We start from the raw sequence: 72089 nt of genomic DNA on the forward strand, positions 1-72089 counted from the left end.
TTCAACGAAAAGAGTGGGTTAGGCTGGCAAATGGAGCTGTGCCATCGGTGCATGCAAGTCCACCTGCAAAATCTGGCGGGAGTGAGGAGTCTAACGTTAATGTTAGCACTAGCAGAGAATCTGCGTGTCGAAAATGGGAGCTTTGCACAGTAAGTCTTATAATACCATATACAAATTGTTGCAGCGAAATGTAGCTCTAATTAGCATGTAATTTCTGCAAATTTATTTTTCTTGACGTTATAATGGATTAGTCTTGGCATGGCACGAAAGCCCGCCTAGCTGCAGTCAGCTTACTCTTGTTACACCCCGTGAGTGTGCACATGAGCCTCCTGACACTTATTTTATTGAGCTATTAAGACAGGGTTCCAGAAATTTTAAAATTTTATAATTAAAATTTTATGTGGTCGCATTCGCACATTACTTCTCGGTTAAATTCACAATCTACATGGATGCTTGAAAAACAACAAAGTCGACAGCAATATTGCTAAATATGATTTATTAAAGATACTGCAATGTGATAAACATGGAAAGAACGTTAGCCACAATTAGCCTGTGGTCACTCACCAAGAAACCTGCCCAATTCTCAACCGATTCTCCTCACACCACAACTCTATCTCTCGCCTCTGTCCATTTACCCTTCCCCTTAACTCTGCCTGACCCCTCTCTCGCCTAGGCGGCTCGTAATTATACGGCAATGGCCCATCGTAAGAGCTGACATTTATCCCTACTGCAACCTCTTCACTGTCTGACTCCATTACGAAGAGACGATGTTTACCTGCCGTTGCGTCACTTCCGATCAGAGCGTTTTTCACAACGGAAGTAATTTTACTCACAATTTCTTTTAAAAAACTGTTTTAATGCACATTTATGATTCATTTCTTCACGCAAGTCGAGTTCCTACACTGTTTATCTACACGTTCATTCACAGGGATCTTCAACTTGAAAGATAGGCTTTAAGGCCGCTATCGAAGCATCCTGGGCCTCCATAACACCTCAGCAGTGCCACAGGCTGATTGGCTCCATGCCACGCCGCATTGAAGCAGTCATTTCTGCAAAAGGATTCCCGACCAAGTATTGAGTGCATAACTGAACATAATTATTTGAAGGATGACTTTTTTTGTATTAAAAACACTTTTTTTCTTTTATTGGTCGGATGAAATATGCTATTTTTTGAGATAGGAATTTGGGGTTTTCATGAGCTGTATGCCAAAATCATCAGTATTAAAACAATATGCTAATTTTTTGAGATAGGAATTTGGGGTTTTCATGAGCTGTATGCCAAAATCATCACTATTAAAACGATAAAAGACCTGAAATATTTCAGTTGGTGTGCAATGAATCTAAAATATATGAAAGTTTAATTTTTATCATTACATTATGGAAAATAATGAACTTTTATCACAATATGCTAATTTTTTGAGAAGGACCTGTATTAGCAAGATTGGTTAACAAATATTGTTTATTTAAGTGTTGTATGGTAGTAGTTTTTTTCTGACCATAAACTATAAAAAGCCGTTATGACTGTCTGTTACATGAGATTTCTCCAAGCAAAAGCACAGATGTTGATTATGAGTGGCTCATTATATGGCCAGCTGTCCATTTTATTGAAACGTAGAATTCGGTAACCCAAAATATTTTGATTTTGCATTACATTTACATTCATGCCAGATGCTTTAATCCAAACCAACTTGTGCTGCATAAGGTACACATTTTATTGAGTTAGGTTATACAAACAGTATCCTATTTTCAGGTACTTCCTTTGTTTTTTATTTTCTAGTTTGTGTTCTGGATCATGTCATCTGCAATACATTCCAGTCCGAGGAAGTAAATTAGTTAAAATATTTGTATTGTTATTTGTTTTTATCGTTATCCATTTCCTGGGAATTAACTCTATATAGCACTTTGCTTTACTGCTTGATCTAGTCAAGTCAAGTCACCTTCATTTATATAGTGGTTTAAACAAAAAAGATTGTGTCAAAGCAACTGAATGACATTAATTAGGAAAACAGTGTATCATTAATGCAAATGACAATTAAAGGCAGTTCGTCATTGAATTCAGTGATGTCATCTCTGTTCAGTTTGCAAATCAAGTCAGCGATACCGCTGTAAATGAAGTGTCCCCAACTAAGCAAGCCAGAGGCGACAGCGGCAAGGAACCAAAAGCCCATCAGTGACAGACTGGAGAAAAAACCTTGGAAGAAGCCAGGCTCAGTTGGGGGGCCAGTCTTCCTCTGACCAGACAAAATGAATGCATTGTAAGGAAAGGAGCTTTGAAGATTTGTGATGGAGTATAAACTAATTGCACTTTCTTTGTAGGTGCATTCAGATAGTGTATTTAATACATTTATTCATCTAGCTGATGCTTTTATCCAAAGCGACTTAAAATTGCTATATATGTCAGAGCTCACATGCCTCTGGAGCAACTAGGGGTTAAGTGTCTTGCTCAGGGACACATTGGTGTCTCACAGTGGATTCGAACCCGGGTCTCTCACACCAAAGGCATGTGTCTTATCCACTGCGATAAATTATAAGGGTATTCTTAAGCAATTATAATGAATGCACAATGCATTATAAAAAAAGCTTATAATATGTTGTATCATGAATATTCATAAAAACAAAATTAATTTTAATGAATTATAATATTTATTTATTTGTGGTTATAGCTTTTAAGAGTATGATGATTTAAAACAAAGAACATGTTGCATCCACTTAAGTAACATTGGATTATATTTTTCATTGTTATAATGTATTATAAATCATATATCTTGCCATGTTATTAATGTTACTTTACATGAAGCAAAGACCACTTATAAATAATAACAATAATATATTTTTTTCTCAAACAGCTGTTAGATCAGATACCATATTAATGTGTAATATGCCACATCTGTTTGAACTAATTTTATTGTAATATCAGTTTGGTTATTTTGATGGTGCAACAACAGACAAACTGACTATAAAAACTTTGCAAATACGTCAACATTTTACCTTAACCTAAGCCTACTAATACTCTAATGAGAGTAAGTTGACATGTAGTTGCAAATTTGCTTATAGTCAATAGACTATAAGGGGACCATCAAAATAAAATGTAACCTAATATATACAGTAATACATATATAAGTAAATGTAGTAAATTTAATTTGATATTCATTGTGTTATAAATAATCATACTCTTAAAAGTTATAACCACCAATACATAAGTATTATTATGTCACGGTAGGGTTTAGATGAAACACAAAGAGAGGGTGGATCCAAGTGCAGGTAAGGGATTTATTTGAACGGAAGGGTAAATACAAAATAAACAGTCATGAGAGACAAACAAAAACCAAAAGAGGGAACCGGATGAAACGGGGAACTCAGAAGAACAAGAAGGTAGAGGAAGTCTCGGGGAACGAGAGCATGAGACACAAAGGGGAACGAGAGCATGAGACACAAAGGGTAAGGACTCCATGATGACAACAGAGAAAGACAGCTCTATATAGGGAAACTAATGACAGAGTATTGTCAACACCTGTGCGATTCTAATTGGAGTGCAATTACTGTGAAGACACAACCAGACTAGCGGAATTAAAGTGCCTATGGTGAAGTGCCTAAGGGGAAGTGAGCTCACTAGGGAACACCCAGGAAAACAAAGACTGGCAGCGTGACATTACCCCCTCCCCTACGGAGCAGCTACCAGATGCTCCACCTAAACCCAGGAAAACCCCAACAGAAAAAGAGGCAGGAGGGAGGTGGAACGGCGGCGGACCAGGGGGAGGGACGGAGGGACAGAAAACAGGGACAGGAGCAACCAGGAGAAATGGAAAGGTGCAACACAAAACAAGGAGTCCAGGAGGGAGGCGGACAGGTGGAGGCTCAGGGGGAGGGAAGGAGGGCCAGACTTAAACTAAAAGGAACAGACAGAAACAGAACTCAAAAAACACAAAACATAAGTCCATGAAGGACATGTTGAGGCGTCCACCAGGACGGAGCAGATGACCACCACAGCCGTGTGGTCAAGGCCAGAGCCCTCCAGGGCGGAGCGGAAGACCACCACGGCCTTGTGGTCAAAGTCAAAGCCCTCCAGGGCGGAGCGGAAGACCACCACGTCTTTGTGGTCGAGGCCGGAGTCCACCAGGGCGGAGCAGAAGACCACCACGTCCTCATGGTCACCGCCAGAGTTCCCCAGAGCGGAGCGGACGACCACCACGTCCCCGTGGTCATCGCCAGAGTCCCCCAGGACGGAGCGGACGACCACCACGTCCCCCAGGGCGGAGCAGAAGACCACCACGGCCTTGTGGTCACCGCCTCGGGAACTGTATCGGGCACCGCCTCGGGAACTGTATCGGGCACCGCCTCGGGAGCTGCATCGAGCACCGCCTCGGGAACTGCATCGGGCACCGCCTCGGGAACAGCCTCGGGCACCGCCTCGGGAACAGCATCGGGCACCGCCTCGGGAACAGCATCGGGCACCGCCTCGGGAACAGCATCGAGCACCACCTCGGGAACAGCATCGGGCACCGCCTCGGGAACTGCATCGAGCACCGCCTCGGGAACTGCATCGAGCACCGCCTCGGGAACTGCATCGAGCACCGCCTCGGGAACAACATCGGGCACCGCCTCGGGAACAGCATCGGGCACCGCCTCGGGAACAGCATCGGGCACCGCCTCGGGAACTGCATCGGGCACCGCCTCGGGAACTGCATCGGGCACCGCCTCGGGAACTGCATCGGGCACCGCCTCGGGAACTGCATCGGGCACCGCCTCGGGAACTGCATCGGGCACCGCCTCGGGAACTGCATCGGGCACCGCCTCGGGAACAGCATCGAGCACCGCCTCGGGAACAGCATCGAGCACCGCCTCGGGAACTGCATCGAGCACCGCCTCGGGAACAGCATCGGGTACCTCCTCGGGAACAGCCTCGGGAACTGCATCGGGAACGGCCTCGGCCACCGCCTCGGCCTCCGGAACAGCAGCGGGCACCACCTCGGCCTCCAGAACCGCAGCGGGCACCGCATCGGGAACAGCCTCAGCCACCGCCTCCGAAACAGCCGCGGGCACCGCATCGGGAATGGCCTCATGGATGGCAGCGGCCCGCTCGGGAACGTTCTCCGGGTCCTGAGGAACAGTAGCTGCCTGTCTCCTCCTCCGCCCTCTACGATGGAGAGTCGGTGGCGTTGAGTCGGCCATCTTGTGCTGAGATGCTGGGCTGGCAGCCATCCTGGGCTGTGGCGCTAGGCTGGCGGCCATCTTGGGCTGTGGCGCTAGGCTGGCGGCCATCCTGGGCTGTGTCGCTAGGCTGGCGGCCATCCTGGGCTGTGGCGCTAGGCTGGCGGCCATCTTGGGCTGTGGCGCTAGGCTGGCAGCCACCTTGGGCTGTGGCGCTAGGCTGGCGGCCATCTTAGGCTGTGGCGCTAGGCTGGCGGCCATCTTGTGCTGTGGGGCTGAGTTGGCAGCAATCTTGTGCTGTGGGACTGAGCTGGCAGCCATCTTGTGCTGTGGCGCTGAGCTGGCGGCCATTTGGTGCCGCTGTACAGGACTGGCGGCCATCTGGTACCACGGCGCTGGCTCAGCCGATCTGCATTTCCCCTCTCCTCTCGGGACATCTTGGGGAAATGGCCGCCCCCATCCGAATCTCGGATCGATGGGAGGCCACAGTGGCGATCGCTGCCGGACCTCCTCTCGACCGCTTGCTCCGGAGCGACCTCCCCTGGTCCCCCGGAACACCACTAGGCGAGAGCCCTCAAAACCATTACGCTTGCTGGCTGATGAGTACATGGCAGCAGACATACCGCTGGATCCTTGATGATGGAGTCCTTCTGTCACGGTAGGGTTTAGATGAAACACAAAGAGAGGGTGGATCCAAGTGCAGGTAAGGGATTTATTTGAACGGAAGGGTAAATACAAAATAAACAGTCATGAGAGACAAACAAAAACCAAAAGAGGGAACCGGATGAAACGGGGAACTCAGAAGAACAAGAAGGTAGAGGAAGTCTCGGGGAACGAGAGCATGAGACACAAAGGGGAACGAGAGCATGAGACACAAAGGGTAAGGACTCCATGATGACAACAGAGAAAGACAGCTCTATATAGGGAAACTAATGACAGAGTATTGTCAACACCTGTGCGATTCTAATTGGAGTGCAATTACTGTGAAGACACAACCAGACTAGCGGAATTAAAGTGCCTATGGTGAAGTGCCTAAGGGGAAGTGAGCTCACTAGGGAACACCCAGGAAAACAAAGACTGGCAGCGTGACATATTATGTATTTTAATTGTTGTTATGATTATTCATGAGATAATACAACATATTATAAGGGCTTTTATAATGCATTATGCATTCATTATAATGCCTTAAGAATACCCTTAATGTATTCTACTGTAAATATGGGATTCATAGAAAGTGTTACCGAATGTTTTTTCTCTCTCTTGTGCTTGCAGGTTCATTCCAAGAATCAAACCTGGTGCCACCAAATGCCATTCAAAGTCACAGATCAGATTCAGAATTCAGAAAAAGGGTTAAAAAAAAAAAGCATTGTTTTTTTAGCAGCAGTTTCCCGGGAAAAAAAATATATAAGAAAACATTCTGCAAGTGTGCAAATCTCATTGCAAAGATTCACATACTGATTTGCAGATGCAAAAATTTGACTGTGACTTCACATTTTTTATGCAGATCTGTGAATGGGTTTTGCACCATATTCACTGCAACAACAGTAGCAAAACATGTGAGCGTACACATTTCTTGATTTGTGGTTCATAGAATAGGATTGGTTTGCCTGCAAAGTGAAAATTACATACATGTTTGGAACTTTTGTCTGTGACTTAAAATTTACTGGTACACATGTTGCTATTCTCTACAGCTACAAATTCCACTGTCACAGACGCTCAGTTGTTTTGTGCCAAAGGTACCTTCATAGCTCAACTCATTCAAGTGGTACTCATTTAGAGGTTTTTATTTCTGTCCTTTCAAAAAATGTTTGATATTCCTCTCATACCTAACAAGTTTTAACCCCAGAATTAGAGTGAAAACCTTTGTGCTATCTTGAAAAATACTTTAGAACTCAAACAGTGCACTGGATAAGAGCTGCTTTGCATAGCTACATAAAAGGGGCCACCTACTGAGCTATGCTACTCTGTATCTGGATAGCCATTTTTCAGGAGCAAAACTGTTTTGTTACTGGTAGCTTAAATTGTAACTCAAATTAAGACCAGTGTTTGCTGTGGAAAATATCTTATGTTTTTTTTCTGTAGATTATCTCACTGGGTCAGTTTGTGTTAAACGCATTAATGCATTTTCTAATATAGCCTACTATACTATTTAAGGTTATAAAAAAGTATTTTATGTTCACTTAAGCTGCATTTATTTGATTTAAAATATAGCCTATTATACTAGTTGCTTAATGTAAAGAAAACGTTCATGCTCAGTAAAGTGCCATTTATTTGATAAAAAATAATAAAATTGTGAAGTTTTATTACATTTTATACCTGAATATATTTTACAATGTAATTTATTCCTGTGATGGCAAAGTTTAATTATCAGTAGCCGTAACTTCAACCTTTAGTTTCACATGATACTTCAGAAAGCATTCTTATGCTCAAGAATCGTTTCTTAACATCAACTTTAGAATTCTTTGATAAATAGAAAATTCAAACCAACAGCATTTATTTAAACTAATCTTTCGAACCTTTACTTCCCGATCCCTTTTGATGCATTTAAAGCATAATTGTTGAATACAAGTATTAATTTCTTCTTAGTTTTCAATAAATAAACAAGTAAATAACAGTGAATTGTATGCACTATATAAATGTGATATTTATATAATGTTACACATCTGTCTGACAGTCTCTCTCTTTTTATCTAGCCATGTTTTCAGTTGATGCTCATTCAACTACTTCACAAATTATTCACCATTTATGGTGTAACGAGGCCTTGGTAAACTGCTTCATAATCTGTCATGCGTTGTTATTATCACTAATGCACTGATAGTCAGCCGCCACAAAATGTGACAGCTTGGTGCAAGTAAAGTAAACAGATGACATCCTGGAAGATACCAACGAAAGGGGTGAAGCTGGCCAAGAATGTAGCTCTCTCATAAACACCCTGCTTTCGCCCAGCACTAAAACGGATACTACATTCAATGTTATTAAAAATTAGCGTGTCTTTATTTAAACGAACTCGATATAATTTAGGCATGCAATAGAAGCGTACAAAACTGTATGTCTCAGCCACACCCCCTTGTCATCGCCGCGTGGTTCGTCCCCCTCCGCCCATCAGGAAGTGTACACAAATGAACTCTTCGGTGGAAATCAGCTGAGCGATTCAATTTCTGCTGTCTACAGCCTTGAATATTAATATGGCGTATCTGCCCTCTCTTGCGCTCGCCTTTTACTGTTTTTAAACCGTCGATTTATCTAGCATCGTTTGGTTATTTGGCACGAGTCCCTGTGATCTGTCGTCGACCATCCTGTTTTGCTGCAGTGAGTGAGTCATTCAATTCTCTCAATAACATCCGACATGGTGTAGCCTAATGAATGTCATAAAAATGTAATGGCTAGTTTATTGTAAATGCTGTACTAATAGTATATATGTAATCAATACTGTAGTTAAAAAAAATAAGATTTATATGTGATTGATTCTGCATATTATTGTTCCAGCATTAAGTGGAATGTTTTTTTTTTTAAATGTGTACTTCTTTAGTTTAAATGTATTGTATTATTCTTATTTAAATAAATTCAACCATCCAGCATAATGCCACACGTTTTCCATTAGAAATATAGAAAATGTGCAATGATTAAAGGTCAAAGAATGAATATGCATGATGTACTGTGGTGTAGCCATGAAGTCACTGGATGCGAAAAGGATAGATTTTAGTTGCATAACAGGTCTGTGTATGTTGTGTTGCTTCACTGTTGCTTGAATGAAACTGTTGCTCAAATATTGTGAAAGGAGTTTAGCAAAACCCCTCCTTTATAACTGCAGAAATGAAGGCCTAGGTATTTATCACATGCACATATACAGTATATCCGTTTGCTGTACATTTCTCTGGCTCCCAGTGCACTGTTTTCACTGGTATGCTTCTAAGAGGAGCACGATTAATGATTAGATCAATAGACCAATATCATTCTGTGCAACTCTGTACCATAAATGCATGGCCTCGGGAAAGCTGGTTGTGTACAGTATATGCTTTGTAGATTGGCTGACAATCAATCCTGTTTCCTTGCTTTAGAAGGTGGAGATTGTTCACAATATGTGGTGCATGAATTGAGTCCTGTAAATAGGCGATTATACATGACATTTACAATAACATTCAAAAGTTTAGGTCAATAGGATTTTATTGTAAAGAAGCACTTCTATTGATAATTAAACTTATATATTTATTCTGCAAAAAAATAAAACACATTCAATTGTTTACAAGTATCAGTAAAGTCATTTATAATATTACAAAAGATTTCTATTGCAAATAAAAAGAAAATGTATCAGTATGTATATAAGTTGTCGAAATTGGATGATAATAACAATGCTGCACAAAAGCTGTCACTAGGGCAGTACCTTTTCAAAAGGTACATTTTACTTTCAGGTACTAATATGTATCCCTAAGTTACCAATAAGCACCCTTTCGGTACAAAGATTTACCTTTTGAAAAGGAACAGCCCCACTGGCAATTTTTTTACCTTATTTTCTGAAAGTGGATCTCTAATTTTTAAGACATAACATCCATCGTAATTTTAAAGGCTCGTTGTTGCTTCTTTGCAGCCTTTTCAATGAGCTGCTGTTATAATGACCGTAAGCTGCTGATGATGTTAAAAACATAAGCCAGGATAAATGTGTGAGTGTCTGTGTTCGCTATATTGGCTTTGTGCCTCCCCCTGCCATACACAGAATCTCTTTGATGTGTGAATGAAGTACAGGAGCTGAAATCAGTACTTGATATTCAGCAGCTTACTAATTGGACTGTAATGAGTCGAAATCCATAATGGGAGTTGTCTTGTACGTTTCTGGGTGGTAAAAACAGAAAGCAGAACAGGTAGTGTGAATCAGTAACATGATCAGACTGTTTAGGTGGGTTTGTGTTCAACAGGCATGTGTTTTGGGGTTTGCTTCTGTCTGTTAAATCCTCTGTAAATCTCTAGATGCCGTTTGATGCTCACAGCATTAGATTGAACAGATGTAAGTGTCACAGTGTGTGTTTCCATGTGTGTATGTGTGTGTGTTTTCAGGGCTTTTATTACCGGAGAGCTAACAGATGTCCCCATATCTAATCAGAGACCATAATCTAGCTTATACTGTCTGTTGTTTTTGGTGTGTATTCATTTGTAATGTCTGTTTATGAGCTGGTCAACACAGAATAATGCAGATGCATTTTCTGCTATTATTTTGTCAATATGTCATTTGATTGATACTGGTTATGTTCAGAATCATTGCTCTGCCGTTAATCCATTCATTTCCATCAGTTTGACTCATTAAGGCTGATTTGCAGATTTGTGAGTATGATTATACTGACAGTGTAATCAGCCAATAATAGTGCTATGGATGCACTGACTGCTCTCATGTGATTTGTTGCCTGTATTTTGCTGTTATCCCCTGCATTCATGGCATGAACCTCTGTGAGAACAATGAGCTCGGGGGAGGCAAAAGAGATGCTGTGTCCCTCTGTAATCTGCTGATGTCTCTTTTGGACTGTATTACTTTAGAAAAAAATCTGTGGATTATATGCTACTTGTTTTGATTATATTTTTGTACTGTTATTTATTTATCATCCAGGTTTTTTTTTCAGGAGGCAGTGCCTCGCTTGAGAGAAGACACCCCTGATGTGTGTATACTACCATTTAAGTTTGTTTTTTTTTACTTAGAAATTGAGTACTGGAAATGGAAGATTATAATCGACATCTACTTTACAGTTTGAGGTTCTTTTGCACTTTACCTTCATTTAAAAAAAATCTGAAAAAAAAAAAACAATTTCACCAAAAATATTAATCAGCTAAATAACAGTTTTTATCTGTGGTAAAAGAAATGTTTATTGAGCAGCATATCAACATGTTTAGAATGGTTTCTGAATCAAGTCTGCTCTGCAGTAATGGCTGCTGAATACATAAAATGATGGAAACTGACATTTTAAATACCATTTTTATTATATTTTTAATCATATAAATGTAGTCATAGTGAACATCAGCTTACTGACCCCGAACATTTAAATGGCATTATAAATTGTTTCAGGCATGTGTTTACAACAGTATACTCTGTTGCCATAGTTTCACGTTATAGACTTTGTAGAAATGTTCATAATTGAGTTGCTAAGGTTGCTTACTCTTCTTAGTCTGTGGGTTCTACTTGCTAAATATGTTTTGGTTCTCTCTTTCCATTTAATGTATTAAACCCAAGTATTGGGCATGAGGTAATAATCATGAGCCTGATTGCTTATAAAAGTGATAGCACACCACTCCTTAATAAGCCACATATGATTTGAAGTATAGTTTTTGTTTTTTATGATTTCTCCCTACTTTCACCCTACTTTGTTGCATTTGTTCCTTTGTGCAATCATGAGTTGTGATGCAGGATTTCTCCTGAAAAGTCTGTTTTGTTTCATAGACGGATACTAAGCATGCTGGGAAGGGACTGAGGCATTATGGATCCCGAGGAAGCCGAGCTTCAGAATGACTACCGTTATCGCAGTTACGCCGCAGTCATTGAGAAGGCGCTGCGCAACTTTGAATCATCTAGTGAATGGGCCGATCTCATCTCCTCGCTAGGAAAACTCAACAAGGTAAAGTCTGGAAAAAAACTAATCAATACACTTCAGTTGGAAAACAGAGTCAATATCAGCTCTTTACTGATTCCTGTTTTAAAAAACTCAGAAAGCTCAACAGAGAGTTTTTATGTTTCAGAGAAATCAATTTCTAAATGTCTTGCGTATAATTTCACATTAAACTAGTAGAGAATATTTTAGAATTTAAAAAGGCACACTTTGGCTTTACTTCCCTCTGCAAGTAGAGGAAGTTTACTTATTTCAGTTTATGTTCATTTTTTAAGAGAAGTGAGACTTTCCTTTCTAATCTTCAGTCCTGTTGAAAAAAAGGCCATGAGAATAACACTACTGCTTGACCTCAAACACATCACTCATGGACAAAGTGCAGCTGATTTGAATGAGTTGAACAGGACATGTTAACTGTCCTTAAGATTAGACAAATACTGTACTTTTCATCTCAACCTCCCTTTTCCTCTTCCTTTTTTTCTAAACACATTTGCATGTGAAATTTCTTTCTTTCTCTCCCTATCCTTTACATGGCATGTGATTTTCTTGTTTGCTCAATGGGACTTTCCGGATATTAGGCAAGTTTCAAAACAACATGGAAAGGAGGGATATTGATTAGGTTTTGTGTATTTGTTTCAGATATTTCACTCTTATGTGATGCTATGATCAACACCTTCCTTTTTAACACACTCAGAGTATGTTTACTCTGTATATCAGGTGACATTATCGATGGTATGTCTTGTAGAACATGTTTCAAGAGCTGGGCAATAACACACTAAGCCTAGTTCCTCCTCTGAGATCTTGTTGGTTGTTTGTTTGAAAAACTGTTCAGGAAATGTGGTTGCTGACTGAGATATGTGTTGATGTGTGGACTGCTAGTAACTTAGACTGACAGTCATTTTATTTTACTGATGTAATCAATCTACAATTAGCCTTGCTTTAGTGGTATAGTTTATGTATGTACAATCATTTTCAACTAGTTTATATAAACACTACCATTCAAAAGTTTAGAGTCTGTAAATTTTTTTAGATTTATATCGATACTTATAAAAAAACTTTTGAACTGTCAGTATAATTTAGCAGTTATTTACTTCATCCATCCTGCTCTGCTCTTCCATTCTTTGTGTTTCTCAGGCTCTCCAGAGTAATCTAAAGTATTCACTGTTACCGCGGAGGCTGATCATCGGGAAGCGTCTGGCTCAGTGTTTGCATCCTGCTCTGCCCAGCGGCGTCCATCTCAAAGCACTTGAGACCTATGAGGTCATTTTCAAAATCATTGGCACAAAATGGCTTGCCAAGGATCTCTTCATATACAGGTTAGTGTTAATGATAAACACTGGGTGAATCCTACATAGAGATGTGAAGGTCATATTTCATATACATATATATATATAGAATTCTTTTTTTTTAATATTCATGATACACAAGCACATTTACTGCATTCCCTTTTTCAATGCAGTAAATGTTCACTTACATTAATATCAACACAATTAATGTTTTAATTATATTTTTTATAAATGTGTTAATATATTTAACATTTATTTTATATATTTCTAAATGTATCTTACGGAACCCCGCACATGACATGCAGGAAAAAAATTGAAGGCTAAATCATGTGCACGATTTACTAATTCGTTTCCTCACTGTACTAAAACGTGTACACGATTACTATTGCATTCCCTCGATTTACTATTTCGTTCACTCTATTTATTAATTGTATGCACGATTTACTAATTTGTTCCCTTGATTTGCTAAATCGTGCGCACGATTTAGCAAATCGAAGGAACGCAATAGTAAATCGAGGGAACGCAATAGTAATCGTGTGCGCAATTTATTTATTTTTTCTTGCATGTCATGTGCAGGGCTCCGTAGTATCTTATAATAATATTAATGCATTTTTTATTCTAATAATGAGAACTGATACAAATAGGCAAACACACATATTTAAAATATTGATTTTGTGAGATTTACTTTCATAGGCAGTTATGGTTGTATTTGTGTGTATACAGCTCAGGACTGTTCCCATTGTTGGGTCATGCAGCTATGTCGGTGAAGCCAGTTCTGTTGACGCTGTACGAGCGGTACTTCCTGCCTCTTCAGAGGGCGCTGTTACCCAGCCTGCAGGCCTTCATCATGGGCCTACTGCCAGGACTAGAGGAGGGCGCGGAGGTCTATGAGAGGTGCAACTTAACACCAGACAATAAATGATTCTCATGGTGACACTCTAGAGAGTGTATCCTAAACATTATTAATATTTCTACAACATACTCTTTATTGTACCCTGAACTACTTTGTCAGTTTCAATACAACTGTGTCTCAATTAATCTGTAACCAATTTAATGTTAAGTGAGATTACATGGATTAGCTTGGAGTAAAAGTATGCAGCCTTATTGATCTTAAAATACAGGTTCTTGTGTCACTGTTGTAAGTGGCCCAGCAACAACATTTTTAAATATTTTTGAATAAATTCTTTAAAATGACTTAGATTAGTCAAGACATTAAGTTTGTCAGAGAATATGATGGATTGTTTGCCAACGTGGAAAGTCATAAAAAAGTCAAGCTTAGAAAACGGATGTAACATTGAGTAATGTTATAAGCTATTGTTTGAAAGTATTGAAAATGTTTCTAAAAAATGTTACTGGAATATATTCTGTCATTATTTGCTTACCCTCATGTTTTTACAAACCTGTATGAGTTTCATCTTTTAAGCACAAAATATATTTTGAAGACAAAAATATGACTGAGTGTGAATAAATTATGACTAAATTTAGATTTTTGGATGAACTACCCCTTTAAGAAAATGCTGCATTATCATTACAGCACTTATTATTGTTCTTAACTGTCTTTCTTCCTGTCTCAGGACGGATGCGTTGCTTGTGAAGTTGTCCCTGTTTGTGGGTCAGTCTGTGTTTTATGGGGCGTTGTGGGGCTCGTTGCTTATATGTCCTCTGGTACGGCTCCCAGCCTCCCTCTTCATCGTCGCACACTTTGACCATTCAGTCACTGCTCGAGAACAGAAGAATATGCTTGGAACAGACCACAGACTAGTGGTGAGTGTTTACTTAAGTGTTTACAGACTATTCTTTATTTCCTCACAGTCAGTCGTTCGGTTCAAATTCCACATTGTGTCTAACCCTGACTGAGGTCTGTTGTTATAAAGGAGTTGCGTAACTGAAATGTACACCTTGCTCCTCCCCATCTCTCTGTTCCAGGTGAAAGCTGTTTGTCTTGCCTTACAAGACTCTAATGTTCTGGTCCAGAGAAACATGCTGGAAATCCTTCTCTACTTCTTCCCCTTCACTACCTGCCAGGTTATCCGTCTTCTTTTTTTTTTCTTTCTTAAATTCCATCTATATTTGCGTAACCAGTCATCACCCATAAACTTGTCCCAGACCATCTGTGAAATATTTAATTAAAATAATCCGGTCTGTAGGATCCTGAGGAACATGCCATTCCACTGAATCGAGATGAGATGATCAGTGTGGTGTCTGCTGCCTCACTCACCCTGCTCAGGAGAGATATGTCTCTGAATCGACGCCTCTACGCATGGATTCTGGGTATCGCTGACAAATTTCCAGAAAATTCCACAATACCACAGAAATACGGTTTCATAAAATAAATGGAATTCATCTATGAAAAGAATAGTTAGGCTCAAAATTGAAAAGTATTGAATGAGTGATTGTGTGTATTTTCAGGCTTGAACATCAAAGGAGGAATGGTGGCTGCAGACTCCAGTCGCTTTAACTCTGTGGAGGAATACACTGCATTCTACTTCAGTACACACTCCAGAGAATTACTGGTGCAGGTATAGAAGATAACACACTCACTCGACTCAGCCCAACTCAAATACTTTACATAACAGCTTAGTCAATGTATCAAGTAGAGTTTTCTCTATACTAAAGAGTCCCTATACTAAAGTTTTACCGAACTGCAGTTCACATTACACATTCCCTATATGTCAGTGTTTGCATTCTGTACATGCATGGTGAACACAACTCGTTTTTGACATTTTGTTCATAGGCTGTGGTGAATATTCTGAAGCAGAAAGATATAGAGGCCAACCCAGACAATCTAATCGAGTATCTCAGACCGTTTCGCATCATCATTAGCCTGTTGGACAAATCTGAAATAGGTAAAGACACCCACATGGTTCAAACTGTAAAAAGCTTTACTTTGAATCTGTTTTACGCAATTATTTATATCTTTGCATTCTCCCACACACACACACACAGGACCATTGGTGTTGTCTGATGTGTTGCTAGAGGTGGTCAGAGCTTTTTACAACTACTGTAAAGTGATGTTGGGAGAGGACAATCTCAACTCCAGCCTCAGTGGCAGCAAACTCAACAGGTCAGAGGAAAGGAATCAATGCTCATTTTTTCCCCCATAGATTAACTAGTAGAGAGAGAATTATATTAGCAACACATGGTTTTAATTACCAGAGAACACAAATAATGTTACGGTCCAGATCTAATACTACACAAGGGTTCAAAAGAGAAGTAAAAACCTGCTTTAGTGACTTAATGAGTTAACCTGATATGGTGATCAGGCTTTTATCATCCTAAAGGGGATTATTTTACAGTTATGACTAACTGACTGTACATTATCCCACTTATTACTTGCCCATTTACCAAATAAAAGTGAACTTTGTTTATATGTGGTTGCAGAGTGCTACGAAACTTGTGAAACTATCACAAAGTTCAAAACTGGTTATAGGGGATAATAGTCAATACATTCAGTTTAATTATAGAAAAATATTTTGACTGCAAAATGCTGCAATTGGTCAATCAGCTCTATATCCTATATAAAATTTAATTTTGCTGTAAGTGAATATACACTAATGTTCAGAAGTTTGGGGTCGGTAAGATTTTTATTTATGTTTTTTTTTTTTTTAAGTAATACTTTTATTTACCAAAGATGCATTACGTTTTTATTCATCAAAGAATCCTGCAAAAAATGTATTACTGTCTCCATACATATATTAAGCAACACAACTAATGTGTTAAATATTTATAAATTATTTTAAGTTGTAAAAAATATTTTACAATATGTACGAATAAATACAAATAAATACAGCCTTGGTGCACATATGAAACTTGTTTCCAAATGTCGAACCTACCCAAAGCTTTTGAATGGTAGTAGAAATGTACAAAAATAATTAACACAACAATGAATGCTATTTCTGATTGTTCTCTGTCTATTTATCTGTGCAGTAAAATCAAGGAGAACAAAAACTCCTCTGAGATCATAAAGACGGTCAATATGCTTGTGAGTGCCATGAGCAGTAATTATCTCTGGGACTACATGACAAGACATTTCCAAATTTGTCTCAGGTAAACACACACAAACTCATAATAAACAGCATTACATGAACATAAATGAGATGATGTGATAAGGCCTATTATTATGTTTGTTTATCAGTTCACTGCGTGATCCAGCAAGTAAGCATCCATCTAAAGACTGGAGCAGCCCTCCCTCAGTGACTGAGCTCTCAACTCTCATTATCTTCCTGTTGGATGTTATTCCTTTGGTATGATCTGGTCATTCATCTTTGGAGAGATTTTAAAAACTTTTGGTCATTTGGTCTCATTCCACTTCTTGGCTTTCTTATTAGGAACTCTATGCAGACATTCAGATGCAGTTTCTGCCACAGATGTTGGGCAGCATGCTGCAATCACTGCATAGTCACATGACATCCCTTAGCCTACAGGAGCTCACGCAGGCCATGAGAGCGTGTTATAAAGTGCTCAGTAAGATCCAGATGCCTGTGGCTTATATGGAAGTGGAGGCTGAATCACAGACGCAAGATCTGGAGCAAACACAGGTAAGATTGGTCAGATTTACTGTACGCTACCATCCAAAAGTTTGGTGGTTTATTATAATTTTTTTTCTTATAATCACCAAGCCTGCATTTGTTTTACTACAGTAAAACACTAGCATTGTGAAATATTACTTCAGTTTTAAATAATAATGGCAAAGCTGAGTTCTGTCTTAACTGTCACATGATCCTTCACACATCACGATCAGGGAACATTTCTAATTAGTATCAATGTTGAAAACAGTTAGGCTGTGTTATTTTGTTGTGGAAAATGTGATATTTTTTCTGATGAATAGAATATTCTGAAGAACAGCATTCATTTTAAAGATTTTTTGTAACAAAGGAACAGCCTTAAGTATCACTTAATGCATCCTACTGAACAATAATAATAATAATAATAATATAAAAAACTTACCTCAAACTTTTTAATGGTATTGTATATTTTTACCAATACATTTAGTATATCATTTTGATGATCAGACAATTAACGTTTAAATGCCATTCATATTATAGTTTGGAAATGTGTTTTTTAAAAGGGCTCTATTTTTGTACAAATACAGATTGTGATGAGCAACACCAAAGTCAAGGAAAGTGACCAGGTGAATGGTAACAATGATGACAGCTCCAGTGAGGGTGGTCTAAATGGACAAGAGACACAAGAGGCAGAGCCAGGTGTAGCTCCATACCCTCCTTTGCGCTCTGAAGACAGTGGATTAGGCCTGAGTGCATCTCCATCTGAACAGCATCTCCTACCAGGCCGTAATGGATCAGATCCTGCTTCTGATGTGAACCCTGAAGCAGAGGATGTGTGGAGAAAAGGAGGAACTATAGAAAACATGTCCAAATGTGTGCAGGACATACTGGCATCTGTGATCACAAGGTAATTTAGTATATACTGTGTGTGCCCAACATGCATATATTCTCTATGCATGAAATAATAAAATTAAAATGTGCTTGTACAACCAGAAAATACTGCAAGGAATAATACATTCCAGAATGCAATGCACTTGACTTGACCTTCCATTAGCATTGTGTTAAATGCACATAAAAAGTGTAATTTTGCATATAATGTAATTTGATTAAGAAGAGCAAACTATTTGTTTTACTAAAATAACTAGATGGATTAAATAAAATGCTACATAGTGAGGTCATTGCATTTTGTATTCATAATACTTAAAAAATCCATAAACAGTGTCTATTGCCTAGTTTCTTGTAAGCAAGTATTTTGGAACACACCTCTTTTTTTTATTTTCTAGAAAAGGATTATAAATAGTGATGGTAAGAATTTAAAAATATATATATATATATTTCTCAAAAATTCAAAAGTAATGTTAAAGTTTAAGTTTGGCATTAGTAAAACAAATCTATATTCATTACAAAAGTTCACATGGAGTTGTATTAACTATATAGAAGGCACACTTTTAAACCTTGATTTGTCTTATTTTAAGTGTTTTAAATAATCCCTCTTGGAAGTTTGTTGAGGCCCCCAGAGGCCCCTGACTCCCTGGTTAAATATTCTAATAGTATTCTTAGTATTCTTATGGCCCTGCAAGTAGCAGCATGTACGCTCACTGTATTTGCTTTTTTTCTCTCTCTCTCTCTCTCTCACTCATGTTCATCTCTCAGGCATTTGTTAGATGTCATGGATCCAGAGAAGAAGAAACAGGAAGAAGCAAGTCAGCTAGATCCTAGTGCTTCCCCTAGAGGCAGTAAGCGGTCTCCATCGAAACGGAAAGGCAGTCGAGACTTGGGCTTAATCAAAGACAGACTTGCTGAGTTCTTCAACCCTAGTAAACTGAGGATCCATGCCCTTCATGGGTCTTCTACGGATGGAGGTAAAGACCACAGACCAACCGAGCTGGAGTGGATGGGAAATTTCCAGTCAAAGAGCAAAGGGGAGATAACGGAGTCGTGCCACCAGGCCTTCACTGTGATCTGCCAGCTTCTACTGGAATGCATAACATTTCCCGTCTATTTTACTGAGGAAGAGAACCAAGACCTGCACACATCTATGTTCAACAAGACAGGTGAATAAAGGAAATGTATTCCACTGCTACTTTAAACTGTGTTTTTCATGTAGCATGTCACAGCACACAGATTTGTTCTTTTCTCAAAAACTGATTGTTTCTCTCCTCAGGGATTGAGGGAACCCTTCCCGACTGGCTGAGGTCTTTGATGACTCTGTGTTGCCTGACAAAAGACTACCAGGTACAAGTTCACCCAGAAGCGAAAATTCTCTTATCATCTCATTCTCATGTCATTCCAAGGATATAGGACTTTCTTTCTTCAATGGAACATGCAAGATGATATTCTCAGAAACCTTGTTGTCTGTTATTTCCACCTTTAATTTATTTCCACACACCGTCTACCAATGTTCTTAGAATCAGTTAGTCCCACCCCCAAACTATTGGTTGAGTCAGAAGTTGATGTTGTCAAACAAACAGAACAATGTATTGATAGCAATGCACTGTTTATATTCAGGATCGTTGGCCTGCAAATCGCTTACTTAGAGTTGCCTCTGCACAGTAGGACAAAGTATTTTGACATGGAAAAAATACCTTTAATGGTTGCATTGCCAAAACTTTTATAATACATCTTTTTTGTTTATGTGTCTGTAGGTGCAACATGTTGCAATCTCCTCTTTGCTGGATCTGATCAATCACTCTCAGTCTTTAGCCCTCGTCATTCAGGATAAAAATCAACGTTATAAGAACTCTGACGCAAACCCACTCAGCGGACAGCTGCAAATGGTCACCCTGCCTCCCATCTACCCAGATGTTCTCAAAACTCTGGAGGATTCCACAGACTTTTACTTGGTAATACACATTATTTTGTGGAAGTCCTGCATTTTAGTTAATAGAAACCAATTGCCCTTTTGATAGAGGCATCACCTATTTCTTTTTATTCTGCGTAGGTGCATGTATGTTATCTGGACTACTCAGACTAGCATGATTTGAGGAATAAATGGTTTAATTTGGCCTTTCTCCATTCAAGTAGATAGGAGTTGTACTTGTGTGCCTATCGTCTACATAAAAAATAGCTGCCTTATCTAACTTTTTTTTTCAATGTGACTTTTTTCTTCATTTTAATTATCTTTTTATTTCTCTTGTAGCGTGTATCTCAGGTTTTATGGGCTCAACTGGACACGGAGCGTAGAGAGCATCACGTATCTTGTGTGGAGCTCTTCTATCGGCTTCACTGCTTGGCTCCATCTGCATCCATCTGCGAGGACATCGTCTGCTTGGGTTTACTCAGTGGAGACAAGGTACTGCATTTTCCTCATTTAATATCTACACACTATTGTAAACATTTATTAACATGTGTATGTGTGTGTGTGTGTGTGTGTTAGGTTGTGTGTCTGGAGGCGCTCCACAGGTTCTCGGTTTTGTGGCACCTGACACGAGAGATCCAGACCAGTCGCAGCACTTCTCTCAACCGCTCCTTTGACAAGTCATATACATATTTCTTATCTAAACTTTTGCTTACTTCAGTAATATTCATCCATATTTTTGTGCCATATACACTTAGTTCACTATATATTTTTCTGTTTTCTTAGGTCTCTGTTTGTGGTACTAGATAGTTTGAACAATCAGGATGGCAGTGTTAGTGCCGCAGCACAGAACTGGTTGGTGCGGGCTCTCTCCCTCAATGATGTGGTCCGTATCTTGGAACCGGTGCTGCTCTTACTGTTGGACCCCAAAACACAGAGATCACCTATACAAAGCATCAAACAGAATCTCTCTGTTGGTATGAAATCAAAACACACGCATGCACACATACCAGATTACCACACACAATGTTACCTATGCTTGAGTTTAGAAGTTGAAAGAAAAAAAAAAAAAAACTGAAATGAAACAGATTTATGTAATACAAATTTGAAACCGTAATTAGCGATAAGAATCCTTTTCAATTGTTGTAAGGCAATTATAATATGAAGGTAGTCTCAGCCGCAGACTTCACACCCACGGACTGATGCATATAGCACATATAATTGGAAACACTTCAGGAGTTTCGAAGTCGGCATCTGATTGTTGGAATTCTTCAGAATAGCTTTTTTAACATTCCACCTGGAAACAAAGAGTGCACTGGCGCCAAACCCCATTATGGAAGAAGAAAGCCATTGTGTTTACAGCTGTGACAATGAGCGCTTATCATGATCAACTCAATGATAGATTTTAAAAACTATGTGAAATATGTAAAGTTCATGGCATAGAATCTTTAAAATACATCCAAGAGTTTTACACACCAGTCTGTTATTGTGGGGACATTTCTACGCCCCTAAACATGACATGGCACAAAACAAAACGTGCTTGGTTGGTTTACCTGTCAGTCATATTGCCTCTTGGGCGTTCCTAGACCATTCAAGGCTCCAAGAAATGTCTGACGTTGGTCTGAAGGTCTGGCTACGTGAGACTAATATTAAGTAAACTGTTATATATACCCCTATATCTAAAATAATGAATATAGTAATTTGCACAAATACCATTCAAGACTGAAAGTAATAGCAAGAGTTCATTCTTGTTCTCGCTGTGAGGTCTGATTCTTCTGTATATGTGATTTAGGTAATTTAAAGGCACTGACCTGGAGAGACAGATCCATCACAAAAAGTGTTGGAGACAACCTCACTCCTAGTTGCCAAACAGAAGAAAGCCCTATCAGACGCATCACCATAGTAGACCGTGAAGCACTGTGGGCAGAGTTGGAACGAGATCCAGAACTAACGCCTCCAGACTCCCCAACAATATCCCGGAGTGAGAGCGAAGAGACTGAGGGAGAGGACGAAGAAGAAGAGGAAGAAGAGGAAAGTGAACACACCGAATCTGCAGACACCAGTGGCACTCAGAACTCCACTGAAAACTCCAGCTCAAGCTCCGCCCCTTACTTGCAGCGCCATGATGATGGTAGTGTAGAGGAGGAGGGTGTGGCCAATGGCCTGCAGAGGGTGGATTCAGAACGCACGCAGGTTTCAGATTCGCTCTCAAGTGATGAAGATGATGGTCAGTTGGAGGCTATTGCTAAGTCCCGGTTGCTCAAGCGTCAGCGGGAAAAACGCGAGGCAGTAGATTCGCTGTTCCGCCATGTTCTGCTCTATAAGCAGCAGTATGAGAGCAGTCGAATTCTCTATGCCTTCACTATTTTAGACACCATCCTCCGGACTAGTGCAGGGCCATTTGTGGAGGCTCTCTCCAGTACTTCTCTGGACTGCAGCTCCATTGCCCATCTCAACCTCATCCAGAACCTTCTGCAGAGGCACCGTCAGGCTCAGGATGGTGGCAGCTTCTATGGTCGATTGCAGACCTCAACTCCACCAAGTGGAGCCACTCCTGACCCACCCCAGCCAGCATCTTCTCCTCTCCATTCACCATCTTCTCCTTCCTCTCCACCAACTCTCCTGCTAGAGCTACTCACCTGCCTTTGTATGCATTATCTCCGCTCTCACTATCCCTCCTATGCTAGCGTTCCCACTCGCCAACTCCAGGCCAATCGGGAGGTCCAGGTGAAAAGTGTGGAGGTGCTGACAGAACTGATGATCCAGTTGGTGAGGGTCGCCCAGCAAGCTCAAATCGGGGAAGCAAAGGGAACTGCTAGCTTGGAGGCGGTGCGCAACCTTCTTTGGGGCTACAAGGTTCAACAATACGTCCTTCTAACGCTTTCTGCCTCCATGTATGTCTGCCAGAGAGCTGATCGGCCAGAACAGCACAAATTGCCTGAAGAAGACCAAGGAGGAGATGAAGGGGAGATCTCAGAAGAGAGCCTGATTAACTTTGGGCGGGATGGGATCTGGGCTGAGCACCCACTTCAGATTGCCCTACTGAAACTTTTAAAAGTTCTTATTGTGTTGGAGCACCACGTGTGTCCACCACACACCAAAGCACAAGATCATGATCAAAGCAATTCCAACCCACAGCGACATGCAGAACCACCATCTTCAGCCTTGGCTCGAGAGTGGCAAACAGCTGTGATGTTCCAGCAGTCAATCAAAGCAGTGCGTTACGTAGCCAGTCAGCCTATCACCGCTCAGGGCATGTTTGTGTCGGCAGCAGCCCGAGCTTTGCACCCACAGTATGGCTGTGCCATGCACCCAGCCTGGGTGACTCTACTTTGTGAAGTGTTGCCGTATTTAGGACGATCACTGGCCATCATTGTATCACCCATAATTGCCCAGATCTGCAGGAACCTGGATGAGCTTGTTAAACAGCACGAGCACGATGGAGTCAAAGCTTCACACAAGTAAGTAATGTATGTGGTTGTTTGCATCTGTGCGAGAGTGGGTGCACATTAAGTGTTGATCGATGAGATGTCTATATACTTTTTGTTGTTTTATTGCAACCATAGCTTGAATTGAATGCCTATTTCGTTGTTCTATTTAGTAGTACCTTAAAGAGGGAGAACATAGCACCTGACTATCCTCTGACACTGCTGGAAGGACTGACCACTATCACACACTATTGTCTTCTAGACCACAAGAAAGTAAGATATAAAAGCACCTGCTAAAGCAAATAGTGGCCGATCCTGGCAAAGGTGACGTGGACATTCACCTAGGGAGCCAAATTTCTGTTGTATCATCCATTCACACTGACCAAATACTCTCCTTTTCTTAATATACTGTACATCCACTGATATACAGTTGTAGTTGCAAACAACTCTGATCTTGCAATGTGTATCAAAAATGCCAGGATTGCCACTAAAACTTCAAAACATTAATGTGACTGTTGTTTTTTGTTTTGTCTTGTCTTTTCTTGTTTTGTAGACTGCAGGCTCTGATGTCCCAGACCTACGAAATGCTAGCAATGCCATTCTGGAGGAGTTTCCGCACATGATTAGCAGCATGGCCTTACTCTGGGGTGTGGTCAAGGGCTGTGACTCCACCCATGGCAGCAGAGCCTCATCCACTTCTGTGTATTTTAAAGGCACAAAGGTACATTTGATACATGAAGTAAACAAAAATTTAGTTGACATAAAGATGCTGCTGTATTGTTGTCTGCTTACTGGTGCCAGTCACGTGTTTCTGTTCTCTGTAGATCTTGAGACAAAAGGTTCTGGAGTTCTTGATGCCACTGACTCATCAGTTTGGGGTGCAGGTCATGGCCTCTGTGGCCGCTGTATGGAGCAACAGGAAGAGTCGCAAAAGACGTTCCAGAAACAAGGTTAACTATAGATATCAGAATGCAAAAATGACATATCATTAGGGATGGGTATCGTTAGGGTTTTAACGGTATTACTACTCTTACCGATACTGCTTAACGGTCCGGTACTTTAACGGTATTCTTATCGGTACTTTGTGTTGTGTTAGGCAGTCGAAAACTTTGCATTTCTCTGTCTGCACATAATGCACTGTTGAAAGATGCTTTGACAGATTGCTTGTGTTTCCGCCGTTACAAGCAAAAATTTTGTTGCCCTTATGACAACCAGCGTTGTCTGCATCAACTCTAGTGAAGTATAACCACACTTTGGAACGTTTTGCTGTCTCCACCATCTTCACTCTTTGTATTAAGCGGGAGTTTTCATACTGTAAGGGGCTGTTCACATATCGCGTCTAAAAACGTGTGGAAAACGCTAGGCACGCCGCTTTCTGATTTTTTTTCTCAAAGCCTTCGGGCACTTGTCATTTGCCATTGCTAAGCAACCATGACCTGCTCTCTCCATGAAGACACACTAATTTCATCAATGGATAAATGGATTTGCAGCACTAAAAACTGCTTGCAGTAGCACTGCTACTAAATTAATTTAAAAATCCACATACAGCTATCAGCTGTTCCTTCATCTTGGCTGAGCTTTCAACGTTGTTACGGAAAAGGTGAAGAAGCTAGTGCGCTTCTGCATTCTGAAAAGTTGAGATGTTTTTAACTCTATGCGGTGCAGACGCGCCTGGAAAAAACGAGGTCGTCGCACCGCGTTCATAATGGTTTCTTCCATAGATTTGAAATAACAAACTTTAGCGCACAAAATATGCGATATGTGAACGGCCCCTTATGCGTGTGTGTGCGCCGTGCTCGTTGTGGTGTGTGTGTTTGTGTGACTGACAAACAGCCTCCGCGGCGCGCATGAGAGATCTCGCAGATTTTTCCACCAGTACCAAAAGCAGAAGCGATACCGTCAGATCTTACTGATACTACGGTCTTTCATAATTTAGCCCCGGGGCCAGTTTTATACCGGGTTTCGGTACCCATCCCTATATATCATCCAGTAAGTGTCTGGAATTATGCTTTTAAATTGGTTGTGTGTTTGTGTACGCATACATAGATTTTACCAGATGCTAGTGATTCTCAAATGACCTTGGTGGATCTAGTGAAGGCACTAAACACACTCCGTACGGACACCATACTGCAGCTCATCAGAGAGGTGGTGAAAAAACCCCATCAGATCAAAGGAGACCAGGTACTGCATACACACATTTACGTAGCAGTCTAAATGGTAACACTCCATATAAACATATTTTGTATTTGTATAGAGGTAGTTATATGTACTAACCCTAATACTAAGAAAAAATCTGAATTTTTATGATAAAAATATGTATTAATCTTTCTCATTATCAGAAGACTGCATTAGTTGACATTCCAATGCTACAGTTCAGCTATGTCTACATTCAAAGGTAACATCATTCTCATATTTTAATTATACTTACATTATTTGCTATCATATGATGTCATTTAGTTTAAAATGACCAAAGTGAACTGTTGCAATCTAATTCATGCCCATGGCTAAAGTTAATGCCACTTACTGTTTATTGGAAGATCCACCCCTGACTATATTCTTGTACAAGGTGAATGTTTTTAGTGTAGTATTGATGGAAATGTCCTATATGGTCTTTTTTGCAGTCTCTCTGCTCAAGCTCTTCAGGAGAACATCAATCCACTCCTCTGTCTGCTCAGGGAATCTCTCCAGCTTAATCTCGCCCCTCCTGGACACTTCTTACTCCTCGGGTAAATAAAATGTGGTCACTATTATGTTTTCTCATCCTTGACTTCAGTGATTTGAACAAACCCTAATCTTAAATACTAACCACTGGTGCATAACATGTCCTGGACCATTTGGTGTCAGTACAACAAGTGCAAATAGACCAGTATGAAACTGCCTAGTTGTCTGATGCAACATTTCAAGAAGAAGGCAGCCAGAAGACTCTTTTAGAGATCCCTTATTAATTACATGAAACAATTGTTAGATATTATTGAAAGGTAAAACGTGTTTTGAAACTCCAATCTTTGTTGATTTTACTATTGCAGCATCCTTAATGACTGTGTAAATAGACTTCCCAATATCGACAACAAGAGGGATACTAAAGAACTGCAGGTAAGACCGGTAAAGCGAGAGACAGCAAAACCAGTATTGTGTTGATATAGTGAGTGAAAACTAAAAGTTTAAACAGACATGTCTTGTCTGGATTGCTAAGCAGAAGAAAAACAAAACCCAACATAATACTTAACCAACCTGTTAAAGTACATGGTAATTGTACTCTCAACAGGAAGTGAGCCAGCGCATACTAGAAGCTGTGGGAGCTGTGGCTGGCTCATCTCTGGAGCAGACTAGCTGGCTCAGTCGTAACCTGGAAGTGAAAGCACAGCCTCAAGTCTGTATTCAGGGAGATGAAGATGACCATGATGGCAACGAGTCTGAGGGTAAACCTACTCTGAAATACATGTGCTTTCAGTAAAGTGTCCATTGCTGACAATTGCAGATATAATCTGATAATAATACTGGCTAGCAATATTGTTTACTGTTAAGAGGCATTATTAAACTGTACTCGGTTCTGTCTTCCTCTCAGAGTGTGCAGGCCAGGGCAGTGCTATGGTGTCATCTTCAGCACCATCTGTATTCAGTGTACAAGCTCTGGTTCTGCTTGCTGAGGTAAGAGACAAGAAGAAATACATACACACAGAGCTCCAGATTGTAACTCAATGGGATTTGTAGCAATACTGGAAATAATTTAATTGTCATTAATGCAAAAATTTTATATATATATATATATATATATATATATATATATATATATATATATATATATATATATATATATATATATATATATATATATATATATATATAATTGCATTAATTAAATTATTATTAAGTGCAGTTGTAAGTGAACATGGCAGTATTTTTTTTACTGAATTTAATTTATGCTCATGTGATTAGACAAAATCAACAGGTGTCAAGAATTAATTTGTGCTAATTATTTATAGGTTTTGGCTCCTCTTTTGGACATGGTCTATCGCAGTGATGAGAAGGAGAAAGCCGTGCCTCTTATTTCCCGGCTTATGTACTACGTTTTTCCCTATCTAAAAAATCACAGGTAGGTATGCCAAAAATGCTCTTCAGTGTTTTAGAAATGCTTAGTTAGTGCTAAATTTAAAAACTTGGTCTATTCATTGTTAATTTGGCAGTGACCATATGTATAAATATATATGGCAGTTTTTATTTAGAACTCATTTCTCAATTTCTATCTCTCAGTGCCTATAACGTGCCTAGCTTCTGTGCGGGTGCTCAGTTGTTGAGCAGTCTGAGTGGATATGCCTACACTAAGCGAGCGTGGAAGAAAGAGGTGCTGGAACTCTTCATGGACCCAATGTTTTTCACAATGGAGTCCTTGTGTTCCTGCCAGTAAGATACACTTACACAACATTATACATTTTCAAGGCATGCTCATAATGTCAAAATGGTCAAATATTGCTCAAATAATTTTCCTAGCATATGCTCAGTGCTCACCAAGGCTGCATTTATTTGATCAAAAATACAGTTAAAACAGTGAAATATTATTACAATTTAAAATAACTGTTTTCTACTCTTTCTAATGTAATGTATTCCTGTAATGGCAAACCAGATTTTTTTCAGAAGCCATTATTTCAGTCACATGATTAAGTACTTGATAATGTTTCTAAATGTGCTAAATATTTTTGTGAAAAACATGATTGTTTTCCAAAATTATTTGATTAATATAAATAAAATAAACAATATTTGTTTGAAATGGCGATCTTTTGTAACATTATGAATGTTTTTTGCGAAGCCGTGGCCTACTGGTTAGAGAGTTTGACTCCTAACCCTAAGATTGTGGGTTCGAGTCTCAGGCTGGCAATACCACGACTGAGGTGTCCTTGAGCAAGTCTCTGAACCCACAGCTGCTCCCCGAGCGCCGCAGCATAAATGTCTGCCCACTGCTCTGGGTGTGTGTTCACGGTGTGTGTGTGTTCACAGTGTGTGTGAGTATGGGTCATCATACTTGGCTGTATGTCATGTCAATTTCATGTCTTTATTTTCAGTATAAAATAAATAAATGTAATTAATAAATGTATGCATTTAGCAGATGCTTTTATCCAAAGTGACTTACAGTGCATTCAGGCTAACATTTTTTTAATGTATAATCATCCTTGCTGAATAAAAGAAGTCAGTACTGTACTTTTTTCAAACGTTTGAATGTTGGTTTATCACAGTTTCCACAAAAATATTAAGCAGCAAAACATGGATAACTTTGAGAGATGTTTGTTGTGCACCAAATCAGTGTGTTAGAATAATAAAATGAAAGATCATGTGACACTTAAAACTGTAGTAATTGCTGCTGAAAATTCAGCTTTGCATTCACAGGGGTAAATATTTTGACAATATTACTGTTTTAACTGTAGTTTTGACCAAACAAATGCAGCAAGTAAACAACAAAATCAAGTGTTTGAAGTTGAAGCCACTAATCTCACATACTTTGCTTTAGTTGGAGATCAATCATAGACCATCTTCTGACTCATGAAAAGACAATGTTCAAAGACTTGATGAGTGAGTATATGTTCATTCTTTTGCATGAGTTATTTTTTGTATGATCAGTGTATTGACTTGTATTGCGTGTGTTCATGTTGTACCATGTGCAGGCATGCAGAGCAGTTCTTTAAAGCTCTTCAGCAGCGCTGACCAGAAGCCTATGTTACTGAAACGACAAGCTTTTGCCATGTTTAGTGGAGAGAATGACCAGTACCACTTCTATTTGCCTCTCATACAAGGTATCACTTAGTCTGTGTGGAAAACAAATAAAGGTTTCTTGTAAAGTCCTTTAGTAATGAACAATAGACACTTTCTTTATCAAATATATTCTAGAGCGTCTAACAGAGAACCTGCGTGTGGGACAGATCCCATCAGTGTCAGCCCAGATGTTCCTCATGTTCCGTGTTCTCCTGCTGAGGATCTCACCACAACATCTCACCTCTCTCTGGCCAATCATGGTTACCGAGCTGGTAAGAAATACGCTGCACTAAGAGTAGTTGTTTTTTGGTTGTTTTGAATGTTATTTCTGAATGCAGTTTGAATATTTGTTTAATATTTCAGATACGCATTTTTAACCGTCTTGAGAAGACACTACTGGATGATAAAGTTTCAAAGTGAGTCTTCCTTTCTGAAAAATGCTGTTAGTATATATTTTGCAGCTTAATTATTATAATTTTTTAAATAAATAAATATATATATCTCTTTCTGTTTCAGGAGTAAATTGCGGGGTGGCAATGACAAGAATGGTCTACTCTTCCCTCAAGCAGAGCTGGACATGTACCTGTCAGCCTGCAAGTTCCTGGACACCGCTGTGTCCTTCCCTCCTGAGCACATGCCTCTGTTTCAAATGTAAGACACCAGTGAATGTTTGTCACCATTTACTCTTGCCATATCAGTGATACATTTTTTTATGAATTTTCATAATTTTAGTTCACTTAAACTTCTTAAGAACAGAATCAGTGGTTGGACATTGTCTAATGGCCACATGGGAAAAATACACTACTGATCAATGTTTTGGGGGTCAGTAAAATAAATTTTTTTAGTTGTTCTTTTTTTTTTTTTTTTAAGAAATTGTTACTTTTTTCAGCAAGGATCAATTAAATTGATTCGAAATGACAGTGATTAAATTTTTAAATGTTTGAAAATCAAACAAATGCAATTCTTTTCTAGGTTTTTTGTTCCTGTAGCTCAATTGGTAGAGCACTGCATTATTAAGCGCAAGGTTGGGGGTTTGATTCCCCAGGAGCACATGATATGTAAAAATTGATTAAGTGCCACTGAAAACTGGAATAATGGCTGCTGAATCACAGGAACAAATTACATTTTAAAATGTAATAATATTTTACAATACTTCTGTCTTTATATGAAGCTTTTCTGAGCATAAGACGCTTATTTTAAAAACATTTGAAAATCCTATCAACCCCAAACTTTTGATGGTAGTGTATGTAAGACTTAACTCAAAGATTACAATTGTGTCATCATTTTACTTGCCCTCACATCTTTTAAGGCCAATATATTCCATAAAGTGAAAATGGTTTGATTTTACTGCCAAAATAACCCCAAAAATCACCATTAAAGTTTATATGACTGTGTGCTAAATTCTAAGCTTTCTTTCAGAGAATATATAATACTTGAAATACATGTGTGTGTGTGTGTGTGTGTGTGTGTGTGTGTGTGTGTGTGTGTGTGTGTGTGTGTGTGTGTGTGTGTGTGTGTGTACTTATTTATGCTAAATTGTGTGGATCAAATGTCCCCACAAGGATAGTAAAATCAGAAATTGTTGAAATTGTGGGGACCGGCCTGTGGTCTCCACGAGGGAAAAAAAATGAATAACAATAGTGAATGGTGTTTAACTGAAAGTGTAAAAATGCAAACAGGTTTTCTGTAAGGAGCAGGTTTAGGTTTAGGGGATAGAAAATATTGTTTGGTCAGTATAAAAATAATAGAAGTTTATGGAAAGTCCCCACAATTCACAGAAACAAGTGTGTGTGTGTGTGTTTGTGTGTGTGTGTGCGTGTGTGTGTGAACTGGCATATGTGGTTTATAAGGACAAAATGTCAGGTTACTCACCAGCATTATGAGGACACTTGGGTTTATGAGGACATATCAGTGTCCTCATAAAACAAAGGCAATATATGATTATTTTATGCATAAAAAAAGGCCTGTATGAAGATTTCAAAGAATTTTAGAATTGACCTCATAAACCATAATGTGGATGTGTATATATTACAACTATGACCTTATATACCATGTTGTGTATGTGTAAAGAGTCCTCTTAAACCAGATAATGATTTGAATAAAGTGTGTGTAGATACAGACATTGTAATAACATTTCAAGCTATTACAATTTGTAAAGTAAGATCATCTAATTTTTCTATTGGACAGTGTGAGATTAGGGGTGGGAATCTATGGGTATCTCATTAATACCATTTGATTGAGATTCAGAGGCCCACAATTCGATTCAATTATGATTACTGATGCATCAATGCATCACAATGTTGTCATACAATCTTGTACATCTATTAGGGGTGGGAATCTTCAGGCACTTCATGATCAGATCCTATTCCAATTATGGGAGTCACAATCCAATTCCAAAATGATTCTTCATCTACATTTTTTCTCCAATTAATTCTTCTGCTGTGCAAATACATATATACAACTTTACATCTTAAAAAAACTGCAGTTATATGCTTTTTGTTTATAGTTGAAATCTCTGTATGTCAGTACTGGCATCTTAAAAACAGGGGTGTGAATCTTCACTGGTTTCACAATTTACTTAAATTACAATTATCATTATCAAACTCAATATCACGAAGCGTCATTACATGGCTACATTTTCATTTACATTTTTTATCAAATTTATTTGGTTCAAAATCAACTTTATTATTATTATTAATATTTTTAAACAATAACTTATTTAAAATAAGTGTTTTTTAAGTGTCCAAAGTCAAAAGGGTACAGACAATAGTTAAGGATTTTTCTTTTTTTCCTCAGCATTATTGCCGTTTGATTATTACTGATGAGATCATAGAAAGTGGCCGCTTTAACAGGTTGTATTGACGCACAGATCTATTTTGATATCAGATGTTTTGTCCTGCTCTGAAAACATAATTGACTGTGTGTACATCAATTTCATATAAAAGTATTTGAAAATGCAAGTGCATTTAACCGCAGCAGAAACTGAGGTTCAGGATAACAAACACAAAGTGCATGTGAAAGTCTGTCAGTACATGAGTCTTGTGCCTTTAATAGTACTGCATTCCAAATGGCATAAATGAAAGCATATCTAAAGTAAAACAGGGCGGATGGAAGCACAGACTGTCAAGCAATGTGCCCTGTTTTGAGATCCACACATACTTAAGCAAAAAGGTGCTTCTGGGCTGTAAAAATCAACTCAGATTTGGCCTCTTAATATGCTAACTCAAGGTAGGACTATTTTTTGAATGCCAGGGGGACCAAAGATGTTAAAATTAGTTTTACGTTAGCTGGTCATGCTTCAACTCAAATATGTGACCTTTTTTAATAATGGGTTTTAATCATTTTTACTAATTATTCATTTCAAATACAGTTTCTGAATAATATTTACATAATTATGTATACTCGTTGTATTATTTTATAATAATTTCTAGGTAACACTTTATAAGAACTGCATGCTTTTAATCATTAGTTAAGCATTAGGAAACAGTTAATTCATCATTTATAAAGCATTAATAGACATTTATAAGCATTTTATACAGTAAATACAGATATAAATGCTTTATACCTGATTTAAAAGCATATCTATAATGTATTTAATAATTGTTTTTTCATACTTTATTAATGATCAATGTATCATTTCTAAATTAAGTATAGCATTATTTACACACCAGTTATTAAGGAGTTGTCAATGGTTCATAAGATCACTTAGAAATTGTAAATAAATGATTAATAAACTATTTAAACATGCATTCATACATCTTTTTATTCAGACATATAGTAATAGTTACTTATAGTGTTAATAAATGGTTTATTAACATGTATTTCTACTGTAATTCAGGGTTAATTCATGTAGTTATAAAACATATGTAGTTGTTAGTTAACTATTTTTGTGAGCTCATCTAAAGTGAGGACTATGTTTGCCTTGTAAAGCTTTTACAAATGAGATTTAAAGGCTGTTAATATTTCTATGTTCTGTATCACTGTGTGGTGTTTGTTTCCGTTTTTTGTTTAGAAGATAACTGAGCCTTTAAATATCCTTAATAAATGCTTTAAAAGGCATAACTAGACTCACTTTAGATGAGCTCACATAAATAGTTAACTGACCACTACTAAATGCTTTATAACTACCTGAATTTACTACATTTCTTGTGATCTTATGAATCACTGGCAACTCCTAAATAACTGGTTTGTAAATAATGGTATACTTAATTGAGAAATGATAAATTGATCATGAATAAAGTATGAAAATACAATTATTAAACACATTATAGATATGCTTTTAAATCAAGAATAAAGCATTTATATCTGTATTTATAAACTGCTTATTACTGTCTATTAATGCTTTATAAATTATGAATTATCTGTTTACTAATGCTTAATTAATGATTAATAGTGTGCAGTTATTATAAAGTGTTACCAATTTCTATACCATATTTTAATGGATACCAATTTACTTTTGACGTGTTGCAAGCCATGTGGAAACATCAACCACAAAGATCAAACTGAAATTGACAGCTTATTAATACAATATTGAACCAATAAAATTTTAAGGACTCGGGGCTCAGTTCTTGGACCACTTCTCTGTCTACATGGCATCATTAGGTTCTGTCATTCAGAAACATGGCTTTTCATACCACTGCTATGCTGATGACACTCAACTCTACCTCTCATTCCATCCTGATGATCCTATGATAGCTGCTCACATCTCAGCTTGTCCCATCGTTTCATCACAATTTCACCATCAAGCCAGGCACATCAACCATAACTCCTTCAAAAACAGACAGAAACCTTGGAGCTATGATTGATGATCATGCGAAAGTTTGGGAACCCCTTGCAGAATCTGTGAAAATGTGAATAATTTTAACAAAATAAAAGAGATAATACTAAATGCATATTATTTTTTATTTAGTACTGTCCTGAGTAAGATATTGTATATAAAGGATGTTTACATTTAGTCCACAATGCTAAAAAAATATTGCTGAAATTATTAAAATGACCACACTCAAAAGTTTGGGAACCCTTGGTTCTTAATACTGTGTGTGGTTACCTGATGATACATGACTGTCTTTCTGTTTTGTGATGGTTGTGCATGAGTCCCTTGTTTGTTCTGAACAATTAAACTGAGAACTGTTCTTCGGAAAAATCTTTAAGTCCTGCAGATTCTTCAGTTTGCCAGCATCTTTGCATATTTGAACCCTTTCCAGCAGTGACTGTATGATTTTGAGATACATCTTTTCACACTGAGGACAATTGAGGCACTCAAACACAACTATTAAAAAAGGTACAAACATTCACTGATGCTCCAGAAGGAAACAAGATGCAATAAGAGAGGGGTTGAAAACTTTTGAACACGATGAAGATGTCCACATTTTTCTTATTTTGTTGAAATATTTTTTTTTTCCATTTAGTTCTGCCCTTCATAAGCAACAGAAGATACTTGTATATTTCCTGGAACACAAATTAAGTACAATTTACCTTGATCTTTAAATTCCATCGTGTTTCCTTCTGGAACATCAGGGAATGTTTGTACCTTTTTTAATAGTTCAGTAATGTTTTTGTGTTGTGGACTAAATGTAAACATCTTTTATGTACAATATCTTACTCAGAACAGTACCGAATAAAAAATACGATTGTAACAGAGTACAAACTTCATAATCTCGGGAAGAAGGAGGCGGGAACCGGCGGACATTTAAATGAAGACTTTAATAATAAAACAAACAAAAAACAGCACGAAAGACCCTCGCAGACGGCTGCCACGCACAAACAAAATCATCGCTCTCTATATCATATATGTGTATAAACAATCATGGTGTACAGGGACACAGGACTTGTGAATGTAGTTGTATAGCCGACAGATCATCGCTCTCTATATCGTACGCGTGTATAAACAATCATGGTGTACAGGGACGCTGTACTTGTGAATGTAGTTCTATAGCCAACAGTTCATTGCTCTCTATATCGTAAATGTGTATAAACAATCATGGTGTACAGGGACGCAAGACTTGTGAATGTAGTTTTATAGCAGACAGTTCATCGATCTCTATATCATAAATGTTTATAAACAATCATTGTGTACAGGGACGCAAGACTTGTGAATGTAGTTCTATAGCCGACAGATCATCGCTCTCTATATCGTAAATGTGTATAAACAATCATGGTGTACAGGGACGCAAGACTTGTGAATGTAGTTCTATAGCTGACAGTTCATCGATCTCTATATCGTATATATGTGTATAAACAATCATGGTGTACAGGGACGCAAGACTTGTGAATGTAGTTCTAAAGCCGACAGTTCATCGCTCTCTATATCGTAAATGTGTATAAACAATCATGGTGTACAGGGACGCTGGACTTGTGAATGTAGTTCTAAAGCCGACAGTTCATCGCTCTCTATATCGTAAATGTGTATAAACAATCATGGTGTACAGGGACGCAAGACTTGTGAATGTAGTTCTAAAGCCGACAGTTCATCGCTCTCTATATCGTAAATGTGTATAAACAATCATGGTGTACAGGGACGCAAGACTTGTGAATGTAGTTCTAAAGCCGACAGTTCATCGCTCTCTATATCGTAAATGTGTATAAACAATCATGGTGTACAGGGACGCAGGACTTGTGAATGTAGTTCTATAGCCGACAGATCATCGCTCTCTATATCGTAAATGTGTATAAACAATCATGGTGTACAGGGACGCAAGACTTGTGAATGTAGTTCTATAGCCGACAGATCATCGCTCTCTATATCGTAAATGTGTATAAACAATCATGGTGTACAGGGACGCAAGACTTGTGAATGTAGTTCTATAGCCGACAGATCATCGCTCTCTATATCGTAAATGTGCATTAACAATCATGGTGTACAGGGACGCAAGACTTGTGAATGTAGTTCTATAGCTGACAGTTCATCGATCTCTATATCGTATATATGTGTATAAACAATCATGGTGTACAGGGACGCAAGACTTGTGAATGTAGTTCTAAAGCCGACAGTTCATCGCTCTCTATATCGTAAATGTGTATAAACAATCATGGTGTACAGGGACGCAGGACTTGTGAATGTAGTTCTATAGCCGACAGATCATCGCTCTCTATATCGTAAATGTGTATAAACAATCATGGTGTACAGGGACACAAGACTTGTGAATGTAGTTCTATAGCCAACAGATCATCACTCTCTATATCGTAAATGTGTATAAACAATCACGGTGTACAGGGACGCAAGACTTGTGAATGTAGTTCTATAGCCGACAGATAATCGCTCTCTATATCGTAAATGTGTATAAACAATCACGGTGTACATGGACGCTGGACTTGTGAATGTAGTTCTATAGCCGACAGATCATCGCTCTCTATATCGTAAATGTGTATAAACAATCATGGTGTACAGGGACGCAGGACTTGTGAATGTAGTTCTATAGCCGACAGATCATCGCTCTCTATATCGTAAATGTGTATAAACAATCATGGTGTACAGGGACACAAGACTTGTGAATGTAGTTCTATAGCTGGCAGTTCATCGATCTCTATATCATAAATGTGTATAAACAATCATGGTGTACAGGGACGCAAGACTTGTGAATGTAGTTCTATAGCCAACAGTTCATCACTCACTATATCGTACGCGTGTATAAACAATCATGGTGTACAGGGACGCTGTACTTGTGAATGTAGTTTTATAGCCGACAGTTCATCGCTCTCTATATCGTAAATGTGTATAAACAATCACGGTGTACAGGGACGCTGTACTTGTGAATGTAGTTCTATAGCCGACAGATCATCGCTCTCTATATCGTAAATGTGTATAAACAATCATGGTGTACAGGGACGCAAGACTTGTGAATGTAGTTCTATAGCCAACAGTTCATCGCTCTCTATATCGTAATTGTGTATAAACAATCATGGTGTACAGGGACGCAGGACTTGTGAATGTAGTTCTATAGCCAACAGATCATCGCTCTCTATATCGTAAATGTGTATAAACAATCATGGTGTACAGGGACGCAGGACTTGTGAATGTAGTTCTATAGCCAACAGTTCATCACTCTCTATATCGTAATTGTGTATAAACAATCATGGTGTACAGTGACGCAGGACTTGTCAATGTAGTTCTATAGCCAACAGTTCATCACTCTCTATATCGTAATTGTGTATAAACAATCATGGTGTACAGTGACGCAAGACTTGTGAATGTAGTTCTATAGCCGACAGATCATCGCTCTCTATATCGTAAATGTGTATAAACAATCATGGTGTACAGGGACGCTGTACTTGTGAATGTAGTTCTATAGCCGACAGATCATTGCTCTCTATATCGTAAATGTGTATAAACAATCATGGTGTACAGGGACGCTGGACTTGTGAATGTAGTTCTATAGCTGGCAGTTCATCGATCTCTATATCATAAATGTGTATAAACAATCATGGTGTACAGGGACGCAGGACTTGTGAATGTAGTTCTATAGCCACCTTTCATCGCTCTCTATATCGTAAATGTTTATAAACAATCATGGTTTATAGGGACGCAGGACTTGTGAATGTAGTTCTATAGCGGACAGATCATCGCTCTCTATATCGTACGCGTGTATAAACAATCACGGTGTACAGGGACGCAGGACTTGTGAATGTAGTTCTATAGCCACCTTTCATCGCTCTCTATATCATAAATGTTTATAAACAATCATGGTGTACAGGGACGCAGGACTTGTGAATGTAGTTCTATAGCCGACAGATCATTGCTCTCTATATCATAAATGTGTATAAAAAATCATGGTGTACAGGGACGCAGGACTTGTGAATGTAGTTCTATAGCCGACAGATCATTGCTCTCTATATCATAAATGTGTATAAAAAATCATGGTGTACAGGGACGCTGGACTTGTGAATGTAGTTCTATAGCTGGCAGTTCATCGATCTCTATATCATAAATGTGTATAAACAATCATGGTGTACAGGGACGCAGGACTTGTGAATGTAGTTCTATAGCCACCTTTCATCGCTCTCTATATCGTAAATGTTTATAAACAATCATGGTTTATAGGGACGCAGGACTTGTGAATGTAGTTCTATAGCGGACAGATCATCACTCTCTATATCATAAATGTGTATAAACAATCACGGTGTACATGGACGCTGGACTTGTGAATGTAGTTCTATAGCCGACAGATCATCGCTCTCTATATCGTAAATGTGTATAAACAATCATGGTGTACAGGGACGCTGTACTTGTGAATGTAGTTCTATAGCCGACAGATCATCGCTCTCTATATCGTAAATGTGTATAAACAATCATGGTGTACAGGGACGCAAGACTTGTGAATGTAGTTCTATAGCCAACAGATCATCGCTCTCTATATCGTAAATGTGTATAAACAATCATGGTGTACAGGGACGCAGGACTTGTGAATGTAGTTCTATAGCCAACAGATCATCGCTCTCTATATCGTAAATGTGTATAAACAATCATGGTGTACAGGGACGCAGGACTTGTGAATGTAGTTCTATAGCCAACAGTTCATCACTCTCTATATCGTAAATGTGTATAAACAATCATGGTGTACAGGGACGCAAGACTTGTGAATGTAGTTCTATAGCCGACAGATCATCGCTCTCTATATCGTAAATGTGTATAAACAATCATGGTGTACAGGGACGCTGGACTTGTGAATGTAGTTCTATAGCTGGCAGTTCATCGATCTCTATATCGTACGTGTTTATAAACAATCATGGTGTACAGGGACGCTGTACTTGTGAATGTAGTTCTATAGCCGACAGATCATTGCTCTCTATATCGTAAATGTGTATAAACAATCATGGTGTACAGGGACGCTGGACTTGTGAATGTAGTTCTATAGCTGGCAGTTCATCGATCTCTATATCGTAAATGTGTATAAACAATCATGGTGTACAGGGACGCTGTACTTGTGAATGTAGTTCTATAGCTGGCAGTTCATCGATCTCTATATCGTAAATGTGTATAAACAATCATGGTGTACAGGGACGCTGGACTTGTGAATGTAGTTCTATAGCTGGCAGTTCATCGATCTCTATATCGTACGTGTTTATAAACAATCATGGTGTACAGGGACGCTGTACTTGTGAATGTAGTTCTATAGCCGACAGATCATTGCTCTCTATATCGTAAATGTGTATAAACAATCATGGTGTACAGGGACGCTGGACTTGTGAATGTAGTTCTATAGCTGGCAGTTCATCGATCTCTATATCGTAAATGTGTATAAACAATCATGGTGTACAGGGACGCAGGACTTGTGAATGTAGTTCTATAGCTGGCAGTTCATCGATCTCTATATCGTAAATGTGTATAAACAATCATGGTGTACAGGGACGCTGGACTTGTGAATGTAGTTCTATAGCTGGCAGTTCATCGATCTCTATATCGTACGTGTTTATAAACAATCATGGTGTACAGGGACGCTGTACTTGTGAATGTAGTTCTATAGCCGACAGATCATTGCTCTCTATATCGTAAATGTGTATAAACAATCATGGTGTACAGGGACGCTGGACTTGTGAATGTAGTTCTATAGCTGGCAGTTCATCGATCTCTATATCGTACGCGTGTATAAACAATCACGGTGTACAGGGACGCAGGACTTGTGAATGTAGTTCTATAGCCACCTTTCATCGCTCTCTATATCATAAATGTTTATAAACAATCATGGTGTACAGTGACGCAAGACTTGTGAATGTAGTTCTATAGCCGACAGATCATTGCTCTCTATATCATAAATGTGTATAAAAAATCATGGTGTACAGGGACGCAGGACTTGTGAATGTAGTTCTATAGCCACCTTTCATCGCTCTCTATATCGTAAATGTTTATAAACAATCATGGTTTATAGGGACGCAGGACTTGTGAATGTAGTTCTATAGCTGACAGATCATCGCTCTCTATATCATAAATGTGTATAAACAATCATGGTGTACAGGGACGCTGTACTTGTGAATGTAGTTCTATAGCTGACAGTTCATCGCTCTCTATATCGTAAATGTGTGTAAACAATCATTGTGGTTTATAGGGACGTAGGACTTGTGAATGTAGTTTTATAGCCGACAGTTCATCACTCTCTATATCGTACGCGTGTATAAACAATCACGGTGTACAGGGACGCAAGACTTGTGAATGTAGTTCTATAGCCGACAGATCATCGCTCTCTATATCATAAATGTGTATAAACAATCATGGTGTACAGGGACGCTGTACTTGTGAATGTAGTTCTATAGCTGACAGTTCATCGCTCTCTATATCGTAAATGTGTGTAAACAATCATTGTGGTTTATAGGGACGTAGGACTTGTGAATGTAGTTTTATAGCCGACAGTTCATCACTCTCTATATCATAGATGTGTATAAACAATCATTGTGGTTTATGGGGACGCAGGATTTGTGAATGTAGTTCTATAGCCGACAGTTCATCGCTCTCTAAATCGTAAATGTGTATAAACAATCATGGTGTACAGGGACGCTATACTTGTGAATGTAGTTCTATAGCTGACAGATCATTGCTCTCTATATCGAAATGTGTATAAAAAATCATGGTGTACAGGGATGCTGTACTTGTGAATGTAATTCTATAGCAGACAGATCATCGCTCTCTATATTGTAAATGTGTATAAACAATCATGGTGTACAGGGACGCTGTACTTGTGAATGTAGTTTTATAGCCGACAGTTCATTGCTCACTATATCGTACGCTGCTCACTATATCGTACGCGTGTATAAACAATCATGGTGTACAGGGACGCTGTACTTGTGAATGTAGTTTTATAGCCGACAGTTCATCGCTCACTATATCGTATGCGTGTATAAACAATCATGGTGTACAGGGACGCTGTACTTGTAAATGTAGTTTTATAGCCGACAGTTCATCGCTCACTATATCGTACGCGTGTATAAACAATCATGGTGTACAGGGACGCTGTACTTGTGAATGTAGTTTTATAGCCGACAGTTCATCGCTGACTATATCGTACGTGTGTATAAACAATCATGGTGTACAGGGACGCTGTACTTGTGAATGTAGTTTTATAGCCGACAGTTCATCGCTCACTATATCGTACGCGTGTATAAACAATCATGGTGTACAGGGACGCTGTAGTTGTGAATGTAGTTTTATAGCCGACAGTTCATCGCTCTCTATATCGTAAATGTGTATAAACAATCATGGTGTACAGGGACGCTGTACTTGTGAATGTAGTTTTATAGCCGACAGTTCATCGCTGACTATATCGTACGTGTTTATAAACAATCATGGTGTACAGGGACACTGTACTTGTGAATGTAGTTTTATAGCCGACAGTTCATTGCTCACTATATCGTACGCGTGTATAAACAATCATGGTGTACAGGGACGCTGTACTTGTGAATGTAGTTTTATAGCCGACAGTTCATCGCTCTCTATATCGTAAATGTGTATAAACAATCATGGTGTACAGGGACGCTGTACTTGTGAATGTAGTTTTATAGCCGACAGTTCATCGCTCACTATATCGTATGCGTGTATAAACAATCATGGTGTACAGGGACGCTGTACTTGTAAATGTAGTTTTATAGCCGACAGTTCATCGCTCACTATATCGTACGCGTGTATAAACAATCATGGTGTACAGGGACGCTGTACTTGTGAATGTAGTTTTATAGCCGACAGTTCATCGCACACTATATCGTACGCGTGTATAAACAATCATGGTGTACAGGGACGCTGTACTTGTGAATGTAGTTCTATAGCAGACAGATCATCGCTCTCTATATTGTAAATGTGTATAAAAAATCATGGTGTACAGGGACGCTGTACTTGTGAATGTAGTTTTATAGCCGACAGTTCATCGCTCTCTATATCGTAAATGTGTATAAACAATCATGGTGTACAGGGACGCAGGACTTGTGAATGTAGTTTTATAGCCGACAGTTCATCGCTCTCTAAATTGTAAATGTGTATAAACAATCATGGTGTACAGGGACGCTGGACTTGTGAATGTAGTTCTATAGTCGACAGTTCATCACTCACTATGTCGTATATGTACAATCACGGTTTTAAGGGGGCGCAGGACTTGTGAATGTAGTTCTATAGCCAAAAGTTCATCACTCTCCATATCATATATGTCGTATATATATGTTGTACATATTACATATATGTGCATATACAATTATTGAATAAACATTTAATTTGACTTCCCATGCACCTTGTAATAAGTGATTAACTATTGGCTACTTTACTGCAGTTATGTTATTAACCAGTTTCCATCTTTGGACCATTTAGCATATGCCCTGTGACGCTGTTAATGGTTCACACTTCAACCCACCAATATTCAAACCAAAACTACGCTTTTGCAATTGAGGGGGCAACCAATTCCCCCTAACCCTTTTCCCCAACAAAGACCTGCTCCTTAGGGAAGTACCAACACTTTATTTTTTCCACTTCAAGCAATGGTAGTAGTTGTAGTAATACTACTACTACTTCTAATAATAATAATTATGCTAAGTAATACCAATAAGTATTAATATTCAATAATTATGTCAGTTTGTTTGTCAGCTGAATTATGGCATGGGATGACTTAGGGCTGTGAATCATTCTAATTTACATTCTAATTTATTGAGAAGTACATGTATTTGCTTCTTTTTCATTGTGCATTTACTTATACTTGTACTTTCAATACTTAAGTACGTTGAAGATAAAAAAAATCCTTTTGAACTTAAGTACAATAAATATGACAAACTTTAAGACTTTTTACTCAAGTTTTATTGTTTGTTTGGCTGAGAGGAAATGGAGATCGACTAACCCTCCTATACAATAGTTATGTAAGCGCTTGAATTTATTTTTTGGTATTCATTTTATGTACATCGACAATATTGTGAAGAAATTTTGTTTTGATAAATATTGTGTGATTCTTCCCATTGAGCAACCCTAATTGTTTAATGTAAGAATTAAGCAACTTAGTGACTTTGTTCCTTACCAAGATGCCAAAATTATACAAATGTTTGTGTTCTTTATGAGTATTAGCTCTCCAATACTCATAAAGAACACAAACAATTGTATAATTTTGGCATCTGGGTAAGGAACAAAGTAAGGAACAAATATATAAGCCATTTACTATATATTAATATATTAATATAATCACTTGAAAAATTACTTTATAATTAAAGAGGAGATAATGGACTTCGTCCATTTGTCACTGACTGGATTGTGATTTTGTAGTCGTTTATGAACGATCACACCGCGGTTATTATTGAGTCTCTTTCTCTGGAAACACAGCCATCAGTTGATAAGTCTATGAACACAGCTAAGCTAGTATTTCAGTAATCTCAAGTGACGGAAAAGTTAATTTATAATCTAGTAACATTATGGATGTTTAGCAAGAATAATATCATTAGCAGTCTTTTATGTTTTGTTTTAGAATGTACGTTAGTTTTCATCAAAGCTCACTAAATTGGTTAAGTACAGGTTAAGTACAGTTCGGAGAACGTTAACTAATTGCAGTTTGAGAACATTAAAAAAATGTTTTGTTAAGCATCATGTAACTTTCAATGTTCATATTCCACGTTTTGTTCATTTAGTGACGAATTCTCCAAATTCTTATTAACAGATAAATTAATGGAAACAAATGATGCAGTTAACCATATCGGGATCACTGCAAACAAAGGTATACGCTGAATTTGTACGATCATTTAGAATAAATGGTTTAAATTTAAGTAAAACAGTAATATCACAATGCAACTAATTTACATATTTTTATATTTTTATTTTACATATTTTATTTGTATCTCAGGCCAAACTATGTAAAAAAAGCCATAGGCAAAGCAGGAAGTGGAAGCAGTTTTCAGGCAATTTAAAACCTATATAATCAAGGGGCATCTTACCTCTCTAAAGGAATGCCATTCTTGCAAAAAATAATCAAAATATCAGGGACTTTGTCCGAAACAAAGGAGTGTGTTTAAAGCAAATAATAAAAAAATAAAAAAAATGCATTGCAAGACTTCTGATCTATTCAGAAAAAACTTTGAAAGGAAAAAGAACTGACAATGAATATTGCTAATTAGAATAAATTGATTTGAATTTAAAGTTTTTAAAATTTTTATACAAAATGTCTGTGATATAGAGACACTATACCCAGTGTAGATGGAGGACCAAATCTGCAGAAATGATGAATAAATAAACAATAAACAAATAAATGTAATAGGAAATTAAAGGAATAAATGACTTGACAAAACAGAAGTAGTTTTCAATGATAATTTAATCCTGAATTAATTTTTGTATTATTTTATTTCCTTTATTATTATCTGAGGCTTCACATAGCTATATATTCCTTTTAGATAGTCATTGCATTGCTACAGTGAATCATTGGTTAAGAGGCCACACATAGAAGCATCAATTGTCAGATCTAACTAAGGAATAGTGATCAGAATTTGCTATGAGATGTCAAGTCAGCTGGAGAGTTCCAAGTTCGCACACTCAAATTGTGATTTTATTACGATTTCTATTAATCACACAGCCCTATGTGTTTGGAAAGTGGTCATTAAAAAATAATTTGACATGAGAGTTAATGAGAGTTATAATAACTCTCCAATGATTTGCCTCATTCCATAGCAACTCCCAATTCCAGTTGCTTAGTCAGTAAAGATCCGCTGGAGCTTTGTAAGGACCACCTCTCTCATTTCCATGTTTCACACAGAAAAGTAAAAATAAATGAAATGAAATTATTTGCAAGTAAGCAATTAGCCAAAAATACTACTGTATATAAGATTTTAGATATTCCTTGAAATAAAGACAATAAATATGTTGTCTGATGTGTTTTTGGATTTGGATCTTGTATTGGATCTGTTGCATAGATTTAGAAAAATCACAACATGATGGCAGGAAAAATTAAAAAGATCTCATAAAGATGACATTTACAATTTTATTAGAATATCACTTTTAAATGTTAAAAACTATTTCAACATTAAATGTATTACTAATATTCATTCAGTATTAACTTAATCATTTATGTCCTCGTAGACCAGCAAGTGGTTAAATGTGTGTATTATAGACCTCATAACCCATGATGTCCCCTTAAACCATGATTGTATTTTGACCTTATAAACCTGTGAAATTTCTGTAGCAAGTCTTCTTGATGATGTACATTATATGCTAAATATAAAGTCAGATGTATCTTATTAATCAATAAATTAATCATTTTGCATAACTGAATTGATACCCTGATGTTGGGAAAGGCTTGTCCTTGTAAACCATGATAAATGCTAACTGTCCTCATAAGTACTATATGCCAGTCTGTGTGTGTGTGTGTGTGTGTGTGTGTGTGTGTGTGTGTGTGTTTTAGCTCTTGCTCTTTTACATTTTTAATCTAAATGGACTGTCATAGTTGCCCCAACATTTACAGCTATCAGTAAAGGTCAATAGGTTCCCTCTTACTTCTAGTGACCTTTAATTCCTGAAACAACAAAAATGGCTTCTGATCTGTTCCACACTGTAAAATTCAATGTTCATGATCTGTTAATATGAACTTTATGTATGTATTTATTTGCTTGTTTGCAGGTATCGCTGGGCTTTCATTCCTGAAGTAGATGTCGACCATTATGATGGACCAGGAAACACTCTGCTGGAAGGTGAACAAGAGTGTAAACCACACATTGTTAGGATTCTGGATGGAATAAACCGACGCTATGGGGTAAGATCTCCAGGCACAGTAACACATGCTTCAATGTATCTGTGAAATAACCAGTAAATTTGGTGCTTTTTCACAAATAGACCCAATTCTCAGCCTGTAAATATCTTGAATGTGTGTTCAGGAGCTGAATGGAACAGCTGGTGAGTCGAGCACAGATCGAGTAGAGTTTCCTCTGCTCACACTACGTTCTCTCTGCTCTATCGTGGATCTGGTTCCATTCTTCAGCACCCTGTGCTGCTCTTTTAATGGCTCTTCTGCACACCTCCCGCATTATGTCGCTGATTACCCACCACCCAGTAGTGATCGGGTCATGAAACGCCTAGAGCACATCATTGAAGGAGAGTTCCTTGATGGACTGGACAGTTAGTTGATAAATCACATTCTAATCTTAAAATGTTTTGCTCAACTTCAGTAATTGCTTTGGTAATTAATGTAATTGGTTTCTCTATGAAGACAAAAGTGCAATGAAATTTCTTTGTAGCATAATAGTTTACATGAAATGTTTAAAGGACCCTGCTAATTTTCGTGTTATAATCTTAATCAATGCACGTCAAGTTGTTTAAGGTCTCTAGAATTTCCTGACCATTGTGAGTCATACACGCTGTGAATGTATATCATCTTTGTATTTTAACCTGGCTCAAGGCGGGCGTTCTGTTCATTCTTTGCACATTCCATTACTGTTGGTTTCTGAATGAGCCAAATGAAACATTATGGGGCCATGTTTCATTGGCCATAATGGTCAAAACAAACAGTTAATGCATTTATTGATTGAATTTTTGTACTTGTATGTAGGGCTATTGGTCATTTCTTGACTTGATATCCCTTTGCAGTATTTTCATTCTCTATACTTTCTGACCTCTGTTTTTTTCTTGCAAGCTCACCTGTGTGTTGGGAAATATTGACAATGTTAGTTGTTTACCATCTAGTGTCCATTTGTAAGACTTTATGTTGCATTCTGTATGTCTTTTATCCTGCTATGTTGCTCCATCACTTTAAATTAAAGATAATATGTTTCTTTATTCTAATTATGTGGCTATTGAATGTCTTCTTTTCTGAGTTAATACTCTGTTAATATTTACAGCAAAAGAATTGTGATGCACATTTTTATTCCTGTACTCAAGTGAAGGTTTTTGATCCATATTTGTTTTGACCTCAAGGACGTCTTTATGCCATTGCTTTCATTTTTAGAGTGCACCTGGTTTGACAGTTATAGTCTTGGTCTCAAAAGTTACTGCTAGTTTACTACCATGGCCTTTGATTGAAGTGCCTAAAAATAAATGCTCTAATTATGAAACATCTTTGCTCATTCTGTAGTTGCTATATGGAATATAGCAACTACAAATAAGCTTCAAATAAGAAGCTTATAGTTCCCATTAACAGCAGTTAAGAGTGATAATTTTACTGAAGTGAAGTGAAGCAGAATTAATGGCACTATGAAAACGTAAAGACGTCCACAGCCTCACTCCATGTTATTTAGTGGTTGGTTCTCTGGAATGTTGTCATTTTTATTTATCTTGAGGGAAAAATATGTTATTGTTTATTAAACTGATTTATTTTGTGTATGTTCTGCACATATGAATAAAATGACCATGAACAAGAGAGTGTTTTTAGCTTATTCATCTGACCTTGAACCGGCAAGTTTAGACTGAAAATGTTTAAGTTTTTTCAGTCAGAATTGCACAGAACTTGTTCACCTTCGTAGCTCTTTTACACACAAAAAGTGGACATTATAAAACAAGACTAAATGTTTTTTAAAAGTAAAGTCCCACTATAGTCAAAAATGCCCTTGTGAGAAAGAAGTGTGCTTAATTGTATTAAAAGTGTACATAAAGGACTATGGATATGCAGCCTACAAGATTTACATTACTGTATTACCAAATGAATTGATTGTGATGAACAGTACTAGTAAATAAATGGAAGCAGAACTGCAGCAAACTATATTACACTGAATATTAAAACAGAGAATATTGCACAGAATGTACAGGGTCCAGTTTAATAACAAAGGGTCCATGTGTCAGACACTTCACTATCTTGAGGCCACGACTTACTTATCTTGAGGCCACGAGTATCTTGAGGCCACGAGTCAGTATCTTGAGGCCACGAGTCAGTATCTTGAGGCCACGAGTCAGTATCTTGAGGTTACGAGTCAGTATCTTGAGGCCACGAGTCAGTATCTTGAGGTTACGAGTCAGTATCTTGAGGCCACGAGTCAGTATCTTGAGGTTACGAGTCAGTATCTTGAGGCCACGAGTCAGTATCTTGAGGTTACGAGTCAGCATCTTGAGGTTACGAGTCAGTATCTTGAGGCCACGAGTATCTTGAGGCCACGAGTCAGTATCTTGAGGTTACGAGTCAGTATCTTGAGGCCACGAGTCAGTATCTTGAGGCCACGAGTATCTTGAGGCCACGAGTCAGTATCTTGAGGTTACGAGTCAGTATCTTGAAGCCACGAGTCAGTATCTTGAGGCCACGAGTATCTGGAGGCCACGAGTCAGTATCTTAAAGCCACGAGTCAGTATCTTGAGGTTACGAGTCAGTATCTTGAGGCCACAAGATAGTTATAATTTTTTTGACAAAGTGGGACCAGAGGGGCTCCGTACTTTTCAGACCCCCTTAGTGACTTTTTCAAAAAAAGCGACTAGCGACAAATCTAGCGACTTTTTTGGACAAAAACTTGGAGGTAAATCAGTAGCTAAACTCGAGAGGTTGAAAATCTGAATGTGAGAACTTGTCATATTAACATTCAAAATTGTAAGTTGAAATTTACACAGAGCTCTGATGTGAAAAGCTGAAACTTTCAATGACACCTGTGTTTTGAATTGAAAGTTGTAGATTAATAGTTACAAATGTGTAGAATGACATTCATACAAAGAAAATGACATACACAAATGTTTACGACATGTTTACTTTTGCAATTTACTTCAGTTTTACAATGTCAAGTCGGCATACAACCTCTCAGATAAAGCAGTACAAGTTCAAATCCTAGCACTCTGACTTTTGCTACTCCTTTTGCAGTATACCCACTGCAAAACTCTTGGACCAATGAACAACACCACCACCACGACTTGTCAAGAAAGAAATTTGTGTTTTATGCATATGTATCAGTTATTTGTCAAACATTGCAAACTATTTTCACTGAATATCCTTAGCTTTTACAGGATTTTAAGACACTGCATTCATTTTGTTATTCAGGTACTATCTGGTAGACAAATAATGCAACATCCTACATGTATATCTTATTGCATATTGCAGAGTAAACCCGCTGTACCAGAGCCACTGAGAAACAGTTGTGACATGCTTTGAACTCACTGCCATTTAGTCATGTGGTTCATGGAGCTATCAATAATACTAAGCAAATCGCACTGTCAATATGTTTGAATTGGATTTATCGGGACAGACAGCAGTTTCATTATATTTACAGTGATTTGTGCATTGATTGTGCATGGATAACTACACTGACTATGCTTTACAATAGGATTTTATTATGGGGAATGAAACAGCATTATGTTTTCATACTCCTTGGCAGTCAAATGTGATCAAACACAAATCAAAAGTTAGTAAAAAATTATTTATATAGCACTTTTCAATCTTCTGTGCACAAAGCGCTTTACACAATATAAAACACAATCACAAAAAGAAAACATTAATAAAAAACAGTACACAATAAAAAAATAAAAACAAAGCATAATTCCCAAAATATTATAGGCACATCTAAACAAATATGTTTTCAAACGACCTTTAAAAACAGAAAAGGACTCAGAAGATCTGATGTCCGCTGGCAAACTATTCCATAGTTTAGGAGCCCTTACTGCAAATGCCCTATCTCCTTCAGTCTTTAATCAAGTTTTAGGAACTACCAGCAAATTCATTAAAAGAAGGTCGTAGGCATCTCCCTGTTTCGTACGGTATCAAAAATTCAGATAAATACAAAGGTGCAAAGCCATTTAAACCTTAAGTGTAACTTTTAACCAATATACTTTTAACCAAAATAACTGTACTACATTTTATCTCTGTCATTTTTAGTTCATTTGAAGAGATTTTGGTACTAAATAATATGCACAATAATTATGATCCATGAATGACCGTTTAAAATAGAACATTTTCTAATATGCTTATTATTTATATTACAATAAGTTTAGTATCGGGTTTAATTAGAGAAAAAATGTTTAAATTCAAGTGCAAAGAGGTAAATTAGAGGCATTTGGTGGCCAGAAAGATATAATTCATTATGTAATGCCTTATTGATGTTTAATGAATATGTGTATTCAGTTCTACTTTAGCTGCTCAAAACAGTATTGTTGGCCATAACTTCTTATTTCTTAGGGTTTGCTTTTTAATGTACAATTTAGACATTAAGCTTTTCTTTTTTTTCTTTTTTTATGTTGAATTTAAAAAGGTACATTACTGACAAGCAAATTGGGAATTAAACCCAATGAAGAAGTTTACATTCTTATTACAAAAAAATAGTTATGAATAGTTATAAATAGAGTTATGTTGCAACTCTGGTACATCGATATGCAGTGGCATATACATATGAAAGATATTGCATTATTTCTCTACCAGATAATATCTGAATGACAAAATGTATCTAGTCTTAAAATCCTGTAAAAGCTAAGTATGTTCAGTGAAAATAGTTCACAGTGTTTTACAAATAATGATACATATGCATAAAACACAAATTTCTTTCTTGGCATTGTTCATTGGTCAGGCATCGACCAATAAAATTCTTCATTTGCACCAAAGCCCCACCCCCGGCTCTGCTCTCTTGAATCTGCGCAAGTGAGTTTTGCAACAGGAATGCCGCAAAAGGAGTAGCAAAAGTCAAAGCACATTTGAACTTGTACTGCCAGAACTTGTACTACACTGTGTAGAACCAATCTGTATGTGTAAAAAAACTGTTGCCTAATAATTTGTTGTGTATGTAGGGCAAAAAGTTCCCAAAATAATCCGTTATGTACAGCTCCATCTTTTCTGTGTGCTTACAATTTTGGCACGATTCTCTCACTCTCTTTTTCAATACTTTGGTCTCTGCAGAGCAAAAGTGGGCGTTTATCACCATGTGGGTGTTTTGAAACTGCTGGGTGTTTCTTAATCATGCAGTCTAAATGATCCCCCTTACCCAACCCCACCCCTAAACCTAACGTCACTATTACATCAACTAATCATGTATCATGGTGTAAAAACACCTTGATCTTGTAACTCCCATTACTTTACTGCAGAGACCTATACTTGGGCTTTTTCAAGCAGGGAAGGGCTAGTCCACCACCTTCTTGTAGCCAATCAAATGAGGATTTCGCTGACTCTCTTCTAAATCTGATCTACTCTTATCTGATTGGTTCAATAAACACATCATACGCCACATTTATCTTCATCTAGTTCAGGATCGTTCTTGCTACCAGAATGGTACTTTTAATTACACACACAGTAAAAAATATATAAATTATAAGTTGTGTACCATTAGGCTATGTGTTCATACTGAATTTCGAGCTGTGTAGTTTCCTTCTCCTCCTCAACAGTTTATATGACATATTAGTTTATTGTAATATTATACTGTAATTGTGATGGTACTTCAAGAAGGTCTAGTATCTGCACTAGCCCAATACTTCACCTGTCTACGGATAAACATTTTTCAAACACAAATAATATTTAAACCAACAGTAATTTTTTTATATAACATGTTGTAATTTAAAGGGATTTTACTAAATGTTACTAGAATATTTATTAAAATATTAATCTGTAAATTATTAACCATTTATCATCTGTAATACTATCGTGCAACCACTAGACGGCTGTTTAACTCTCTATATAAACATAAACATGACTGTATGTTCCCTAGTGGCTGGGAACTTGACATAATTAGCTACTTGAATTTGGATATACCCTTTAGACATTGTTAAATACATATTTATCAAAGTTTTTGCATTAGTCAAATCTGGACACAAAGAAAGCATTTTGTTACTCATTCTTGCTTCATGTAATAGCTTCATCGATCACTAGTAAAATTTCCAAATATACAATTGAGAGTTAAATACCATAAAACATGGAAAAATTGACAAATTCATATTTGAGTAGCTTTATTGAAATGGTAAAAATGTTTTACAAAGTATAGCACTCTGATACCAGAGCATTGTTACATAACATCGTTTTGATTATAAAGTTTAACATCAGCTCAGTAGTGTAATCAGATTATGTAATTTAATTATGAAGGGTTACCATGAAAACAAGGAAAGTTTACAAACCTGTTGTCCATATACGTAACATTATGATGATGTTTAAGTCGAGTCTTTGAAATAACGTATCATTGTAATCTGACGCACGTGATTTCATTAAACAGAACGAGGCAGAAATATTTTATTCAATGCATTGATAAAGGCTATATCGATTAGCACTTTATTTTAAACTTTATTCTTATTTTAAAAAAGCGCAAGATGACTTGAAGAGCAGAGATAACGCATTAAATTGCCGCTGTCATTGTTTATTTTCATCATGTTTCATCAGTAAAACGTCTAGCTTCATGTTGTTCAACTACTAGGCTACATCAACAGTGAAAGCTGAATCTCCAGGTACTTCATCAATGAGTCTCACTTGTGCATTTTCTGGGCGAGGGCGCCCTTCCGACGACGAGTATGAATAAAAAAATACATTGAGTACTTATTATTTCTCACAAAACTCTAATGTGAATAAAAATAGCTAAAATGCAAATTCTTACGTTTTTCTTCAGGGTAAAGAAGCGTGCATTTTTGCAGCTATATGTATATTATTGTGTAATAGTGTTATTACAAAAGTAATAATCCTTATTAGGTTTAATATTTTAATTAGAAATAATAACCATAATCATTATTAGTCTATATATATATTATATATTATGATATTTATTATATACATATTTTTTTACTGGAGGAAAAATAGGGAAATAACAGCTAATACAATAGGTGTCTTGTCTCCATCCTGCCACCAGAGGTCCCTCAAAGACCAACAAACACATAGACTACTCTGTTTACAAAAATACGTTTTCTGTGAATTTGTGAATTTGTGTACAAATAATTGTTTCTTTTCTATTTGGTTTTCTCAAAAAAGTACAACAATCTCTTTGTTTCAGTTTCCTGTCTAATCTCTCATATATGTTGCTGGATCATTAATATTCAACATAGAAGTATACTGGGCAGAAATGCACATTTAAACAGTACTAGTATATAATAAGTTCAGGATATCTTTGATCTAAAAAGTTACTAGTAACTAAAAAATAAGTTCTAGTTCTACTTTTTCTTAACAAGAAGAGTATAATTTAATACTAGTCACTACTGGGATAAGTACTAGTATCTAATGATTAAGTACTAACTTTACAAAAGAAACACCTAAAGAATAAGCACTAGTACCTAATGAATAAGTACTAGTACTTAATGGAAAAGATACTAGTATCTAAAAAATAAGTACTAGTACCATAAAAGATATACTAGTACAGTTTCTAGATTAAATGTTACAACGGTTCTATTTTTTTTTCTTAACAAGAAGAGTACAATTAAATAATTGTCACTATTGGAATACTAGTATCTAATAATTAAGCACTCGTACAGTATCTAATGAATAAGTACTAGTAACTTTACAAAACACAATAATATCTAAAGAATAAACACTAGTACCTAATGAATAAGCACTATTAACTAAAGAATAAGCACTGGAATAATGAATAAGTACTAGTACTTAGTGGAAAAGACAGTAGTATCTAAAAAACAAGTAATAATACCATGAAAATAGATACTAGTAGGCTACGGCTTGTAGATTAAATGTTAAAACAGCTTTCCATAAATTCTGAAAAGTCAAATTATAATTATGATTCGCCGAATTACAATTGTAATATCTGAAATATATTTTATGGATAGTCAAACTAAGGTTTTAAACGCTAAATCTGCTTGCGATAGTTGTGCCATTTTAGGCTATAAATACAAAACACACATACAAAAATAATAAAATGTGTATTAGTAAAACGTAGTAAAGTTGATGTGATGTTGATGTGGGCGGAGCTAGATGTCCACTGCAGGCTGCAGCGAGCCCTACTTGGGAGGTAGAATGTGGCTGCTGAAAATACAATGTTTTATTTTAACTAAACGATCTAAAATTAAATTTAAGCAACTGAACAAAATTCAAAGATCATATCTTGTGATATTTAATGTACAAAATCAATATTATAACCACAAGTAATAATCAATATATCTGCCACCTTTAGAAATAATGCTGTTTTTTTTAGCTTTATTGTCATTCCGCTTTCCGCTACATATGTGTGGACATACAGTGGAACAAAATGTCATGCCTCACCGGACCACAGTGCTATAAATTGTTGACATACAACAATTAAGTAAACAGTATAAAGATATACACAACTATCTTACTGACATATTTTGACTAAAATATACTATACATAAATGTTTGCCTGTACATAAAAATACAAATCTACAAATGCTTCACATATTACTGTATATGTGCAAAGAGAAACATTCTAAGTCAAGCAGCTGGCTGTGGAATAGTGCAAGATAATTTGTGGTGCACGAGCAATTTAAACACACATATCTTTTTTGGGATTATGTACACACAGTTTGAGAAAAGTGTCTAGTGTGCATAGGAGAGTGTGTTACTTCAGGTGGTTTGTACAGGCCCACTCGCCTGTGTGTAGGACACTTAGAAGTTCACCAAAAAAAGTTTCAGACAATTTTTGTGATGTGGTAAGGTAAGGGGGTGGGGGGGGTCTTGGAGGTGAGATGGTCCATGTTTCGGGAGATAAGGGGTTTGTATGGGGTTTCAGAGGAGGGTCAGGTGATGTGAGTTCAGGGCTCTCACAGCTTTGGGAAAAAAGCTGTTGAGCAGTCTAGCGGAGCATAGACTAAAAGTCCACTTTTTATAATATGCAAAACGGAGGACAGATTAGGATCTTTGAGCCAATCTTGTTGCTCAGTGCACATCACACAATAACACATGTACGTCTCATGCACATTACATGGTAGATGCCTGGTTACTCTCAGAACTGCCTGTCCTTGGTACATAGTTTCCCCTTAAATGTTGTTTTTCAACTTAAATTAGTAATGTGCACACATTACATAAAAAACTCAATATCCCTATGGACTATATACTACCTTGATCATTGCATGTTTAAAAATATACATTCAACAGTTATATGCTGTTTTATATGTACTTAAATGAGATTAATGCAATCAATTCAAAATTGACTAAATGAAAATTTCCATAACAATCCTCCCTTTTGATCATGATTGATCACTTATATTGATTAATGTAGATACCATTTTTAAACACATTACCCATGATGTTTACATCAAGCATAAAAATAAATTCACTATGATTCAAAACCCCATCACTCATAAGGATGAAAAGCAGCATTTTGTATTGTTTTTCATAGTCATTCTTAAAATATAAGCAAGATATAAAGAAAACTCACATTACTTTTACTTCCAAACAAGACAGTGTATATTACATCTGATGAACTACTGAAGATTTCATGGTTGAATTTACAGCTTTTCTAATCATTCCCAATACACAAGGCCACATACACAGCAAAAATAAAATCATAGCCTGTCCGGAGACAGCAATTAACTCAATGTTTTCTACTTTCTGCCATAAACCCTTAAACCAATTCCATCCCCACACATAATCAACATTTACTTCTCAAACTCTCAACCTGTTAATTGCATTAGTCATGTTCTTAATACCAATGTCTATCACATGACCATCAGCATCGTTATCAGGAATATCCAAACACATGCAGTTCCCACAAGTACACAAACCCCCTAAGAGATGCGGTGAGCTGGTCCAGGACAAGTCGGTTTTGCAGCACAGTAAGCTTCAACCCTCGTAGTTCCTCCTTGATACCTTCCATCACCTTATTAGTGTTTATGAAACTTATCAGATCATTGTCATTGTCACCATCTGCACACATTGCTTGTGGCACAGATCACATGATTGACAATATTTGTCTGCAAAGGATGCAAATCCCTTTGTGAACCAATATTAACTCAGGAAATAAAACATTGCCCCTATACTCACATGATCTAGAGGCCACGTACAAGTTTTGCATAGTGTGGAAAAAAGTGTTTAGGCAGATATGGTTTCATCCAATGTTTCTTCTCCTCTGCTGTGGTGAAAGCTTGCATGGCCATAAGAGAATCAGAAGGGAGTGTGAATGAATCATTGTTAACTGTTACATATGTTATAGATGATTCTGTTCTCATAGCTATGTCCTTCGCCACAGTGTCAGCTACTAGTTTCCTAAAGACACAAAATTGTCACTTTTGGAATGTGCAATGCATTTGCAGATAGCAATTTGGTAGCAAAATTGCTTCTAACAATACTGCTTTTTTTATCATGGTGTAGAACAGGCTTGCCATTGGATTTAAGAAATTTTCTGTTTCCACAATGCCCCAAAATCATGACGAACCCCAAAAGAGTAACAAGAATTTGTGTAAATGGTAACTGTTTGTGCTTCAGCAATTTTGCAAGTAGAGGTGGGAGATATAGCCTCATTATTATATCACAATATTTCAAGAATATTTACAATATCAACATTTATGATGACATAAATAAATAAAAAAACTTCTGAGAATTTGATGTTTTGAATGGGAGAAGATTGTTTTCTGGTTATATACATAGACCTTACGTAGCCCTATTTCTTTTCAGCACTATACTTATTGTCTTCTGTCTTCCATTTTTTTTTCTACAGCGTGAAGGTAAGGTCGTACAAATATATTAATTAAATGCTCGTTTTAAAATCTTACAGACATCCGCTTCAAAAAATGCACATGATAAAATGATAAAAGCTGCTAAATACTTTAAACAGCAATGCAATAGAAATGAACGAGCTACTGTTAAAATGGATGTTTAAAGACAAAAGGTTTCTCTGCCACATAAGGTTGTTTTCCTGCAAGTTTATAGACCCTAAAAAACATAAATTGACACTCACAGAATTCCCTGCATGACACTTCATATTTTGTTTTTTTCATCATTGAAATAACTGTTTCTTTTTTAGTTTTTTAATATCAGTTGTGTACATTAGGGTTTTATCTCGCATCTAATGTTGATAAATTAATGTTTATTGCATTATTTCAGTTTCATGTGTGTTACCATGATGGTGTTTGGTATATATGCAGATGCAATCAAAATTATTCAACCCCCTTGACTTGCAAGACAATTTGCTGTGGAGGATAACATTTTATGAAATCAACGAAATTTAACAAAGGCATCAATAAAGTATTAGAGAAAGTTTGTGAAAAACACTTTTGAGTGATTCTGAGAATGGAACATTGATGAATCATGATAAAATTCGAATTGGCTCTAAACATTCATGTTCAAAATTATTCAACCCCCTTTGTGCAGAATCTTTTATTCTTTAAAATCTCTAATAAACGCTGTTTGTAAGTGTTTTGAAGCTTCCGTCACCTCTCTACTACAGTTTTGGCCCATTCCACGCCTGAAAAAGCTTTCAGATCACTGATAATCATTGGTTTTCACATTGCCACTGCTTTCTTCAAATTCAACCAGATATTTGAAATGAGAATTAAGCCTGGAGACTGAACAGGCCACTTAAGAACATTCTATGACTGATCCCTGAAGCAAGCAGAAGTAGATTTGGATGATGTACTTTGGGATGACTCTCCTGCAGGAAAGTCCATTGATCATCAGCTTCAGTCTTTACACCAAAGGCATCACAATTCTTGTCAAAATGGCCTGACACTTTAAAGAATCCATGATGTCCTTCATACAGTCATGATTTCCACTTCCTTCTACAGTAAAGAAACCCCATAACAGGACTGATCCACATCCAAATTTGATGATGGAAATGGTGTTCTTCTGCTTATGAGATTTGCCTTTTTTGCAGCAGACATACTGATCCATGGGTCCAAAAAGTTCCTGTTTGGTCACATCACTCCATAAAACATTCTTGCAGAGCTCCACAGGTCTACACAAATGAATTTTATCAAGTTCAAGTTGTCCTTTGTTCAAGAGTGGTATTCTGCAAGATGTCTCAACATAAAGGCAATACTTGTCTGATCTTCTTACACACTGCTTTGAAATGGTTTTCCTCCTTTCATCAGGTCATCTTGCAAGTCTTTGGCTTATAACATTGCAGATTTTTCTCAGTTGCTCTGATTAAACATTTTATGATATTGTGCTTTTTCTTCCACAACCTCAAAGATTTTCTGGTAAAACACACTTTAAGCTAAGGAATAAGGCTGAGAGCTGTGTCTCTCAATGTCTTGGAGAGACACAGGATCTTTCAATGTCTTGGAAATCTTCATATAGCCTTAGCCTTTCTAAAGTACCACGATATTTATTCTCTTTAGCTTTTGTGAGATCTCTGTTGACCTTTTTGCTTCTCAACTTCAACACATGCATGGGATAACTGTATGTGTAACGGCTCAAGCTATTTCTGTTTTTAATAGAGTTTCTAAAAGCTTAATTGTGTTTTGAGACTGAGTTTTGTGTTTCTTAATTGAGTTTTATTCCCCACCATGCAAATAAGTGATTTAAAAACAGCAATGTTAAATAGGGGTTCAATATTTATGACTTAGCAGTATTATTAAAAAATCTTGTAACTCAAAAGTATTACATTATTCATTGACAATATCACTTTTAATATGCCAGTGAACTGTTATAGATAAAATTTTTATTTTATCCTGGATATTCAGAAAAGCTTGTATTTGTAAAGTACTGCAGTCTCTAGGGGGTTGAGTAATTTTGATTGCAACTGTATATATATATACAGTAAGTATATCCTATCTCAGCTTGTGGAAGAGCTGTTATGTATGATGCGCTTTGATTTATCATGTATCTTTCTCATCACCTGTTTTTGGTGCTTATCAGTATTACAGTGGTTCAAAACAAGATAAAGGTGGATAGCCAAACTTGCTATGAAATGTACTTATTTTTATACACAAAAATAACTCCACAACACACAATGCTTTATCAATGCTTTTATTAATACATTTCTTTTGATTTAAGTGATTGCAAGAGTTTCAGAAAAGGCATTGAGAAGAATTAGCATAAATTTTAATGAAGCTTAATTTCAGAATAAGATCCAAGAATATGTAAATGTAGTAAAATCAAAGAAACTGTGGAGCAGGACGACTGCATATGATTTTACAGGTCTTTAGCACAAAAATAGCCCGCTGAAGTCGCACAGGTTATATCAACCCAGCAAACATTAGCTGTAGGGTGGAAAAAAAGTAAATAAGTTATTCTGATCAGCACAGTTTTGTTAGGATCAAAAGGCACTTGTCATTTAATGTTATTTAAAAAAAAAAAGACTATCTTACAGCTCCAGTTAATCACCACACAGTTTTCTGAACCACCGCCATTAGGTTCACCAGAGCACCAGTTAGTGTAGTCATATGGAGTTCCATCAGTCCACACCCACTGTCCTTCCTGAAAGAGTGATTATAAATAGTGCTGTACTCTGAATACTGTAAGCAGCTAAGTCAACCCATCTTCATGTTTCATCAATTTTCAGTCTAACAAATAAGTCTCTTTAGTCCACATATTTTATCTTACTTGTATAGCATCATGAGCACCAATCCAAGAGTGCGTGGAAGAAGGTGGCAACAGACTCATCAGAAATTCGTTTTCCATTTTATTGTGCACAGATGCAAGATTTGAGTCAAGACTTTGGCAGTTTCTCTAAATAGACAGAGTTTATAATTGTCAGTACAAAATACAATATTTTCAGCATGAAACACAAAGTGACTTTTTAAAACAAAAGTTTTAGTCAATTCTTAATTTTGCTCATGACCAGTTCTCTGTATTATTTATTCTCAGAAAAGAAAGTTTTACTTTAAGAAAAATAACAACTTAAGTAAAAATCACCTACAGCCAGCACTTTACCTCTGCTGTGATCACGTTAACAGTCTGAGGGAAGAACTTGAAGCATCGGACTCCAAAATTTTTCCATCCATAAGGGCATTTTTCAACCAAATTACCTGCATCCAGTACATAAACATTAAGTCTCTTGTAACATCTTAATATTGTTATTTTATGTAGCTCATTTAATTATGTGCTGCAAATGTGTGTATTTTGGACACTAGTAGAATGCTTATTATTCATGCAAATATTAGTTAAAATAATATATTTCCTGCTTTCCCTCTCCATAATGCTACAAACAAACAACAATTCAGGTTTGATAGAACAAGTTGTTAAAATAGAAAACCAAGTTTAATTTTTTTTTTTTTTTTTATAAATATCTCATGGTTACCCTCTGCATTGGAGAACACAATGCAAAGAAGAAGCAGAGTTCTCAGGATTGCCATGATGAACCTGGAAATAAATAAGCAGGATTAAGAAAATTAATTAATTTTACAGACAAAGTAAAAAGATTCTTTAAGTAGAAAGATTATTTAGTGCCAAAAAAACTCTGTGCCAAAAACTCACCTTTGTTTTCAGATCGTTGCCTACAAAATCTCAGAGGAAGATTTTGTGAAGTTCCAGAAAGAGCCCTGCTTTTATACTCTTCTTGATGGCAAGTGTGTATAAGTCATTGACACAGGGTGTAACTGTTTGATCTGTTCCTGTGGCTCAGTGTAGTAGGTGAAGACACTTAGGCCCGGATTGGTTGCTTTACGGGCTGTTTTAATTAACCACTATCTAGACTCTATAGTGTATCTATATGTTTGATTGACTGTATTTTATTCTAATAATGAACAGGTTGCAGCGTTTGCAATGCACCCTCTCCCTGGCAGGAGTTTTCATGTGGATGAACGGCCAAACTGCGTAGAAAAAGCTGCGGTTTTAAGAATAAGTAGTCAAGGACATGTTTTGCTTGATTTTAAGTTCAAATCTTCTCAAATGACTTGTTAGCATTTTCAAACTATAATAAACTGTTGGCTGACATGTTTGCTTAGTTATTTTTTCCATGGCTTTGCATTTTCTCACACATGCCACTTAGCAGACAAACTGGTGAGTAACTAGGTTTAAGTTTTTTCTTTCTTTTTCTTGGTTTTTGAAGCACTTAACTATTTACAAGCGTTGAATGAATATGTGCAATAATGTGGATGTTCACATATCTGCCGTTCTGTTGTCAACGCTTGTCATGTATCTCACTTACCATTAGCTTGCTCAAATCTTGTTGATGTTTCGGGAAATGTAAATGTAAATGTAACTGTTGCTGTTATCTGCTTTGTTATTAAGAAATGTTTAGTAAAAAAGGTTTTTTTCATACCATACCAAGCATTATTCATACCATTAAACATATGACATTTGTCAAAAAGAAATCCAATGTTTTATTACATTTCTTTCAATCTAGATTTCCTTTAGTTTATAAATCACAAAATATACAAAATATTTCATAGATGTTTTATAACATTTCTTTCGATCTTGAATATATGTTGTTTGTAGCATTTACAACATTTACAATTTTTTTTTACAAATGGAATTATGAATAATGGAAATATGTTTACAAATACAAAGATACAAAAAAAAAGTAAGCTTTTCACAAACTTTTCTTATTTTTTTTTACAGGCTTAATAATGCTTCAGTGTGTGGTACTCCTCAAAACATGGGGCAGCACACAAGGGAGTGTTGCATGGCACACACGTGTATTTGGTGAGGCGCCTCTGCTTGCTCTTGCGTCTACTGGAGGCAGACCTTGCAGTGTCGTCTGGTCCAGCTGCCCTGGGAAGTGGCCTGAGGTACTTCAGATGGAAATACCTGGCTGTAAGGTGCAGAGGAGTGTCAAAAAGCAGGACGACCCCCTTTGGATGAACATTGGGATGTTCTTTACTCCTCCAGCAGCCCTCTCATTAGGTTCTTCCTGAATTGCATTCAGTTCAGTTCAGTTCAGTTCAGTTTTTATTGTCATATGCATATTCGTACAGAGTACCACAGCAATGAAATACAATGTGCCTCAGCACTCTCTCAGCACCAGTCAATAATAAGATAGAATAGAATAAAATAAACTAAAAAAAAAAAAAAAAAAAAAAAACGCTCAAACCTCAGCCCTCCTTCCTCTTACACTATCGTTCAGTAGCCTTACGGCCTGTGGATAAAAACTGTCCCTAAAACGTGACGTACGTGTTGGGATGCTTTGCCAACGTCTCCCTGATGGGAGTTGGGAGAAGAGGCTATGTGCCGGATGACTAACATCCTGTATAATTCTCAGTGCCTTCCCAGTGCTGCGTTTCCAATAAATATCCTGTAGTGATTCAAGTGGAACCCCAATAATTTTTGATGCGGTTTTAACCACCTTCGTCAGAAGATTCAATTCACTTGAAGTAGCCCTTCCAAACCACACTGTAATATTACCTGTCAGTATACTCTCAATTGTACAACGGTAAAATTTCTTTAAAATATTTTGAGACATACCATATTTCTTAAGACACCTCAAGAAGTAAAGTCTCTGGTGTGCCTTCTTAATGGCACAGGTGATGTGGAAAGACCATGAAAGGGAGTCTGAAATATGAATGCCTAAAAACTTAAAAGTATTAACAATTTCAACTGCAGAGTTATTGATGTAGACAGGTGTATGTGTGGGTTTATTTCTTCTAAAATCTATGATGACCTCCTTAGTTTTCCCCACATTCAGGGACAAATTATTTCTTCCGCACCACTTGATCAAATTACTTACCTCATCCCTATAGGCAGTTTCATTATTGTTGTCAATAAGTCCTACCACTGTAGTATCGTCTGCAAATTTCACAATACTATTTGTGGGATATTTTGCAATACAGTCATAAGTATACAGACTATATAATAAAGGACTAAGACAGCAATATGAAGGTACTTTAACATGCACATCCCCAGTTGGAGATGTTCCCCGCGTCAGTGCCTCAGCAGCACAATCAAAACGAGCATAAAAGTTGTTCAAGTCATTTGGGAAAGAAGTAGAGCTGGTTATGACGCCGCTAGGTTTGGCCTTATAGCTGGTGACCACTTGTAGGCCTTGCCAAACACGCCTAGAGTCCCCTTCAGAACAATATCGCTCTATCTTCTCCCGATGTAGTTTTTTAGCAGATTTAATTGCATTCCTAAGCTCGTATCTCGCGCTCTTGTAACGAGCATCATCCCCGGATTTAAAAGCAACTGTCCTCTCATGCAATTTCGCGCGAACATTTTTGTTTACCCACGGTTTTTCATTAGGGTAAACACAGAAAGTATGTGTGGGAATACAACTGTCCACACAGAATTTAACATAATCCGTAACTGCTTCAGTGTACTCATGCAAGGTAGCAGAATCACTAAAAACTGACCAGTCAGTAGAATCGAAACAATCTTGCAACATAAGCTCACCTTCAGCAGTCCAGCCCTGTACTGTCCTCACCGTGGGTTTCTCCCTTTTTATCTCTTGCTTGTACATGGGGAGCAGTAATACAGAGGAATGATCTGATTTCCCAAAGTGCGGCCGGGGGATAGATTTATAAGCTCCCTTGATGGTTGAATAACAGTGGTCAAGAGTTTTGTTGCCTCTGGTTACACAGCTGACGTGTTGATAATATTTCGGTAGCACTGACTTCAAATTACAATGATTAAAGTCCCCGGCTACTATGGAGAGAGCTTGCGGATGCAGCCTCACACACCTGTTAACAGCGTCACAGAGCTCATCCAAAGCTGCCTTGGCGTTAGCTTGGGGAGGTATGTAAACTGCAGTGAGTAAAACTGATGGAAATTCTCGTGGTGCATAAAACGGCCGACATTTAATGGTAAGCTGCTCAAGGGCTGGTGAACAGGAGTTAGAGATCACTTCCACGTCAGTGCACCACGAGTTGTTTACCAAAAAACACACACCCCCACCTTTCGATTTACCGGTCGTGTCCTTAGCTCGGTCCGAACGTAATACAGAGAAACCATCCAAGTGTACAGCACTGTCAGGATAATCCGATGTTAGCCATGTCTCAGTAAAACAGAACACACAGCAATTTCCCAGATCTCGCTGGACACTAACACGGCAGCGAAGCTCATCCATCTTATTGCTGATAGATTGCATATTTGCCAGCAGCATGCTTGGTATTGGAGGCCGTGTAGGTCGATTCCGTAGCCTCACCAGCAGTCCCCCGCGTCTTCCTCTCTTTCGCATATATCGCCTTTGATTTCCAGAGCGCCAGTTTTCTGATCTTTTGTTAATATCCACAGGTATCATAGATGTTATAGACAGTTTTGGAACATTTTGCCTAATGTCCAATAAAGTCTGTCGATCATAAGTAATAGAGGAGGACATAGGCTGTATTATCAAACTAATAAATAAAATTAAAACTAACACTAAGCGCAGCGTGAGAGAGGCTCGTAGCGTGTCGCCATACATCGGCGCCATTTTGCATGGGGGTGATTTCCTTCCCTATTGATAGTAGAGCACATCAATGGGGATTAAGGAGGAAGATAGTGAGTGGTAGGGCTTTGTGATTTGGGGAAAATATCTAATTTGCGATTTTTTTGACAGATATTGCAATTACAATTTGATTTGCGATTTTAAATTTGCAAAGTCAAGCTTCAGCTCAACATCATCAATAATGTGCAGCACAGTATGAGTGTCATTACTCTGCTGAAAGAAAAACAGAAATTCTTACAGTTTCCATGAAACCATTGTTTTTGGCATTATTCCAATAGGAATTACTGTTCTTATTGGCTTGCTATTACTTCCTATTACTGTTGTTCTATCCAATACAATTCCCATTATAACCCTGAAATCCTTTTGATTTTCAATTGTGTTTTAGGAGGGGTTCTATATATATATAAATAGCCTCAGGGGTGACAAGACTTTATGCGAGTAAGTGTGAATCCACATGATGGTGACGGCCACATGTGAGGGAAAGAGTGCGCGATCCATGTAAAGTCTTGGATTGCAGGATGGGGTCTGGAAATGTCAAATCTAAGATCGATCTTGATGATTTGGACAGTGCAATTTACAATGACATGAAAAAGAAATATGGGAAATAATTATGTAAGTCATACCCTGGGTTTAGAATCATGGTTTTCCAAAAAAAAGAGATATATTTAGCATAACAGCCCTGAACAGAGTAAAATAGAGCTTGGAAAAATGTGAAAACTAATTAAGAGAATAAAAAAAGTGGAAAAACAAACAAAAAGACAAGCTTCAGAAACATATTAATTTTTATTAAATCACAGGCATTTCTCAATACATTTCAATGCCATTTAGGAATGAACTAAAATAGTTCATTAGTTCAATAGTATAGTTCTGTAGCATGTGAAGATAAAAGAACATAACTTCTAACATAACTCAGAATTCTTCTCTTTATTCCCTTAAACATTTGCAGTGTGCCAAAGTGGACTTTGATCTGGGCTCCTAGCCTCACCCCTGTCGACAAATGCCACAGCAGCACCAGATTCAGTCACCACCGCTGCCTCCATCCTACAGCACAACTGCATTTGCACCGCAGTCCTTGCTGCCAGACAAAAGACAAGAACAGTTCTTCTAACTGCCAGCAACAACTTCGACAGCATCATCGTCATCCAAACCCTCTGCTCTGCCACCAGCGATGGCATAAGAGCAGTGAAATACTCTGTGACTGGAGTCAGCACCATATCTAAAGTTCATGAGAGAGTGACACTGCAGCTGGACAGCTTGAATGAGGATGAACTGGAGGAAATAGGAGAGCACATCAGATCTTTCCCCGGAGCTAGAAGGACTTGAAAGAGGCTATGACAAACCTGCCTCACCCCAAAAGTTTTCAAATGATTTAGGCATGTTTTGTTTTAGTGGAAACAGTGGAAAGTTTCACTGTCCACATTTGATCAACTAAATGGCTGCTGGACCAGAGAAAGCTAAGGCAGACTGACAACAGAGACTTTACCAGCAGAAGCTGGAGAAGGACGGGGAGTCGGGACCAACGCAACAATTGCAATTGTATATTTACCTGTGGAAACTAAAAGATGATGAATTATGTGAAATGCTTGTCAATGTTGCAAAAAAGACATAGTTTCACCTAATTCTGAAATTATATCACTCTCTGAATTACAATGCTCAGCACATGTATCATTTGGAAGAGATTACAAAAATGGTTTCATGTATAGACACAATAGACCTGAAATAGTTAATCTGGACAGAAAACAGATGCACTGTTGCTGTTGAATTGAGAAATGAACAGCAAATGTTTTTTTGATGTTGTTGATTCTCTTCCACATGTTTTATTGTCTAAAAAATGACTATAGGGAAGACAGTGGTGTATATGAAAAAAATGTGTATTTTTCACATGAATTGGGTGGAGACAGCAGAGGAAAATGTTGAATACAATCCAACACTATTGACGGTTACAAAGCAAGTTTGTAAAAAGGGAGGAGACATTTTTAGGTCATCTCATCACCAATGTCAAATCTCCATCTGAGAAACAAAAAGAGGCTAATCAAATGATTCCAAAGCCTATCATGAGAAAGCAACTAATGTCATTTTTGGGCACGTGTTCATACTGTGGAATATTTATTCCAAATTGTGCTATTGAAGAATAGCCCCTGAGCAGGAAGGGCTTGCAACCCCATGAAAAACTGACCTGGATCCCAGAAGCAGAGAAAGCATTTAAGAAAATATTACTGCTACAAATGTCACCAACGCAGGGACTTCCAGACTCAGAGACAAATTTTGTACAAACTGTTGATGACAAAATGGGTTCATGACTTCTGTTCTGTTGTTATAGGTTCATGGGGGACACCTGTGGCGTATTTTTCAAGTAAGCCCAATCTGGTAACGACAGTCATGCCAAAATGCCTGAGTGCTATTGAATCTCAAGAAAAAGTTATTTTAGCTTCAGTGGAAATTGTGGGGTACTCTGATGTGACTTTGCTCATGCTAAGTTACGCCTCCATCAGATGACAGTTGGGTCACAGCACGCATCACAAGAGACTGTTTGTGAAACTGTACACCACAAAACCATGCCATTTTTTAAATACCAAAACGCAGTTTCTGAGCGCGAGTTATTCCATAACAGACACAAACAATTCTGTCGCTGAAGAACTGAAATGTAAACAAAGGAATTATCATCCATATTACAACGTTATTGCTTCGTCTGGGGTACAAACGTGCTCTATGAGAGACCCCCACCTTTCTAACTAAACCGGGATTTACAGCTGTGGATGTGTTTATGACTCGCTATTACGACGAATCTGCTATCTACTGTGTTTTGATGTGTACTGCTTACATTTAGCAAATACATTCTTTATAAGCTTTCCATTGAAAAATAGCGATCTGTCGTCGATGCATGAAGCTTAGATCTTTATAATGATATAGTTTGTCAAGACTAAACTTGTCCCATTTCATTTAATCTATTTGTAAACACTGACACGTGCAAACAAAGAGAATTCAGGTGCAGGTTAACAGGTTAGAAGGTTTTAACAATGATTCATTCACACTCCCATTTGATTCTCTTTACAGCCATGCAAGCTTTTGCCACACCAGAGGAGGAGAAATAATGGGTGAAGGCAGAGGGCAAACTGAAAAACAATATTTGTCTTATTACTGAAGACAAACACAAAACACTTTTTCCCACACTATGCAAAACTTGAACATGGTCTAGATCACTTCAGTAAAGGGGGAATGTTTGATTTGCTAAATCAATATTGGTTCACACTTGGATTCACTTACTTTGCATACAAGTATTTTCAATCATGTGATCTGTGCCACAAGCAAAGTGGGCAGATGGCAAACGATGCCTCAAGTGGCACACCCACTTCTAAATCAGCCATTTGATCATATAATATTTGAGTGACAATGGATCACCCTTTGCAAATGAAGCCATCACGCAGGTGTGACATAAAAAAGAAGATCTGAAACAAAGTCTGTTAACTTACATATAGGCTATATGTTAATTTGCATAATTCGCATAGAACCAAATGGCCTAGACGCCCTAGCCTGGAGCGTACTTTTTTCACCTTTTTAAATTTAGATTTAAAAAGATTTAAAAAGGTGAAAAAAGTACGCTCCAGGCTAGGGCGTCTAGGCCATTTGGTTCTATGTGAACAGACAGGATTGTCTTGGGTAAAAGCACTCCCCATTGTGTTAATGTATATGAGAACGAGAAAAAGAACAACAGTCTAACTTGAGTCCTTTTGAAATTAAGTTTGGTAGGCCAACCTCCAATGGAGGACCATCAAGAAACATGTGCATGAGCTTTCTGCTTAACATCACTCTTACACACAGAGGCCTACCACAATAGCTGCCATCAAATTGAAGTTGAAATTAGAGGATATGAATTACTAGGGCTGCGGCTGGCTGTGCAAAACAGACTTGTCCTGGACCAGCTCACCGCATCTCCTGGGGGGGGGGGGGTGTACTTGTGGGAACTGCATGTGTATGAATATTAATTAATTGCTTGGTTAATTGTTGTCTCCGGACAGGCCATGATCTTATTTTTGCCATGTAGTATGTGGCCTTGTGTGTTGGGAATGATTAGAAAAGCTATAAATTCAACCATGAAATATTCAGTAGTTCATCAGATGGTAATGTACAATGTCTTGTGTGAAAGTAAGAATAATGTGAAGCAGAACCGACGAGCCATTTTCTAATATCCATATTTTACACAATCAATAAAATGCTGTGAAAAAAACTCAAATGATTGCATCCCGGGCCGCTGCTGGCCAAATGGGTGCCCTAAGCAGGATTGTATTGTTTTAACCCCCTTCCTAAAATACGGTGAAAAAAAAAAAAAAAAACTACTATAGGGGTGAAAAAATAGAACTTTAATAAAAAATAAAAATATCTAAATAAATTCATCAATTGTATTGTTGGTAAGGTCAGTAATTTTGCAACATTTTGCTGCTTCTTCTTGTAGTGTTTTTTCTTCTTTGTTCTTTCCCTCTCTGCTCCACCTGGCCGTTTTCTCTCCATCATCGCGTGCTGCTTGCATTTTCTGTTTAACCGTTTGGCTGAGGCGTAAATTCGAGCCTTGCCAGTCAAGACTAAAAGATTCATGATTTTATTTATTATTATTAATTGTATTGAATGACGAATTTTGAAAATGATCTCTGTTAACGGTAGTATTGTGTATATATATATATATATATATATATATATATATATATATATATATATATATATATATATATATATATATATATATATAAAGAAGCATTTTAACAAGATTTAAAAAGGTGAAAAAAGTACGCTCCAGCACTCAAAAAAATGTACTTTCACCTTTGCTAATTTTACTTAATCCGTTCATGTTATGATTACTTAAAAAAAATTATTTAACAATGTGAACTTGATTTAATCTAGTTCATTCAACAAAAAAGTGTGTATTGTCAGCTTTACTTAAAAATTATTTGTTCAGCCAACATAACATTTTTGCGTAAAGGTAACATATTAGTGAAACCAACACAGACTTGCATCTCATTGGCTGAGGATTTCTGCAGTGTATTATGGGTAATTGTTATTCTGTCACCCTCTTGGAGAAGTGTAGCACCATTAGATAGGTAGGTGAGTAATACAATTTATAGCAATTAAGTTGTTCTAATAAGTTTTAGAACAAAACAAACAAATAAACAAATAATTTGAAATATTGCTTTGTAATTTAAATATGTTTGTGATATGCTTGATAAGCTGTAATTATAGAAAGGTTTCACTGAAAAGTAATATTAATCAGCTGCTCATGATCCTAATGCAAGGGGGTGGCATTCCTAAAATGGCATTTTTCAAATTTTATGTCGTCATTATTTAACATTTTCAGGTACAATTAACTCATTTGTTGTTTGTTGACTCTACTAAGGGTTGTTAAGTTTACTTAAACTTATTTTGTAAAATGAACTTAATTATTAAAAACATTGTCCAAAACATTGCAGATTAGTTGGGCTGACACTATTAAATTAAGCTTTGCCCAACCATAGTAAATAAGTTGAATCAACCTTAATAAATTAAGTTGACCCAATGTAAGTACATTAAATTGGAGTAACAGAATTGCATAATGCTGAAATAAAGCAAATTAATCATGTGGAAATCCTTTCCATGATTTTTTTATGTTCGTTCAAAGAGTTATTTTTTTGAGTGAGGCTAGAGCGTCTAGGCCATTTGGTTCTATGCGAATTATGCAAATTAACATATAGCCTATATGTAAGTTAACAGACTTTGTTCAGATCTTCTCAGCAAAAAAATCATCCCTAGTGACCCGTTCATATTTTGGTGGAATATTAGTGAAATGCTGTAAACTTCTGTTTAAACTTTTGCTTTGGGAGCTCAAGTCCCTGCCCTTTTCCAAAATTATTCAAAAGTGCCCCTCTCAGACAAATAGCAATTATATTTTTACATAAATCATAAATCAGGTGAAAATTAGCCTATATGGACAGACGAGCTTACATTTGTTGAGCTATCTGGACCTGTGGTTTGTCTCGTTTTATAAATCAAATTACATCACTGAGAAGATGGAGGCTAAATGACTGCAAAAGCACTGCATGAAGCCGTGCAGTACCAAAAGTCGCAATAATGGTAATCAGTATTTAATTCACATATATTTATGAATGGTAGGCTACATCGTTTACTATTTCATGAAACCATCATAGTCAATGAAGCCCAAGTGCCACCTACAGGCCTGTTATGTGAAGTGTAGGCTGGTGAAATGGTGGCGTTCAGAGGACTTTATCATATTACACTTTTTGATAACTATGCACAGTGCCGCTGCTAGCCATTTTGGTGCCCTAAGCATAATTCCTTTATGATGCACCCCACCCGACCCAGAGAAAGAAAAAAAAAACGTTTGTTTTTGCCAGTTTAACTTTTTATTACCAAACATAACTCAATAGCTACCAATAACACACAATAGCAGCATCACAGTATAAAACTTAAGAACACTAAAAAGAGAAAGAAAATCTTCACAGCTTTGCTGACTTTGTAAACAGTCAACAGAATAGCAAAATAAAAAAGATATCAAAATAATACAGACTTTTTTTTTTTTTTTTTTTGCAAATTCAATGTCACTTTGAATAAATTAAATTAAATAATCATCAATAAGTACTAGGGCTGTCACTTTTGTGAAAAAAACATTTTCGATTTTTAAGACATAAGTGTTCATTAAATCGATTGTAAAATCGATTTTCCATGTCTAACAAAAAGACGTTTCCTTTTTCAACGTAAATAAACGGACGAACGTAAAGAGAGAGCTGGAAACTCTCAAGTCAGCAATATTTCTTATTTATTGGCATGAAGTTTCATGGCAAAATTTTCGGGGTCCAGAGAAGAGCGTGTTTTTTTCACTACTATATGTCCAGCTGTTGAGAAGACGCGCTCCGACCGCTCTGATGTCCCAGGACACTCGGGTACAGCTGTGCAAGGTGGGGGTATTACTGCCAATTTTCCACCACAAAAGCTATCAGCTTGCAATGGTCCTTTTCATAACTCAGAATCTCTTATAGATGCGCGAATGAAGAGAATTCGCGTATACCGTACCTCGAGACCTCCAGACGCGCGGAAACACGTCTTTACATTGTAAGTTATAATAACATAGTTTGCTGATGCTAACATTAACGTCAGCAAGTTCGAGGCGCATTACGATTAGCAGCAGCACGTACATGCAGAACATTTCCCGTACTTTCTAGACTAGACCGGACTAGACTAGAACAATTATTAAATATCTTTCTTGATCCCCCTTTTTTGTTACATATACATGGCTAAAATGTGCCATTTCTATAGGCTAATGAAATAATACCGGCATAAAAAAAAAATCATGAGGCTATTTTTGGTGCCTATTTCATTTAGCCTATTTCTGAATATCATAATATCATATCATTTAGCCTATTTCTGTGATGCAAAGCTGAATGTTTAGCATCATTACTGAAGTCTTCAATGTCTCATGATGCATTAAAGGGGGGGTGAAATGCTCGTTTTCACTCAATATCCATTTAATCTTGAGTACCTATAGAGTAGTAGCTACTGCATCCTTCGTAACTCCAAAAAGTCTTTAGTTTTATTATATTCATAAGAGAAAGATAGTCTGTACCGATTTT

The 72089-nt window shown here is 37.3% G+C and overlaps 2 protein-coding genes across 4 annotated transcripts; one reads left to right on the top strand and one right to left on the bottom strand.

Moving 5' to 3' along the window:
• The first annotated feature begins 8248 nt into the window (after window positions 1–8248).
• On the top strand, window positions 8249–47768 carry dop1b (DOP1 leucine zipper like protein B). Of its 3 annotated transcripts, none has more exons than XM_052565247.1 (39): window positions 8249–8461; window positions 11567–11741; window positions 12864–13045; window positions 13739–13909; window positions 14590–14779; window positions 14942–15040; window positions 15163–15286; window positions 15425–15534; window positions 15750–15861; window positions 15962–16079; window positions 16943–17062; window positions 17151–17259; window positions 17344–17553; window positions 18108–18427; window positions 19174–19574; window positions 19685–19755; window positions 20166–20363; window positions 20660–20812; window positions 20897–20997; window positions 21104–21294; window positions 22110–23778; window positions 23919–24018; window positions 24299–24466; window positions 24570–24695; window positions 25792–25926; window positions 26085–26140; window positions 26367–26471; window positions 26772–26838; window positions 27011–27164; window positions 27311–27393; window positions 27729–27838; window positions 27997–28146; window positions 29246–29307; window positions 29400–29528; window positions 29623–29759; window positions 29851–29903; window positions 30004–30138; window positions 46037–46169; window positions 46291–47768. In XM_052565247.1, exons 2-39 carry the CDS (start codon window positions 11604–11606, stop codon window positions 46534–46536), a joined length of 6936 nt encoding a protein of 2311 aa, XP_052421207.1. In that variant the 5' UTR covers window positions 8249–8461; window positions 11567–11603; the 3' UTR covers window positions 46537–47768. The 3 variants fall into 3 exon arrangements, with proteins under 3 accessions (XP_052421207.1, XP_052421209.1, XP_052421208.1); XM_052565249.1 differs by having other exon boundaries at window positions 8249–8457; window positions 23922–24018; XM_052565248.1 differs by having other exon boundaries at window positions 8250–8457.
• Window positions 47769–59211: 11443 nt separating this feature from the next.
• On the bottom strand, window positions 59212–60659 carry LOC127964853 (ladderlectin-like). Its single transcript, XM_052565266.1, has 6 exons — window positions 60594–60659; window positions 60418–60479; window positions 60051–60145; window positions 59721–59846; window positions 59486–59594; window positions 59212–59377 (listed from the first exon to the last, which is right to left on the bottom strand). The coding sequence occupies exons 2-6, from the start codon at window positions 60470–60472 to the stop codon at window positions 59310–59312; spliced, it is 453 nt and encodes a 150-aa protein (XP_052421226.1). The 5' UTR covers window positions 60473–60479; window positions 60594–60659; the 3' UTR covers window positions 59212–59309.
• Between the last annotated feature and the right edge of the window lie 11430 nt (window positions 60660–72089).

Source organism: Carassius gibelio, chromosome B9 (assembly GCF_023724105.1).
Source record: "Carassius gibelio isolate Cgi1373 ecotype wild population from Czech Republic chromosome B9, carGib1.2-hapl.c, whole genome shotgun sequence".
Lineage (NCBI taxonomy): Eukaryota > Metazoa > Chordata > Actinopteri > Cypriniformes > Cyprinidae > Carassius > Carassius gibelio.

What these genes read in the sequence shown, in the direction of transcription:
- dop1b (XM_052565247.1), top strand. Translation starts at nt 11,604, where the DNA reads ATGGATCCCGAGGAAGCCGAGCTTCAGAATGACTACCGTTATCGCAGT. An exon ending in CATTTCCAAATTTGTCTCAG is followed by an intron (nt 17,063 to 17,150) that starts GTAAACACACAC and finishes TTTGTTTATCAG; the next exon opens with TTCACTGCGTGATCCAGCAA. An exon ending in TGTTGGATGTTATTCCTTTG is followed by an intron (nt 17,260 to 17,343) that starts GTATGATCTGGT and finishes CTTTCTTATTAG; the next exon opens with GAACTCTATGCAGACATTCA.
- LOC127964853 (XM_052565266.1), bottom strand. Translation starts at nt 60,472, where the DNA reads ATGGCAATCCTGAGAACTCTGCTTCTTCTTTGCATTGTGTTCTCCAAT. An exon ending in TTAACGTGATCACAGCAGAG is followed by an intron (nt 59,847 to 60,050) that starts GTAAAGTGCTGG and finishes CTGTCTATTTAG; the next exon opens with AGAAACTGCCAAAGTCTTGA. An exon ending in GTGCTCATGATGCTATACAA is followed by an intron (nt 59,595 to 59,720) that starts GTAAGATAAAAT and finishes TCACTCTTTCAG; the next exon opens with GAAGGACAGTGGGTGTGGAC.